This window comes from Coffea arabica, chromosome 7e (assembly GCF_036785885.1).
Source record: "Coffea arabica cultivar ET-39 chromosome 7e, Coffea Arabica ET-39 HiFi, whole genome shotgun sequence".
NCBI lineage: Eukaryota > Viridiplantae > Streptophyta > Magnoliopsida > Gentianales > Rubiaceae > Coffea > Coffea arabica.
Genome location: NC_092323.1, coordinates 22,422,861 through 22,483,808, shown reverse-complemented (window position 1 = coordinate 22,483,808; position 60,948 = coordinate 22,422,861). Strand labels below are relative to the sequence as shown.

The window sequence follows — 60,948 nt, the reverse complement described above, 5'->3', positions numbered from 1 at the left end:
GTCCCCAATTGGATGTAGGCCATTATCTAAGTCTACTTGTGGAGCACAAAAATAGAAAGTCACTCTAGTTGCATTCTCATCCACTTTTTTAAATATCCTACAAAGGCTAACTATGGAGATCTGGTCTTCAAGTCTATTTTTAAAGATAGCCATACGGGTTCCTGTGTAATGGAGGGCAGGATATTCTCTAAATTTTTCATCACAATGCATATGTATGTCTACTTTTTTCTTTGACTTGTCTTCTTCTGTTGAATATTTCAAGGAATATAATAAATATGCTTTAGTCTCCCGACTATTATGTCTCCATCATTGATATACATAAAATCAAATAAATAGAAAACCACAAACACAGCCAATTTTAATAGCATTTTAGACCACTAAACCAGATAAGACTGACAGGTATAGAAATTTATAGTTTTACTCACAAGTCTTTGTTAAATATCTAGTTGTAACAAGTAATTGAGTCGTACTCAAACACACAAACAGATTCTATCGGAAATGGACATTTCAGAAATTATTTGCATGACTCCTACTCAACACCCAAATAGAAATTATTTGCATGACTCCTAGTCAACACCCAAATATCAACAAAAATCTCAGTTTTAAATTCGAAGTTGCAGTCCCAAATCAGCAAAAATCTCGACTTTAAATCCAAAGTACCAATTCCAAAACTTACAAAATCAAGATTTGTCTAAGGTCAACACCCAAATATTGCATATTATTAAAGTAAATAACATCATCAACCCTAAGTATTGAAATCAATTTAGTAAAAATCTGAGATGGACAACCCTAAACCGTAACTAATTATAACATACATGAACTAATTTTAACTAATTATAACATGAACGAAGTATAACATACATACCCACTTGCTTTCGATTTTAAGGAAGAAATCTTTGTCCCCTTCGCTCTTCTTACTTGATTCAGATTGGCTAGGCTTTGGTTGCTCTCTCTCTCCCTCTCTCTTCGTAGGGTTTGAGTCCAGACCAATGATTCTGTTCAATTGCCTTTTGGTTATTATATAAGGGCATTTTGGTCCTTTCATCAGTTCTCGTTAATTTTACCGATTCCCATCAAGGTTATAATTTAGTTCAAAGTATGAGGTGTCGCGTTGTATAGTTTGAAATCATAGAGGGCTTATTTGTATATTAGGTTTAGTATAGGGGATTTTTTTGTTTTTTACCCTTTTTTTTTATTTGTTGCTGACCTGAAGTTGTGTTTTGGCACAACTTCACCAGTGTGTAGCATGCCCGATTTTGATGCATGTAACATAGAGGTCAGCAATCATTTTAATTAGTTTGTTGGTGTGTATTTTCCTACCCCACTTTGGTAGAGTGGGATTTGTCAGGACTGACTATAAGATGATTTTTTTTATTTATAGGAATTTGTATCTTAGTTAGTTTTACTTTTCTTACGAATTTTTCATTACAGGAAATGCATGTGCTTTCTGATGGGTTTTGTCAGAGTTTTGTTATGTTTCCCAGGCTTTCTTCAGGGCCTTGTCATGTCTGCTTTAACTCTATCGTCTATACTTCATACAAATATCTTAAAATGCGGCAATGCATGTGTTCTTCTGCTATGTAGACCTACTATTCGATTTTTCAAAATTTTATCTGATAACTGGTTCGTCAGCCAGAAAGGCTATAAATATATGGTTTTAGAATATGCATTTCACCCCAATTGCTCGCGATACAAAAGAAAGAACGAGTTTTAGAGACAGAAGACCTCTGACGAACAGGCATAGATACCTACTCATACTTAGTGTGCTCGTGCATTGGGTAACTAGTAGTTTTCCGATGAACGGGCATAGCAATCTGCTAATACTTCGTGTGCCCGTGGATTGGGTAACTAGTAGCTTTCCATATAATATGCAATCTATATGTTGTGTGTTACTTTTATAGATAGAAACAATTATATACGTCCACGTATATATATAAGTTTATGGAATTAGATATACACACATGAACACACTTATATAACAATATATATAAATATATACTCAATTGTCATGGCATGGAACAACCGCCGTGGTGCTAGGGGATGCAATTCAGTTCGCATAAGGCAGGATGAGGAGGATGAGGCCTTACTAATTATGAGTGCCTCATTAATGCTAATGCATCTGTCTCTTGCACACATAACCAACAATCAACCTATTCCGCAGCATGATGGTTCATTAAGTAGTCGACAATGGATGGAGTGATTATTGAACAGTCATCATAGACGATCAATAGACAATATGCAAATCACAGTTGATAATTTTATGCAACTGTTCGATATCCTTGTGGAGCGCCAGTACATTCCACAAAACTATCAACAATGTGTGCCCATACAGGAGGCGCTAGCTATAACTTTAATGTTAGTGAGCCACAAGCATACGCACCGCGTGTTGGGGTCTATTTTTAATCCATCCATTGAGACGATTAATCAAAATATAAGGAAAGTGCTCCGAGGCCTATGTCTATTTGCAACTAAAATAATATGATCGGGTGATCAGATTGGAGTTCATCTACGAATTGCAAACTCAACAAATTTTTATCCATGGTTCAAGGTAATATATAAGGAAGATTTAAGAGAAGGATCACTGTTGTTCTAGCATTACAAACTAACAAATATGTTCTCCATGAATATTAGGATGATGTAAGAGTGATGGATGGCACCCACATCTCAGTTTGTCCTCCGATAGGAGAGCAAATGGCATATACAAATCGACACGGGTTTCAATCACAGAATGTTTTGGCGGTGTGTGATCATGACATGCGTTTCATCTATGTGTATGCTGGATGGGAGGGTAGTGCACATGATGCGCGAGTCTTGGAGTCTGCATTAGCGTATCCGTCCGATTTTTCACTGCCGCCACCTGGTAATTAATCGTAACAATTTTTTAAGTCAATAAATGGCATGCTTTAAATACTAAACGAGTGATAGTTAGCGCATTTAGTAACTAAAATAACTTCTTCAATTCTTCAATTAGGCCAATACTACTTAATCGATGCGGCATATAGGAATGTTTCTGGCTTCATGCCCATGTATAAGAACGTGGGCCTCGAATTTCTGGCAATGAGTTTGTTCAATACTTGGCATTCACAGCTTTGCAATGTCATTGAGCGTACATTCAGTGTGCTGAAAAAAATTCAAATTTTTAAAGGGTCCGGTAAATAATTTCTATATGAGTACTCAAATAACTATAGTCATTACTTGTTGTGCGCTGCACAACTTTTTAAGGATGCACCAACCAAGAGATGCACATTTTCAAAGGTTCGAGTCAGAGGATGTGCAGTTAAATTAAGAGCCAGAAGTAGGCGGATCAGTACCACAGTTATTCGCATTGAACATATCTCCTTCAGAGCTTGCGGAATGAAAGGCTAAGCGAGGCTACATAGCAATTGAAATGTACGCAGCACGGGAGCGATGCCGTTAGGTGTTTTTGGAATTAAATGTCATATTCTGGCAAGGTAATTGCTTGAATTCGTAATTGATGGATGTACGATACTTAAAATGTCAAGCTTTAGATTAATGTGTACGGTTTGTGTATTAAGTGTGATTTGGATGAGATTTTCGGTCCCACAATCAAAATTTTTAAGTCAAAGTCAACTGATTAATTTCAATGTTGAGTTGCTGTCTAAGCACTAATTTACACGATTTACTTGCTATCCAAATGCCTATTTCATATTTACGCAATCTAAAAAAGTAACCTAAAAAATAATCTACTATCCAAACGCACCAATAAATTGACACTTCTTCGTAATTGTCAAATACTTGAGGGGTTGTTTGTGTAATTAAGCCAAAATGCACTTTGCTTGACACTCAAAATATTCCCAGTGGGATTTTAAGTAAAGGAGCGTACCCTCAAAAACAAAAAAGGTGAAGGAGCGTAGTGAGAACAACTCTTGGACCCAGAAAGAGAGAACGATGGGGACAGAAAGCATAGAAGACGACGAGCAACTCCGTCGGATGAAACTCGAAGTAGCCCTAGAAGTCAAATCCCTTAGGCGGATCATCAGCGCTTATCTCAAGTATGCATTGATTTTCATATCTATGATTTTTGTTTTCAGAGTTTAACCGGCAAGAATTAAATAAGAATTCGTGTTACTTTGACTTTTTTAATTTTTAAAAGATTTTTTAGTTGTTCATTATATGCGGATGATTATGCAGCTATCCAGAGGCAGCGGAGGAGGCTGTAAAAAGAAATGAGAGATCTTTTGAGAGGCTTCCGCCGGCTCACAAGGTCCAATTTTCGTCACAGTATTTTATTTTAATCGTTTTGGTTTCTGAGATTTGTTAATTATTTAAATTTTTTCAATTTAAAGGGAAATAAAGGAAAATAATGTGGTAGGAAATTCTGTCATTTTAGTGTTCTGGTTAATTTATTTTGGAAAATTATACTACTTTAAGTATATATTTAATGTTTATTTAGCTGAATTAAACCTGATTTATGTATAATGAGAAAGATAAGGTAGTGATGATTTTTATTTTTTCTTTATATTGGTAGTGAAGTTGAGACACTACTCAATGTTTCTAAAAGTGGAAGTTAAGAGGAATTCACAGGTCGCATTAAATAATTGTAAAGTGCGAGAATGTGGTTGAGAGAGGTGAGAAATGGGAATTTGCATACTGTCACGAAACTCCAGCACGAGATGTGGAACAGCAGAAGACCCTTTTATTAGAATACTGGAAGAAATGTTCTTAATTTTTGGCAAAAGTAGCAAGCTGCAAAGATGCCATGCCCATCAACCAAAATTCCCATGGTTGTTCATGTGGGGATCACTGCTGTCAAGAGGATAGCTGTATGAGCTTCCTAAGCTGGCATATAAAATCCAACTGTCCAATGGTTACTGAATTGCAAAAGGTTTAATAAGTATTCATCTTTGGAAAAACTAATTTGTTGAATGGTAATAAACTTGTGTATTACGTGACGTCGTAAAGGGCAAAATCATCGTACAGCAATTGGTTGTGTTAGGGTGCTTTTGGCTTGAGGGAATTGGGTGGATTTTGAAATTCTTAACCACAATGCCATCAACCAAAATTTCCATGGTTGTTCATGTGGTGATCACTGCTCTCAAGAGGATTGCTGTATGAGCTTGCTAAGCTGGCTTATAAAATCCAACTCTCCAATGGTTACTGAATTGCAAAAGGTTTAGTAAGTATTCATCTTAGGAAAAACTAATTTGTTGAATGGTAATAAACTTGTGTATTACATGACATTGTAAAGGGCAAAATCATCGTACAGCAATTGGTTGTGACGATAAATATTGCTATTAGGGTGCATTTGGCTTGAGGGAATTGGGTGGATTTGAAATTCTTAACGACAATCCCTTAGCTTGTTTGGCTACCTTTAGTTGGAATTTGGATTTGAATCAACCAAGGAGTAGGTTGAACTTTGAGTTCTGAAGACCGAACTACCCAATCACCAAGTTACATGTCTCTTATGCCTTTAAGCTACTCCTCTCCTTGTGTACGTAGCAAAGAAAACTTACAACTACATACAATGGTTTCATCATAGCCTCCACCACTGGTCAGGTGTCCGGAAAAAGAAATAATAGATTCACTAACCATGTGTTTAGGTTGGTTTGAGTGCCCCATATGTGGAGTTGAATTTGAGTGTGTGGCAGAGAGTGATGATGGGGAACATAGCTTCTGCCGTTGCTAGAAAAGATTGAGATCAGAAGCAGTTCATGGAAGCTAGGGCTTCAGAACCCAAAGAGGGAAAGACAAAAGTTTGAATGCTATCTCCTGTGCTTTCTAGTTATTCTGTTTTTGTTCGAACTATTTCTGACAATTGTAAGTTAGCCAAACAATTACTCTAAATGAATTTATTTGAAATTTGTCCATTTAGAATGATTGCTTAATTCAAATTGTCTGGTTCAACAAGTCTTCTTCTGTATGATGCAGAACATTGAAGCCTCTGTAAAATAACCAGAAGTAGTTACATGTTCGAATTGTAATTTAAGGTTGCCTTTCTCTGCTTCCAGCTTGTGGTATTGCTAGTTCCTTCATCTTGTTAATTAGGCAGAACTCTGAAGCCTCTAGAAAATACCTACTCGGCCTAAGCTTCTTAAACTTAAGACCAATACTCTATTAAGACCCATACCCAAACATAGTTATTTATTTGAATTTCGTAATTTAAAGTAGTTTTTCTCTTCTTCCAATTTTGTTTTATTACTTCTGTGCATGCTTAAGACATCCAGCTGATTATGCAGAAGTGAAGCTTTTTGAATTGAGTGGCCAGGATTGATTAACTTAGGGAACTACTGTACAGTGGAGAAAATCAACTATATTAACAATTGAATGCATAATAGTGTGTAACATTTACATTATCAAAATTTGAGTTGCCTTTTTGTGATTGCAAATAGTAAAGTTTCGAAATATTGTAGCAGGTACTTTTAAGTGGCCATGAAAGTGCTTTGCCTTATCATAAAAGGGGGGGGGGATGTGAAATACGATACTGGATATTTCAGATTATAGTTATTAACCACAAAAGTTGATGGTCATTTTGAATTTCATGACTCAAAAGAATTCATGCAAATTGCAAGCCTGATAAAAAGTGAAGTTGAATGCAACTATACTTGAAATAGATCACCAGAGACAGTATAAATGAAATTGCACAAAGTAAAGTTGCATATCGAACCCAGTGGACATGGGTATGTTTATCTGGCTTGAATGCTCGACTAGAAACAGTGGTTCAAGGATTCGAGTAGCTGATAAGACTTATAAGCATGAATTACAATCTAATAAATATGTTTCTCAATCATTCCAGAACAGATGTAGAAATATTGTCTAACATTTCAAGGATCTTAGTCAATTATAACATGCTTTCTGCTTCAGCTACAAGCTCCATGCCCGTACCATATGACTCAAATATTAAGAAAAGTGTAGACAGTATTGCCTAATAATTTGCTTTATTTGGTAATTTGGGTGGTGAAACCCAGTGCCATATCATCTATAAATCTTTTCTTGTAAGCAAGAGTTTAGTTCCATGGACTTTGGCATTTATGAGTATGGTCAGAACCTTCTAGGAGTATTTAAGGATAAATATTGCAACTTGTAGCTGTTTGTGTTATTTGGTGATTTACATTTTAGCATAGTTGTCATTTGTTATCTTTCAAAAAGACATGTTCCTGCAATATGCTTTAAGCAGTCATAAAAGCTCTTTTGTATATTTGGTGTAGTTAGTGATGTCCAAGTTACTTCTTCAGCCATTATGCTTTAATATGCTTAAAGTTTAGCCTGATTCTTATGATAAATATTTTGCATTTTGCAGGCATTGCTGTGTCACCTTCCATCTAAATTTCAGAAACTTAGATGGTATGATTTTTTGTAACCTTCAGTTCATTTTTTACTAAGGGTGAATTAGATTATTTGCATTCTTTTGGTTCTGTTTGAGTAATAGATCCTCGTCTCTCGAGTGTTCTGAAATTTAAGTTACTTTGCATACACGTAATTTACTCATTCTTATGCGAACCAATTAAGCTCAGGTCTTTGTTGACAGTTTCTTCAATACTTTTAATGGATCTATGCAGAATCAGATTCAAATGGTTATATTTCACTCCTATGCTGTATTATTACATTGTAAACCATCTCTCTTGCTCAGATGACCATTTTTTGCTTGTTTATGAAATGCCAATGTGAAAACTGAAGTAAAGATAGTGCTCTGTGATGACAAACTTCAATCTGTCTAAGAATATTTTCTGACAGCACTTTTTTTTCTTGATTCCTCTTAAAGAGTGATATTATAAGCTCATTAAACTGTAAGTTGTCTTACATAGTCAGGTGCATCTCTATGATCATCATTAGAATGAAATTCCTTGCATGAATCTACAATTTCCTGTCACCTGACTCTATTGTGTTTCTGATAATTGTCATTTGTATCTTGAGAATAAATGCTTCATGTCTAATAAAATGCTTCAATTGATAAGTTACTCTTCTTATCTGATTCTGATAATTCTGCTATTCTTGGTGCAGGTGCATTCCAAAGAATTCATTTTTCATTTTTGAGATGCTTAAGGTAATTAAAATTTTTATTTGTCTGCTTTGCTTCTTTCTTTTTAATACCTTTACTGTTGGTGACTAATTTTGCCTAGCATTGTATTGGTGCTGAGGTCTGTTGAAATGTGTTGTTTAGACCTACTATTGTCACAAAAACTCAACAATTTTGTTTCTTTGCAGATGTTTGAGCCACCACTTGATATGAGTCAGGACATTGATATTTGTGAGCATGAACTTCAGAGCGATGTTTCAGATAGTCACCTGTTACCTGGTCAGAGAAACCTTGGCCCTAGCGAGCTTCCCTCAGAAGATGGAAGAGTTCCTCTCTTGAAAACAGATGGACCAAACCTTGGAGATGTCATTTGCAGGTTTCCTAAAGTAATAACGATGAATGAACTCTGACACTTTCTTTTCATTGTAATAGGAGTATTTGGTTCTCTATCTTTCATTTTCATTATGAGATTTGACCTCTGTAGATAACAACAGGAGATGAGAAATGAACAATCTACTGAGACCAATGCTGGGAGCTGCGGTATAGGCTTGGAGTACAAGGGAGATGAAGGTTGCCCTAACAATGAGGCAACTTGTTCTGCTCTTGGTTGTACTGGAAATGTAAGCTCTTCACTTTCATTACTCAAGGGGCTGGCCCATGCTTCCCCTTTTTCTCGAAAAGCAAGGAGAGAATCTGTGATGGACGGGAGGAAGGGGGCTGGGTTGGGTGGGAAGGGAGGTAGCAGTGTCTGATGTCTTCTTTTATTTGTCAACTCAAACAACTACATATACAAGAAATTTTATGGTCATATTGTTTTAATGGCTATGCTGTTCTCATCCTACATTTCTTCTTTACTCAAGACTTTTGATTTTTATATTTTCTTTGGCAACAATTTACTAGCTAATATAAGTTCCTTTGAAAATGACACTTAGCCACAAAAGCTAAACATGAATTTCATGGTAACCTGAAAAAAATAACCTTTTCTTTTCTTTCGCTGGAATGTTGTACCGCCTCTTGTATCTGTTCTAATAGCTAGAGTAAAAATGAAAAAGAATGCTCATGAATGTTACTTTGTGCTCTATCTATCTTTTTTTATTTGCTTAGAGCATTTGATTGTGTTCCATTCCCTGTCGTATGATTTTTTCTTTTTATCTTACTTGATTTTCCATTGCAGGTTATGTCATCTCCTCCTGATTGGTTGGACCCATCATTGCAACTGCATGTTCCCTTAGTGGATGTAGATAAGGTATTCTGCAAAGAAGATTTTCGCTTATTATACTTTCGTGGACTATGATTGATGATTACTTTTTTAGCGATTTAGTTCTGTTGCTATTTTTAACGTTGCAGTATAACTGGAGTTGCCAAATTCAGGAAACTCTTATCTTTCTGCTGAATCAGAATGGTTTCGGGCTGATATTGATTTATTTATAATCCCTCCAACTCTGTATTGGAACAGTTTTTTTCTGCCAGATGCGTGATAAAATTACTATGCACAATAATTTTATGTTTACTATTTACACAAGTATCTCTCTAATTGTTGTATTCCACATAATGTCATTTCATGCATAATTTCCTGTTTCTTCCTGGTGTTATATGTCTATAAGCATTCATAAGATATTAGGATGTAAATTTATAGACCATCAATTATATTAGAAGGATTTAGAATTGTTATCAGATGAAGAGTGTTGTTCTTTCAATCTTTAATTTCTCATCCAGTAATTTTGCAGTCACACTAGAACCTCATTGGTCCCTTTTTCGTTATGTTTCTTTGTCCTGTAGTTAGGGTTGGTAATGCTTACCTTTCAGTTTCATTCGGTGTCCATAAGTCAAATTTAAATGCCTCAGAACATGTATCTAACTATTAAAGACCTTATGAAATTGTAAAGTTTCGAACATTCTTATATTATTTTTAAGTGGATTCAAATTCAATTCTTGATGTATCTCATTTTTTTTTTTAATAATATAAAGTTTGTCTCGTTCGTCTTACCTTCTGATATATTTCCAGGTACGATGTATCATTAGAAACATTGTACGAGATTGGGCATCCGAGGTAATCATCAAGTGTTCATTGAAGTTTCTTCCATTATGTATGGTAATCTTAACATGAGGATGCTGTTAATGGATGAAAATATAGGACAGAGAAAGTAAGAAAGAATTAAATGAAGAAGTACATTTAATAATTCCATTAGTTAAATTGTACAGGGGCAGAAGGAACGGGACCAATGCTATAAGCCCATTCTTGAAGAACTTCAAAATCTATTTCCTCATCGTAGTAAAGAGAGGTTGGTCACTTTCCTTCTCATGTCCTGCTATAGTTTTGTGTAGATTAATGCATCTCATACGTACTTCACCTTGTCAGACATTGATGTTGATGAGTTCCTTTATGCACATTCTGCTGGTCTGTCACTGCATTAAGTATTTTAGTTTTCTTCTGAAGAATACTGATAGCATGTTCATGTTTGATAGTCCACCTACTTGTTTAGTCCCTGGTGCTGGACTTGGGAGGCTGGCTCTAGAAATTTCATGTCTTGGTGCGTTTTCTGTTGCTGAAAACTTCTTGCATGCGCATGGAATTTTTTGCTCCAGGCATCTGATGTTTTCCTTTGTATGGCAGGGTTCATATGCCAAGGCAATGAATTTTCATACTATATGATGATCTGTTCAAGCTTTATTCTTAACCAGTGAGGACACTACTTGAATATTTTATATTATCAAAGATTCAGGGCCAATATGGTCATTAAACTGATGTTAAGTCACTTTTGCCTGTCAGTGCTCAGACAGCCGAGGAGTGGACAATCTACCCATGGATACACAGCAATTGCAACTCTCTTTCCGATAATGATCAGCTTCGTCCAGTTGCAATTCCCGATATACATCCCGCTACGTATGATTAATGTGTCACAATCGTGAACAATTATACTTTCTTCTGTATATTCTTCATTCTTATGACCATATGATACCACATTCACATATTTTGCTGTTTACTGATAAACTTTTCTCCAGCTCCAATGGTTCAAACATTTTTTTGTGCAGTGTGGCTTATGTATTTTTAGTACTTTCCAATTATACATCATGCTATGTTTCCATTCTTCTCTGTTAGGATCAGTTGTTTTCCTTCAAAATCTAGCAATAACATGCATAAATTCATTTCTTTGAAAGAAAAAATCACCATGTATCTGCTAGCTATCTGATTATAACTCCATCTTGAACTACGTCGATTGATGTGAATTGACAGGATTCAGAATACACGTATTTATATGTACAGCTATAAGGTTTCTGTATACACCAAGCTACTTATTAGCATTTGAGCAATGGTCTCACTCAAGACATTCAGATACACACGCAGACAAATATGACAAATCTGGAGTTTCTTTTTGCATATTATATGGATGATTGAAGCTGCTAGTCTGTGATTGGGCATTAGTGGTTGCTTAAACCCATTTAGGTGAAATGGGGAGAAGGCATACTTTTTTGGTGAAAAATCAATTTTATTTTAGTTATCAATTAGAAAAAGAGAAGAGGTATTTGAATTTTCAGTGTTTAGAGTTTGCTTGATGGTCCTTGTGTCACAAAAGTTGAATGTACCAGGAGGAGAATGTGGTCAAGGATCATTAGTCTTCAGTTTTTTTTTTTATTATTATTTTTCCTTCTGTTGAAGGAAAGGTCAGGGAATTTGGTTCATGTTTTGCAAAGCCTGTGCAAATATTCCTTTCCAGCTATTCTGAACATGACTCAAGTATGAAGCCTTTACCCTGATATGTTCCCTCGTGAATTTGCCACTAAAAGCTGTCCAGCTTTCTGGGATCTCATTTGTTGAAATGGAAGGAGGACAACCTAGTGAAAGCTGGCCTGGGTGATTTTTTTTATTGGGGGGGGGGGGTGTTTGGGAGCTGCTTCTGCTTCTTAGGTTTACTTGTTACACTTGGAAAGTGTTTACATAGTCTTGCAACTGTTGAGTTTGGAGCTATTAGGTGGCGCTACTGTAGTTGCTTTGTCTCTTTTTCAAGCAAATTTTGGTCATTCCTCTTGAAACTTATGCTGATGGAAATATGCTTGGGATCAAGCATTTCATGCAATTTATTCTATTCACAATGAAAACACAGGCACTTCCATTACCCCTTGTGTGTCTCTGTCTGTTTATGGTGGTTGTTCATGATCCTTCTTACATGCTTTTTGATTTGTGATCAAACAGTAGTTTATCTTGTGATGCTGTGCTTGGCTCTGTAGAATTTGGTACTTCATTATAAGTTAGCATTTCTCGTTCTGTGTTTTACATTTCTTGACTGTTGGTGATGATGCTGATATCATGCATGTTTTCTGGCGTCCTTGTAAGCCGTTATTCTCTTTGCATCTTCCTGCCACCTTATCAGTAGTCTTTGAATGTACCCTAGTTAGTGCTCCTCCTTCAGCTTGATGAAATCTTGAGCAGCAATTGGTGCTATGGATGTGTCCTTGTTTATGGTCACTTATGTCGGTAATATTTATGTGCATGTGATCATTACTAACTGTCTCCTCTGCTGTTTCCTGTAATTAATTGGGATTATTGACTACTTTTGCTGCTTCTTTTCCTTCAACTGACTGGATAAAAGAGATTTGATAGTGTATTACCAGCACTCTTTGCTAAAAGATTCTGTTGGCCGAAGCTGTAACCAGTTTACACACTTAAATTAATTCCTCTGTTTTACCTCATTCTGGTAAAGTGCTTTTCTGAAGGTTGTGGAGTTGAAATTTCTGAATGTGTAGATTGATTTTTTGTCAAATTTTCCTCATCCATTTGGATATTGGTATTTCTGCAATGTTTGTTGTCAAATAGATATGTTTATTTTCTTAAAATATTGAGTATATCCCTCCAAAAACAGTGCAGGGACCACTGAAGGTTTCTCAATGTGCGGTGGTGATTTTGTTGAAGTCTACAGTGATCCAAACCAAGTAGGTAAGTAAAGGAACAGAACTTTTTCGTTCCTCTCGCTGGTAACTAAAATATAAGAATAATGGTAGTGGCGATAATATTTATTATACATTTTGCTTCAAGATCAAATCATCTTTTGGAATCATCAGAACATGTGATCATTCAATACTTAAATCGTGTTTTGAAGCTTAAATTATTGTATTAAACCAATACTATTTGAATAATGCTCAAAACTAAGGTTAAAGATGGAAGAGAAAGGGAGGACAGTCTCAAATATTTTTCTATTTTTTATTACCCCATCCCCGTGCGTGCGCGCTGGGTGTATGAGCCGTTATATTGCATAATCAGTTTGTGTCAATTCAGTGGGTGAGAAATCTTAAAGTTAACCTCTTCACAAAATTTATTTGCTATCATTTTTGCCTACAAGGACATCTTGTAGGCTTTTATAGGCAAGGCTGGTTAAACTTTAATAGGTGTGACTGAGCAGTGTTTCTGGGGCAAGTCCTGCAAATTTCCCTCCTTTGGCTTTTCTGAAACTCTTGTTTGAAAGTGGGCAAATTTCTCAAAATAATCATGAAAAAAATCACAGATCTAGGGATCTTTTAGATCCCTTTCTTAATCTAGGGTTGCTACACATCCAATGTGTGGTGACTAGCAAAATTTCCCTTTTTTTTTTAAACCCAAGATTTTTTTTGCATCCCAGTCTCCAGGGACTGGAATGCAAAATGTCATTTTTTCAAAGTAGTAGTGTATATGTGTAGCTACAATTTGAATATATTTTTTTAATTGTGAGTATTAGCCAAATTACTTGTTTTACAAAATGTCAAATTCTTTTTAAAAAAAGGTATTAGTGTAGCTGCACAAATGATGTGCTGCTACACTTTGATTGTTTTTTCAAAAAGTATGTTTGCATCGTATGTGCTGCACATATGATGTAGTTTGGTTTACATTTGAATTTTTTAAAAGTTTTTTAAAAAGCCAAATACATTTGTTAATGTATTTGAAAAATATTTTTGGTTTTGTACAAATTTTGAACATTTAGAACACCATGGTTGATTGTGTAAATTTATTCTTTGGATTGAAATTAAATTGTCCAATATGTATGAATTAAAAGTTTTGGCTAGTTTAATTTGGGATGTGTAGCTCGATTAAAAGTGTTATTTAATTGTATTTGGATTTATAGATTAAGAAAGATATAAAAATAAATGTAGATTGTGTATGAATTGCAAAATAAACTAATTTATGTTTTGAATTCTTGATTAAGAAATAAGCAAAAATAAATGTAGATTGTGTATGAAATGCAAGATAAACTTTTTTTAATTTTTGAAATCCTAGTACAATTAAAGAACACTTTTAATCGAATTACACATCCCAAATTAAAACCACCCAAAACTTTTAATTCGTACATATTGGATAATTTTAATATTAATCCAAAGAATAAAGTTATACAATCAATCGTGATGTTCTAAATGTTGGAAATTTGTACAAACTGAAAATTTTTTTCCAGTTTCATTAACAAATTATTTGTCTTTTAATTAAAAAAAATCAAAGTGGAAACCAAACTACCTTAGATGTGGTGCATATGATGTAAACCAAACTTTATTAAAAAAAAAATTTTCAAAGTATAGCCACACATTATATGTGCGGACACACTAATACATTTTTCAAATTTTTTTTTTTGACATTTTGTAAGACAAGTAATCTAGCTAACACTCACAATTAAACACACACACACACATATATATATATATATATATATATATATATATATGCATATTCAAAGTGTAGCCAGACATGGTATGTGTGGCTACACCATCACTTCCTTTTTTTTTGGTTTTTAAAAAAAAATTGACATTTTGCATTCCAGTTCCTAGGGATTGGAATGCAAAAAAATAAAAAAAAAATCTTGTGTTGCTGCACATGCAATGTGTGGTGCCGTTGGTTTAAAAAAAAAAAAATCTCCAGTCACTGCACATGGGATTTGCTGTGACCCTGGATTAAGAAAGGGATCTAAAGGACTCCTAGTTTTGTGATTTTTTTTCATGATTATGTTGAGAAATTTGCCTTGTAAGTGTGTAACTTCCTGCTTAGAATTTTAGGGTTCTTGATTGGACATTTATGGAGACACATAATCTTGTTTATAAGTTCATCATCTTCGGTTTTATTTTGAAGGCTATGGAGAAGCTGAGATCAATTATTAAAGAATAGTTTGTCTAGTGGTAAATCTTATTTTTTGTGAAAATTGCTTTCTATAGCTCCATATCCCTGAATGAGTGTTTGCTTCACTGGAATGCATTTTGACATGGAACATTAATGCTAGGCTGATGAAGTTGCATAGTGTAGACAGAATTGCAAGTAGCATGGTAAATAGTCTATGCTGAAAGCCTTATTCTTGGTGAAGTGTAACATTTTTACTTTCCTTACTGCTAGCTTAGGGTCTGAAACGGACGAGTTTTGGTGATAGTGGAATTTATGACCTCAAAACTTGGAAAAGAGCTGTTAAAGTATTGGTCTCCCAGGATGTGAGCATCTCAGTTGCTGTGAGATGAAATTTTTAGAAATGACAACAGCCTGTGTCTGGAGGCATGTTCCTGAAGCTAACAATTAGCCAAGCTATGTTGTTTGGCATGCAATTACTTCTAACTGCATGGAAGTTCAAAGTATGACAGAGACTGTGTAAGTTACTGCTATATCACAGAAAATGTCAGGGGATCTTGTAGTACCGTGCTGCTACAGTTTTTCTGGACTTAAATCAATAGCAGACTACCCTGTCTGCTTAAAAGATTCCCTTTAGCAACAATAAAGAGATACTTATGGTTCGTCTAATCTGGGAGAGCCAAGTACGTTAAAAAAATTGATATTATAAATGAACCTCCTCTGGCAGGGAGAAAGAAAATTCTCCTCATCATTGGAGGTCCTCAGCTGTTTTCAAGTGAATAAATTTCTTGAATTATCAATCAAATGTCCATTGATATCAAGAGCTTAATGGCTAATTGGTTTTGTTTAGCTTGCAATTACATTTTGATAGAGTTATTAAAGATTGTGCCTGAATGAGACAGACATAGGAATGATAACGGGGCGGGGCAGCCTCCTGCCCCCAGGAGGGCTAAAAAAAATTTGTCCTATAATTGCATTGTAGCCAAATTTTAGCCAAAAATCGAGTACGTAAATACCAACACATCTTCCAGCCATTATTTACTGTAATTTCACAATTGAAACCCACAAAAACAATCAAATAAAAACTATTTGAATACAATCCAACATGATGACAAATACAACTAAAGTAGTCAAGTGACATGATGACAAATACAACTAAAGTAGTCAAGTTTTCACTTTTGAGACAAATACAGTCACCAAGTCATTATTGGGTTTTTTTTTTTTGAGAAAAAAAGTATTATTGTGTTGAGTGTAATTAGGAATTTAGTATAAATGTATCAGTAAATTTAGCATAACTAATTAATAATTTCTATTAGCAAACATGTATAGTTATTAGTATAATTGATAATATTAATTATATTATATATACTAATGTACATTATATAGTACTTATAGTTAATAATATCATTATTATAAGTTTTTTAACTAATTAAATTAAATATATATTACATATATATATATATACATATATAATTTTTTTAATGGGTGGCGGGTCAGCATTTTTTAACCGGGGGAAAAATTTTCCACAGCCCCGCCCCATTGGCCCCCCATGGGCACCCACCTTAATTTCCATCCTTAGACAGACAAGCACTGCGGAATACCTTGACTGTGTGCAGTTAAAGGTTCACTGCTAAACAGAGTCTATTTTTGTCTCATGACCAATCTTGTATATATTAACATTCAGCTCTTGGTGACTCACAGAACACAGAAATGTACAGATGGTAGACTAGCTGATTCAAGCCGAGCGTTAAAGCTATTGAAGATTCATTGGTCTTTAACCCTGCTTAAGTAGTGTTGAAATGTGGCTTAAGTACTTTTTTGGTTGACATAATTTTGTCATTGAGATGAAATGATCTTTTATCAGTCATAGCGGGAGTGAGCTTGAGTTGCTTGACAAGATGATGTGCAGTAATGTAATTATTATATCTTACGCTTTATCCCGAGTGCTGTCTGTGAACTCACATTATTTAACTAATTAATAATATCAGTATTAATTTGTGTCTCTGAACTCACATTGTTTGTTGAGCTTCACTGAGTGCTGTCTGTGTGTCATTTGCAGGAGCTTGGGATGCTGTGGTGACTTGCTTCTTCCTTGACACTGCTCATAACATTGTAGAATACATTGATATCATTTCAAGAATTCTCAAGGACGGGGGAGTAAGTAGTTTGAAAAAATCTGTTATCAATTTCTTTATAATCTGTTGGAAGGCATATCTAATCTCGTTGATTTCCAGGTCTGGATAAATTTGGGTCCCTTACTTTATCACTTTGCAGACATGTACGGTCAAGAAGATGTAAGGCTCTTCTTTGGAAGTGGATATATATTATCTTTTGACTGTCACAGCTCTTTTTGAGTTTTTTTTTTCTTTTTTTAAACATCAATCCTGCCTCCATGTAGGAAATGTCTGTTGAACTAAGTTTGGAAGATGTGAAAAAGGTTGCTCTTCATTATGGATTTGAATTTGAGGTAACTTTGTTTTCAAGTTCAATGACTCATTTCAGTTTAGACTTATGTGGCTTACATTTGGAATTCAGCTCTTAAATTTGTCTGTTGCAGCAATCCTCAACCATTGAGACAACATATACAACAAATCCTCGTTCTATGATGCAAGTAAGCTATTTGCCTTTCTGCATCATAGTTTTTCTTGGTTTTAAGTTCTTGTCATTATTTTAGATATTGAGCTGAAACAAAATTTGTCATATGTTGTACAATTGTAGCTGTGCAGAGTCTTTTACTGAACATTGGAGAGTTGTTTTATTTTATATTTTCTATTTTCTTCGTGTGACCAGAGAAATCCTACAAACTAGACCAACTATATCAAATTCAGATTAAAATTAGGAACTTGAAGCTCAGTTATTGGTTTCCTGCGCTGGAGCTACAGAAAACATACATATATTTCATTATTTCTTGGTTTAATGTTTAATGCGGGTATCTGGTGTTGAAAGAATGATTCCATGGAGGACGTTTGGTGGTGATCAGTTACCCCTCCGCAGAATGCTTGGCAGTAAATTGAGCTTTAGGAGTACTTAAAGAAACTATAAGTAGTGGAACTTAGCTTTAAAAATAAAAATGCAGGCAATTTCAAGAGGAATAAATACAAACACATCTTAGGCACCAAAAATTCGAGAGGTCTTTGGCTGACCAAAAAAATTTAAGAAATTTCATTGTTCGATATTCTTCATTTGAATTTGATAAGTTGTAATCAGAAGGTACAAAATCACTTGGGGACTTTTAAGTTTTTTTTGTGACCTCCAATCAAAATTAAAATCTTGTTTTATTAAGTTTTATTTTTTATTTAAAAATTGTTGTTGGCATAAAATGCATTGAAGTCATGTAGCTCATACATGAAACCAGAGTCTTGGAAAACACACGATTAAATGGACAAAAATAGTTTGTGCAGCCGATGCTTAACTACTCTTGCTATTAAATAATCTAAAACAAACAATAACTTATCTACTAAAGTAGCTCCAGATCCACATCTCTGCATAACGTATTTTGTTAAAATTCAAGTTTTGCCTTCTTCTGCTGTATTTGAAATCAGGGTCAACTTCCCGAATTATGAGAAAGATATATTGGATATGAGAACTTCGAGCATCATTGTGGCCATTGAGGGTGTGGTTTTTGCCTCTCTTGGTGTGTGATTTTAGGAGGATTATAATTGTTAAGGATTAGCTGCAATTCTTAAGTAATTTTACTTCCCTAGGTTGTTTGTCTTCTGGTTTAGTATTCATTTGGCATCTAACTCAACAGCAGCTCCAGTTGTAGGTTTTAGTGTCTCTCATGAATACACCGTAATAAATGAACATTACTGTAGAATTCTATTTTGGGGTATTTTAAAATTTAGAATTTCTTTGGTATGTTTAAACTTTTTTTATTATTCCTCCCCCCCTTGCTCTCCTCCGCCTCTTCCCCCTCTGTCCTTTGCTCTTCTTCCCTCCTTCCTCCTTTCCACCTCCTATCTCTTTCCCTATGCCATCTCTCCCCGTCCCCCCCCATTGCCCCCTCCCACACCGTTCTCCCTTTCCCCTGCCAGATCTGGTTTTGGTTGCAGGAAGGAGGGGGAGCAGGGTGGGGGAATTGAGGAAGGGGAAGAGGAGGAAGAAGCGGAGGAGGGGAAGATGAGGAGTAAGAGAGGAAGGAGGGGGAAGAGGAGGGTGGCGGGGTTGGTGGTGGAATAGGAGGGTGGTGGTTCTTTTTCTTTTCCCTAGTTATTTTTTGGTGTGCTGTCTGGATGTATTTGGCGCATTTTTTATGGGTGTTACTATAGCATTATATTTGAAAAACTAGTATTTGGTAAAGCTACCTATCTAAACAGACCATTTTTTGCAGAGCAGTTATGGGACAACTCCCGTTATAATCTGTAATTACGCAATTTGGTAATACTAATTGGTGTGATTTAGGTACACAGACTTATCTATATTTGGGTACATTTCTACTTAAGACTCACTCAGAAGGTTCTCCATTTCAGTAACTTAGATCTGGGCCTTGGCCTTGGTTTGGGTGTGGTCTAATTAACAAATGAATTGGTTTAGGTCAGCATAGCTAGCGTTTGACATGCCTACTGTAAGCATATTAGCACTCATCTTGGACATAAAAGTTCATAGTATCAATCACTGAGGCTGATTGGAGATTTGACTTTCAGGTTAGTTTTGGATTCATGTAATTTGTAAGTTTCAGTTAGCAAGAAATGTTTTGGCTAATTGAATGGCATGAAAATAAATTTCAGTTTGTCTTAACAGGATTTTTTCCTTACAAATAAAAATGGGTATAGATGAAAGATCGGCACAAGATAAACAGATAGGCAATTTCTGATCTGTACTCCACCTGTGTACTGGTTAAATTTGGGTAAAACAAGATAGCTTTAGATATGTGCTGCATCACCAAAATGGCATTGGGTCAACTACCATCTTGAGTTGTAATTTGGAGGACTTGTACTGAGTTACAAGTTGTGATTGCAGTATTATTACTGTACTGAGTTACAAGCTGTAATTGCAATATTATCACCTTAACCGGTACTCTCATCGTAAATGCAACATTCATGAGGTTTTGCTATGAAATCTCGTTAAACATGAAATACGGGGCTTACAATCTGGTTTATCCAGCATTTACAAAAAATATGCGGATGTTTCCCCTTGGAAGAGGAGATTTTCCAATAATAACCCCATGACATTTGTTTAATTTGTTCTAACATGAATTTGAGGTGTGCTTGATTCGGATTCCTAAATTTAGTTTCCATCTGGCTGCAGAACCAATATCATGCTGCATTTTGGAGTATGCGGAAGAGGATGAAGAATGTCTAGCATAAGTCTGTCTACTTAAATTAAAGGCTAGACAAAGAGTTTGGAGACTGTCTTTGGCTATTTCCTGGTCCGTTTTGTTTGCCTAATCCTGTTAATCTTATTATTGTTCTGTTATAGCAGAAAGTGGATTACAGTAGTATGTGGATTGAAATGCTAAACTTGTGCGAGTGAGTGTAATATCATGGAAATGTATATTGGTTCGCCCGTGTAAACTAAACAAGGATCCGTGTTTCATAACTGTTGATGTACTTCTAGTAATGTTAAAGCAGATTTGTGATTTTCTACTTTTTAGGGATACAGGAAATTTGTTTAAAATTATGCCAGGAGTATTGAAATTTAATGCAGTTTAACGATGGAAGAAACAGACTGCAGTTTAGGATGCTTGAAATGGGATGTTTTGTCATTGGATTACCCTGGAGTCACTTATTCATTGTCTAAAAATTTATTTGTAATGAAACTCAGTTGATTTTAATTCATTAGATCACCAACGATGTAAACTCCGCCAGCCTACTACTAATATTTTTTATTTTTTAAATCACTACAATGATAAAGTAGGAGCAGAGTTTGATTTGTTGTAAACATTTTATTATCACTTTTTATAATTTCGTATTTACTCTTCTAATTAATTTCTGACCAATTACAGTAACCACGTTAATTACTGTTCCAATCAAATATATCATGCAACTCCTCCTAATTAGCTCTTACCCTAATCAAAGGACTTCAACTTCTCCACCAAAAAGTATTGAAAGAAAAAACTACCTCTTCATTTTATGTACTCAACTTAAACATCTGATACTGAAGAACTATGGCCATATCTCATAACAAACCCTTTTTTCTCCCCTCATGGAATTGTGACTTTGAAAAAATTGTTAATAGGGATACACTAGCACATATCATGGCTCTTTTTTATATATATATATAAATGAAGCAATAGATCTCATTTACTGTAAGTATGTGATGGTTATAGAATGATCAAAATTACTAGATTGATTCGCATAAACAATTCAGATGGATAATTATTTTATCTTGTCGACAAATTATTCTCTATGTGACAGTGTGTAATTGATTTTTATACTTGTGTAATTGTTCTCTATGTGATAGAGTCGATAAATTATTCTCTATGTGACAGTGTAATTGTTCGCACAAACAATTCAAATGATTATAATAGTATCTTGAGACATTTCCAATCCATATTGAAATATAGTAACAATTGCTTAATCTTAAAGTAAGTCCACAAGGTAATGTATGTAAATTCCTATGGCTAATGAGCAACTCTTACTCCATTGCCTAGGGAGAGCCACGGTTTAGGTTTAAACTGGAACCAAACTGGAATCAAAAGAAAATTTGGAAACTAGATTTGAAACCATAATTGTTACCAAAGGAAAACTTGAACTAGAACTAGAACTGACTACTTAGAATCGGTTCAAGCTATTTATAAAAAAATATTGCTATCTAGATCTATTTGACCACTTCAAAATTCAATATCAATATCAGCATCTAACACCAGCATCGCCAATTCTCCAACAGCCCATTGTCTCTTCCTATTAGTAAGTTTAGACCCCATAACTAATTTAAGTCTAAAACCAATCTAATCTAATCAATCATAATATTTTTTTCATAAAATTTGCATCATTTTTTAAAATTTTTCTTGAACAAGATAGTACAATAATGTTCTTATTTTTTTCTACATTCATTATCATATTTTCTTAAAATCAATTTTATAACAAGTGTTTAAGCATAATTAAATGAACCGGAACTATAATTGGAAGAAATCGAAACTGTAATCGAAATAAAATTGGAACTAAAATTGGACCGAAATTGGGGTTTTAAGATGCTTATAAGGGCGAGTTCAGATTCCATCTTTTAGTAGGATTGGAATCGTTAGTTTTTAAACTAGAACCGGCAGTTCTGGAATCATGACCATGTCTACCATTGCCTGCGCATATGAAGAGTTTACCATTTTTCGGTCATCTACTTTTCTTTCATCCTTGCATGTTCACATAAATATGAGATGCATTTTTGGCATCTAATACCCGAGGGTTAGCTTCAGAATTAGAAAAACTAAATTCAACCACAAATACTTCTGAAACAGAAACTTTAATAAGTTTCTTCTCCTTTAAACTTTTAGCAATCCTATGAAATTATAGAATAACATCGAAACAAACTTTCAAATTTTTCTATGGTGTAGAGTTGTACGAATGACTTAGGGTGCATTGCTTGATCGATACCTTTATTCTTCATGTAGTCATCGTTTCTACCAAATTTATAACAGTAAATAATTTATATTCCTAGCATCCCTACCCCATAAGCTAATACCACTTATATTTGCATTTGAATTTTATTCAATGATATCTACCATTTCAATGTACACTATCAATTTTATATGAGCTTGCTCCCATTTTTAAAATATATGTTGAATGCCATTTTTATTGCGGATAATTCAAAAACCTCCCTTGAGGTTTTTAACAAATATAGAGAGCTCCCCTCAGGTTCTAAAAATTACATATACCTCCCCTACTTTTAATGTTCAGTAACAATGTAGGCTCAACAAGATAGATTTTCTAACAAACATCCTAAATTGCCCTTTTGTACAAAACTAAGAAAGAAAAATATAGTATACTCAATCATTTTTTTTCATACTTTGCATAAATCAACAAGTCTAATCCCCAATAATCATTCAAACATAAGTTTTAAAACCAAATAGCCATCTAAAAAATTCCAAATTGCATGTACAGTATCAAAACTTGTCACGCAAAAAAAAAAAAAGAAAAAAAAATACACACACAAACCCCATTGACAACCAGTTGTACCCCAAAATCAAATGTCAATGCTCAAATACCTTTTCAATACAAGTTAGTTTGACCTAGAACTACCATTATAACCCTCCTATGGCTTTAAAAATATTAATATCTCAAAAGTAGAGAATAAATTCTATCTCCATAATAAAATCGTAATAAAAAATTTCTAATCCAATGAAAGAAATTCTTATGTAATTATTGACATTTTATAAAAGATTTTCTTGACAACAAACAAAATATGACAAATTCTACATCTTTAGTTCTTCTAATTTCATCAATTTCATTATTTATTTTTATATCACTGCGAGTCTCTTTGTTTCCTCTTAATTTGACACATAATTTGCTCTTTCTGTTGATTTTGTAATTTCAATTTGCTAATATCCACAAAATTGAAAATAACAAAAGAGGTTATATTAATTAGAAAAGAGAGGAGCGAAAATAGATAAGAGACAGAAAAATAGATTTTTTTTGGGTTTTGTAAATTTATTGCCTTAAATTTAAAATTGTCTATCAAGTGGAGGGCATTATTGGTATTTTACTATGCCAAGGGAGGTAAGTGTAATTTTTTAAACTCGAGGAGAGCCGAGTGAAATTGTCAAAAACCTCAAGGGAGGTTTCTGAAATTATCCCTTTTTATTACTCGAATAAAAAAGCTCTGACACAATTGTCACTCATACGTCCAATGTAGACATTCCATCCACTCTCACATATATTTTTGAGGGAATTACTTTTGTATATATGGCAATCATCAAGTTATTCAACCATTTGGAACAAGCATCTTTATCTCTCTTCCATATTCATTATTCTTCAAGGCATTTTCAATTACCAAAAACTCACTATTTCATTACCTAGCCTAATAATTTACCCCGATTTCTTCGCAGTTTAGTAATTCATTGCCCGTTTATTTCCCCTTATATGACTTGTATCAATTTTACAAAGAAACAAAGCTTCCTCCACTTCACTCTTCTCCTGATTTTATCGATTTTGCCATCTCTTCACCATTTTTTCCAAATTAACTGGTGGTTTTAACTTTTGATCTCCAAAACTACAAAGACACCATCTTATCACCAGTGTCGCACTTTTGGCTTTCTTTGATACAGCATACTCTGTCTTACCATCGGTGTGAAAAACACACTCCAAAATTTGCTTATGCATTTGGCCCTGTTTTTTTGTTTCCTCTGTTGCTATAAAAACATTCTCTTGAACTTGTGTCCGTGAATAAATAAAGTCTAGCAAATACTTCCCAAAATTTTAGTTCACGGTTGACTCTGATTTTATTAAACCTAGCAAGAGCTGGAAGAATAATTAGCCACATATTTATTTATACATTAGAAGCTTGCACATCCAGTTTTATTAGTAGAAATTATGACAACTGAAAAAGAAAAAACTAATATTTGTTCTTCAGATTTCTAGAAAGACCCGACCTGTGGATTTTCCATATTATGCAAGGAGATGATTCAGTGATCTCAAGATTGTAGGAAACAAGATACAAGATTTGGAACTCCACTGAATGAGAATTCCCGCCCTCCTCTCCTCCCTTTTTCGGGCAATATGAAATTACATGGGGACAGGAAAACTGCGTAATCAAGTATTTTCATCCTATAATAAGATGCATATTTACCTGTTCTCCATTTCCTATTTCCAAACAAGTAACTGTTTCAGTTAAATTCTTCCAACATCAAGAATTATGTACATAATTTTATGCTAGAACACAAGAAGTGCAGCAATTTGCCTGATACCATTCAAACCATACAAGAACTCTCAAAAACTCCTCGCTAAATATAAGAAAAATCTGTGACTTCAATCATGAAATGACATCCCTCTTTTGCCTCGCAATATTACTGCTTCAGCTGTTTGGTCCACAAAATTATCCATGAAATGGCTCCTCTTCATCCGGCAAGATGGCAGCCAGAAGAGAGTACTTCACACGAAGAGATATCTTGCCATTATCAACCACAAGCCTCGCTCCAGAAACAACCCAGTATCCAGGTGGATCCTGTGGTCCTCTTGTCATTTCCTTTGTGTCAACATATCTCAAAAGTTTACGGGTTTGTGCTGGCATTGGGGGGCCTTCAGGATACAGTGCTGAGTTGATGTTTACATCAGATGGATTTGGTGGAGGTTTCTGACTAGTTGAAAAGCGAGTGCTAATCAATGTTGAGATAATTCCAGACTTTTGGCCCAGCACTGTGGAACCATCCCACTCAGGTTTCTTGACAACCATGGCGCCAATGACCTTTGAAAAATGAAGGCGCAGAAAAAGAACATTTTTCATACCAGATTCTTTGACTTCAAATTCAGCACCAGTAACAATGGCAAGGTCCTCATCAGATTCAACAGGAGCACTGCATACGTGTGAGAAGCTCTTCCACTGGACTTTCTCATAATACCTGTGGTCATACGAGTTACCTGCATTGTGATTTGAATTATTCTGAAGCTGAAAGCTCTGGGGTAAAGAGGAAAGGTGCTGCAAATGAATTGCTAGGCAATCGCTTCTTTTCCCTTCTAAATACAGTCGAAGTCCGGTCACAGGCTTATTGCCCACATCAACCTATTAAAAGTAATTGCACCAACTAAATAAATAATCACATCATTAAACAATTATTCAACATATCTGAGTTGCAAAAAGACTAGACACAATAAATGGACCCGTTAAAGAGAGCATATTTGTCATCCAAAGACTTTCCTATTGACAACCTTTCTTTTTTCACTAAGATTTATGGTGAGAAGGGCAGCATTACACTCAAAGTTGTGCTAAAGCAGCATGGCTATCTCAGAGAACTGGAGAAATCAGATGAAATCCATCTAAAATTACGTTAGGAAGGCAAGTCAAGAAAGCAATCAAGGTGAAAGTAAAATCATTATTTGATGCGTTAATCTCACTTATCTTTTGACAATACTTGTAATAAACATGCGAAACCAAGTGATTATCCATAAGAACAAAAAAAGGGACAAGCGAATTCAGCCAGCCACAATTTGTATGCCTTAATATGTAGGGTCAGAAGTATCACTGCCTTGATATGTAGGGTCAGAAGTATCACACTCACATGGTTCATTTATTGAACTCTTAAACCTCCACCAATACAACATATTAGCAACAGGCACATGATAAAAAGGCCCACAAAGAAAGTCCAGGTAATCTGGTGAAGAGAAAAGATTTAAAGATGCATAGTTTATCAACTTATGTGGAAATTGCACTAAGTACATCCTGTTGTATTAAATAAACATTTCCAAATACACTGGTTCCAGAAGGATATTGTTTCTCAGTTTATGTGGGAAATAAATGTGCTCAATACCTCCAATTGCATGTTATAAGTACTTCCATTTACATTTTGCTGCAAGAAGAATACTGTTTCTCAACTATTTTGGGAAACACTTGTGCTAAATACCTGTCATTGTGTGGCAAGCATAAAGGAACTAAAACAAACCCACCCAGTAGAAAATAATACTAGAGAGAACTTCTGTGAAACATAGATTATTTCAAGACACAATCAGGAATCCTACACCTTTCTACCCTTAAGCAAAACTAAGAAAAAGAAAATAAAGTATCAAAACCAAAAGTTTCAGATACATCAAGTTGAAGTCACTAATGAAGTAGCTGCAGCCAGCAGACTGACCTTCATAACAGATTTCAAGTTTGAGGTCACTACTTTAGATAAAGCAAGACATGTTATTCGCTTCAACATCACCATCAGTGAAATACTTAATATCTCTAGGTATGTCAGACCACTTCAAAACTCCTTTCCACTAACTCTTGCTATATAGCACTTCTCAGCTCCTTCCCACCAACCCTTACTATGTAGCACTACTTCCCAACCCTCATTCAACCAACTCTATGTGCTCTTTCTCATTCTTTCCTTTCCCTTTATTTACTAGTTCATTCCCTTAGGTCCATATAAATGCAAAGCTTATGATATATATACATATATATATATATATTCTGATAAGTCTAAACTAGAGTCCTAATTTGAACAAACAAGCGATTCAGAAAAATCATTATTTTCTGCAGGATTTACTACCAGATCAGAGTTTCAAAAGGCAGATTACAGGAATTCTAAACATCACAACTATGAAACCTGCTGAAATACTTGTTTCAAGGTTAAGGAACTGAAACAGATAACTGTTTAAAGTCCTTTGTCAATGCAAAGATGCCAACAAAAAGTTTAAGCGCACTCGATTTTATGAGACTGTTACCGGGTTTGTATTAACATATAGCTTTGGACCCATTAAGCTGAACTGCAAAGATGCACCGCTCTGCTGCTTTCTGTCAGGACCTAGGGGAAGTTCACCAAATACTGGTGCCCATTGCCGAGGAAGTTGAAACTCCAAAAACTGATATAGTTCTTCAATTGGTGGTTTATCTGCATCCCCAAGACTTGAGATTAATATTTCCAGGTTGAAGAAAAATACCATTTATATATTATGATTGCTGTAACATAGTTAAACACATTAATGAAGGCACAATGAGATGAGATCTTTAAAGCATCTCATACTGCTCACTAGTGTGGACCACATATTAATGTCGAATACATGCCAAGCTCATCAACTCAGAAAGTGAAATTGCCAATTATCAAATTTATATGTTTAATTTTGCTTACAAAAAAAATTTATATGTTTAATTTCAACTTATGCTTTTTCTTTCATCTTTCTAAAGTTAAGCCCACAATGCTAGGAGAATATCGTAATTTGACAGTTCCAATTCTAGTAAATATGCCTAACATGGCTTTTGCATAATTAAATTATACTTCATTCAAGTTGTTGCTTGCTCATATCAAGCTCATCCTTTGTCCAACCATGTGGACCATCTATCCACCCTCGGAGTTGTTACATAACAGTGATCTGCAGAAGCAGTTCAGCAAAATTTTCTCTGCATCTATTTAGTGTTTCACTTATTGGCTCATTTATGAGTGAGGTAACATCATACATGGTAATAGCAGTAAAATAAAATGGTTTCTCTAACTCTCAATCCAAGTTTCACATCTGGTACTAAATAAAGATGATGCGACTAAGAAAATGTTCACCAATAAGGAACCTGGAAAGAGTCTAAGGCAACACGCTGAAAGATGGAGATAAGAATGTTGACCATACGCACATAGAGGAATCAGAAAACTTGGCTTTGATATTTAAAAGGTGAAAAAGAGGACAATGGCAGCTACATAACCTTGGATAGATGATTGTAAATAATCATGACACTGGAACTCTATGTAGACCAAGCTGCAATACAAGCTAGTACTATCACAAATGTTCAAGCTAATGAAACTGTTTCCTAACGGAAGAGCTCTTATATCCCAACTATAGATACAATAAGCTGTGATATTTTGTATAGCATGTGTAGGCATTCAATCAAACAGAGGAAAAGTATTGCTGACAAAAAATTTGCTGCTAAATCCCCTGCCTAAATATCATGACATGATCCTCTAAGAGAACTAAGAAGTTCATAGAACTCTTCAAAAATTTCTGCTTCGAGTGAGGACACATACAGAAGTCCAGAATTTTTATTAGAGTAATTTTTCTCTGAGAGGTTGTGTTACATAATGTATGTACTTCACTTAACCAATGACGACTTCTAGTTTCTGAGTAATGGATTAATAGTTATAAGATGGAACCACATGGCATATGGTAAAATCATTTAGTAGCAAGTGGACCAGACAGTTAAACATTTAAAGAACCTTCCTGATTTTGGTCAAAGTTTAAAAGTAAATACAGTTTACTTTCTTTACAACTTTTGAGTCAAATGTGCATGTTGTTCTTTCTGATTCTTTTCCTTAGAAGTTTCTTCTTAGTTTTCTAAATCTAGTATCCACAGAATGGCTGCTAGGAATTGAATTAAATCTTAAAGTTATGCTTTTCATTTACATTTATCACAGATTATGGAACATATCCCACTTCATTTTCCATGATATATGCAAACCTCTTGTCCTTCTGGCAACTATAATTATAGGCCTAATGTCAAACAAATTAGCAAAAGCAAAACATTCTTGCACAAAATAATATATGAAAGGCAGTAAAAATAACAACAAAAAAGTGAGGTTCGACATTCAAAAAACAGGCTTGATTCCAAAATATTATCGAAAAATTCTCTGAGAAACTTATAATTAGTTGAGTAAATAGATTGACCAGTAAGACGCAAGTCCCTAGGAACTGTGACTATATACATCTTGTGTATTTATGGTCAAATTATGGATATAATAGGGAGGGTAACACTGAAAGTTCTCACACTAGCACAAGAATGAGGAGGGTTTATGGAGTGAGGTCCCAGGATGTGATAGTTCAAATAGTGAAGGGCACCAAATATTCAATCAATCAGAGAGAGAGAGCACCTAATGATGTTATTACATTTCTCTCCATAAATGAGGAATAAGTCTTTAAGATGACAGTTAAATTGACTTTAAATCAGAGAATCAAGTACTTCTGATTATGAAACTTAGAAAAGACCACTTGATGGAGGAGAAGACAGGAAAAACTTGCCTACTAGCACAGCAGAGGAATGAGAAGATATTGGGGCTGTGACCGCTACCAGTGAACAGTAGGGGGGAAAGTGGAGAAGAAGAGGATTTAGGGTATGATGAGGAAGAAGAAAATTAATGACTAAACAAAAGACTCAATTCTTTCTTGATCATTGATCAATCTACATGTAATATAAGCTGTAACAAGAGTACCTATAAGCTATAAGCTACCCTAAAAACAGAATCATATTCATAATCCCAATTCCTATTCACAAGCAAAATTAGTTGAAGAAGTTTCCTGGGACTTTTCTACAACACCAACTCCAGTTAGATTCTAATACAATCAAAATAACCTCGTAACACTCAACAACTCAATTACTGAAAATTTTGTGTGAACACTAAAAAGGCTAAAATACCCTTAAGACCTAAAATTCTAGAAAGCAGTAAAACTCAAGAGGATATAGTTCCTACTGTGTTGACACTTAAACAAGGACTCTTAATTTACGTATTCCAACTGCCAAATAAACAGTTAATGGTCCAGGGATGCCTCAATGAAGCTGGAGAAAAATCGTGAAAAGTCTTCAACTTTAGATTCCGCGAGCTCTTTTTTGACTGCATCACAAATTCCTGTCTAGCTTGCCCTAAACACCTGGCTTGGAATAGGAGAAATGTTGTCAATGGCAGCAAGTACAGATAGCATTCACTTCTTCCTCAGTAAGGCCACACCTTTTACTCAATTTGCTAATCTATGTATTCTCAACCTTTCCCAGAGTAAAGCGATACCAAGAGTAGGTCACTTGTCAAAGAAGTTGAAAGATTTCTAGGCTCTCCCACAGTGGACCCTAAGATGATATGACAGTGTGAGGGAGTCAAGTGAGAAGCATAATGCGTGAATATGTGATTCAAGTCATGCTGGAATGGTTCCAAATGCTCTCAAAAAGTTTCCAAATCGACAACTACATAGTAGAAACAAGTACAACAACGATATCCATATCCAAGTGGTGAGCAGCATTACCCCCAAACAAATTTCAATAGCTCATAGCATCAACATACTGGAACCAGTTTGAAATGGAGAGTTTGATACTGAAGTTGGTTTACAATATCAGAATCGTAGATAACCACCTCAGCAAATACAACTAAAACTAGGAAATTAAACGTCTAAGATGTTAAATACGTGGATAAAAAGACATTCCAACTATAGAGATTCTTGCACCATCTCCAGATTGATTGCAGCCGTGATGGCCAACAACTTGGCATTTGTACATTTAAATTCACCAAAAGAGCGGACAAAAATGAATGAATTTATTTATCTGAGTAATCCCACTAACTAATCTGGTCCACTAGCTTGGAAAACTGATTGGAAGTCTGTCAAGTAATGGGTGAAAGAAAAGCCAAAATTACATGACATAAAACCGATGATTGAATGACTACTGTCAACCTATGTAACATGCCAATCTTCAAAGCTTGTCTCATTGTATAAGACAAGTGCAGGCTACATGTACCAATCCCCAAACCCATCTAATATGCCAATCCTCAAAAACTGTCTTTAACAATGAACAAATCCTAGCATGATAGATGTACAAGCGCAGATTGCCTAACAGTAGGCTATTATACAACTCAAATTAGTTATCCCACAGACTCGAGAGCACCATTGTGAGATTTTCTAAAGGGGAAAGATTCGATGGAGACCCAATAATTAAGCTCTAGAAAGCAACTTCCATTAGCTTCACAACACATTATTGCCGGATTTCTTTTCAGGATAGCACAACTCAGGAGATATACTTTGTCTAGTGAAAAAGAATGGCTTTATCATTCCAATTTATTGGATATACCAAGAAGCGAAGACAAGTAAACAAATGTTGATTTGATGAGATTTTACATACCCACAGAGCTCATTGATTTTCCAAAGATATCATGGTATGTAGAAATGGTACAAAACATGTTATGAAATGTAAAACAAACACATCTGTCTGTCTCCGGAAAGGATGATCCTTACTTTGGAACCTCTCAATTCTATTGTAACAAAAAACACTAAGTCAGAGCTACAGTGCACTTTCATGAATGCATAGGCATATCATTCACAATAAACTAATAAATAACCGAGTCAGCCACTTGGTAATGGATGTCAATTCTACTCAGAACAACTAAAATGGGCCAAAGCAATTAAGTTACCACCAAAATAATTAAAAAATAGTATTCCACAGAGTTTGCGTAATATGGTTGAAGACAGAGCTTACAGCGTAGGTAAAGGTTGATAGCATGGCTCAAAAATCCACTTCCATCAATTCCACTCAGCAATGATGAGATTGGTATGAAGGACATCAAAATCACATCAGGTTCAAGCTGGACACTTTGACACCACTTACTATGGGACAAGTTCCTGCTACTGCTCCCACCCCTCCTTCTACAGAAGAATGTAATATCCTGCTTTAGAAATGAATAAACCCATCAAGTTCATCGATCTCTTTGCTTCCAAATATCATCACCTTCAACTTGAGTGTTTAATGTTTTGTTTGCTACTAAAAAGAAAGAATACAGAATTTCCAGTTGGTTTATACAATATATAACAGGTCTTTAGCCTTAATTTCGGAATTTTATCCAAATTGTTCAAAGTGATATAATCATGAAATTGATGTCAATACAAGTAATATGGTATATGCTTGAAGAGCAAATTCAAAGCCATGGTCTAGAAAAACACAAAATATCTGTAATCAAAGACTGGAATATTTATTCATCCTAATTTATTTGCATTTTTTAGAGCACAGCTGTTTTGATTTAATTTTAATCACGCTGAAAACAATAACTTGTTATTAGTTGAAAACACTTATCTCTTGCTTGTTTTGGGAGACAATAAAGAGAAAATCAGGCCATTCAGCATTTTAGTTTCTATCTAAACCAGGTAAGACAATTTATTTAAATTTTACTGCAGGGTGATTAATTCTGAAACTCACGTTTGATGTCAATTTGCTATCTTGATTTCCATTGACCTTTATTACATCCAAAACTTTTATGCCCCATATATTCAAAAGTTCACACTACTCAGCTCAGCATGTTAGATTGCTGTCTGCTATGTACTAAACACATAACACAAGGAAGAAACAAATAAATTTTCAATTTTAGCAGAATCCACCTCCTAAGGGCATTTAAACAAAAAGGTTGTGCTAGGCATGCTTTCTTCTTTCGGTTGTTATGCAAATGAAGATTATCTACTGCTGACAGACTGAGAAGCTGGGAATGATGAAGCTGAGGATTGTGTAATACATTGTTCAGGCATTAACTCCACAAATGGTACAATCTTTACATGTTTTGCTGCAGTGTGGCATAGAATACTTGGACTGTTCTTTATTTATAGATTCGTCGAGGCTTGGCCTTTTGGATTGTCCTGGTTAAGCCATCACTTTGACCGCAAATCATTTGTATGATAAGGAAAGAAACTGTCTCTTGCTGCTATTTTGCATGGTATTTGGAGGTCAAGGAATGGTACTGTGTTCAGAAATTGTATTCCATCTGTAGTATTTGCTACTAATCATATTGTGAAGGAAATTAGGTGTACTGTGGCTGTATGGCAGGAACTTGGAGCTTACTGAATGAAACTTTAGCGTAGACATTTTCTCAGCTGTTGCAACTTTGTTATTGGGACAATTGGTTCCTGTTTGATGTATTCCTTGCATAAAGAAGGCTCCTCCATGAGACTTTGTAAATGAGTAGTATTTTGAAGAATAAAAATAAATTTTCCTGCACCATAAAAGAAGGATTTCCTCTTGCCCTGTTCTTTTAACAGGCTTGAAGGTGGTCTTATCAACTTCCACTTTAGATTCACCTATTCTAAGTCAGGCATAAGAAGGAAAATGAAAAAGTTCAATTCCATGGTGCTTAATGCAATTGACATCTCAATAGGTAAGTCATCAAAAAGACTATGCCAAGTTAGGACACAATACAATACTTTAAGGGCCAAATTTTGAACCTCCTTGTCATCAGCTACAAAAAATCAAGAGATATGTCTGAATATTATTCAAGTGGTACTTTTTAAATTACTTTGGGAAAATAAAAGCAGTTCTAAAGTCAATATTAAAAATAGTACTTGAAGATTGAATCTCCTTCTTATTGATAGCAAAGGGCCTTCTAATTAGCTTGCTTAACGCGGCAAGATCTCAGATCAGATCTACGGGATTTCCTGCTTACCCGCTATCCTTAAAATCAGACTAGCAGTAGAAAAGAATGGGAAGCTAGGATGGTATCGGCTGCAGCATAAGAAGCTACGTCACTGCAGTTCAGTTAGAGACAAAGGCCTCTGCACAGCCTATGTCTTTGATTTTTATGCCTATGTTGCCCTTCTTCCACCCGAAACTAGCTTAGATTCTGCTGACTCAGATGAGTTTTACTGTTTGGAAGCACTTGCAAGAAATTGTCGCATTTCAACAAAATATATAGGACAAATTCTCATATTTCACAATTTCTACATTCAGCGGTGACACCAGAATATTGATTGAGCTACTTCCTCATTCTCTCTCATTGCAATACTTTCATATCCGACAATTTTGAAGCAGCATATTGAAATTATTTTTTCTGGAACTTTTACCATGTATTTTTTCCCATCCATTGGTGCTTAAGGAGATATAAGATATGCTTTTAGTTTGCTTAATCTTCAGCTTGAAAAGGACTTACACTATTATTCTCCCCTTGACATTACCGAATAAATGCCTAAACAAATGTTAACAAAAACCATAGATTGTTTTCTATCTTTAATAGTTCAGGTATCACATTACTAGCCCAGAAAATCAAGGGAACAAAGCAGAAATAGTATTCCATGATTCTAATTTGAAGATATAGTACTAAAAATATTTGTTACGAGGAATCAAAATGCCGCTCTTACATGAGAATTTTTATTCAGCAAGATATATAGAGCATAAGTACCTCATTCTGGGAATAAATGCTCCCTGTAGTGGTATCCATGAAGGTCTGACCACTGTCATTGCCATCCAGCTGAAATAGAAATTAGAAAAGAGACGTGCTTAAGAATTCAAAGCCCACAATAGTGAACACCTACTGACACATGACTGGATGTTGATGCCATGACAGGGATGATGAAAGAAAGAACAAATAGTAAATCATCAGGACTGACATGAAAGAATCAAGTATGCACTTATTAGGAATGGAGAAACATAAATGCAATTTTGTCACAGTAATTTTGACCATAATCAGATGAGTTCTGCATTATGCTGCTACCTATACCATTCAAGAACTGAAAATGGATTTAGATGCTTGAGCTTTAATCGTATGAAACATTGCTGGCTCTTAGATCAGGATTAAAGCTTAACTCTCTCTATGCTCCCCCACATTTTGATGACAGCATCTTTCCATTCCCAAACACTAACAACATTACTATCTTAAAAAGGAATCACAGCACCATTCTCAATACTCAGCAATGAAATGCAAGAGAGACTCTAGAGTCTTGAGTCCTTATCTACAAGCGAGGTCATTTCCCTATTCCCAAGGCAAGTCTTCGTGTGCGGACGCAATATAGTGTAACTCCATTGCTAAGTTTGTCTATTCTTAGGTTTGTGACTTTCCTTTAGTGTGTCTGTATTAAGAACTGCCAAGAGCTACATGCTGGATAATATCTCATGCTGAACACAGACGTTGTCTGGACAAACAATTGCACATCCAGTAACAAGATGTTTATTGACAAACCCAATATCAGCTGGTCAATAAGCATCAGATCTCACCTACATACATGGATAGATACAGTTTAGAAAACCTAGAAAGGCACACTGAAAGATGTGCCTTACAGGACAATAAGCTTTAGAACTCACCATTTCCCTGATATAAACTTTATCATTGTGGGTGCTTGAAGGTCTACTTGCATCAGTAAACCTCTTGTCTGCAACATCCTTCAATTTTTTCTGAATGTCAGCAGGCTGAAGTGGTGATGAGTATTGCTGATTTACATACACGACATCCTTTCCCCCCATCTTCACACCAACAATCACATGGGTTCCGTATTTCTCGATAAACCTAAGTTTCTCCAAGTTAGCACAGACTGGACATAACCTTAAACTGATTCCAATTTTATGAGGTAAAGTTTGACTCTGTGAAAATCACAGATGCTGCTCAGCTCATCCATAAAGATATATTTATAAAAACAAAATGAAAAAGCAAATCTGAGGAACATATTTCCAAACATTGGAAAACAAAGAAAATCAAAAGAAATTCATCCATAGCACTAAACAACAACTAGAAAGAACTACACAAGTTATCAACTACTTGTAGATGTTGGACTAGAATCGTATATTATCTTTATCATGCCTAGGTGATGACACCTATAAACAACAGTAGTTAAGTAGTATGACAGCTCATGAGAACTATAAGTAGACATCTTGTAGCATTCCACAGGAAAACCTCCTGTTGCGGAAGTGAGATATATTCCTACTGGTGATATTATGGTAAGGAATTAAGCATCTGCTTTTCAAATCCTCTGTCAGATAAATTTTGGCTTCACACATTTTTTGTTACACTCTTTGGACTGAATGCAAGAACTTTGAAGCTCAAATCCTCTGGATCAAGTAGCACTTGATTGAACTAACATAACTCTATACTTAAACTCCTTTCATTAACAATGGTTGAACATTCTCCAAGATGTGCCAACTAAGTTTTGCATTCTGTAACCAACAACTGCAGGTCCACAATCTTCAGTGGAATGACAGTCTTTACTAAGTTAAATCTCTCTGCTGCAACGGACCTTAAATTTACTGAAACAACCATTTCAAAACATTAGTCTATAGTTTCAAACCCAGCACAGTCGTATAACTCAGCCAGGTTTAAAACACCAGAATAATGGGATGATTAAAAGATTTGTAATGCAAAAGGTAGAAGCAGATAACTTCTAGATTAAACATCTTTACATAAAGATTATTGCCTGCAAAGCTATGCACATGGAAACAAACTGGAAATGCACAGGTTACTGCCTGCAAAGATATGCACACATAACCAAATAAGAAATATATGCTGCTGGATCCTGGGGACAAACGGTTTAAGAAATAAAATACATTTCCTCAAATTTTAAGATAACATTTTCTTGTAATTGTATATAAACGTTGTGCTGTCACTCTCTCTGTGGGTGCCACCAGAAAAACTAAATAAACCCGTAAACACAAAAAAACATATAAGGAGGCTGCAAATGTCTGGTTACAGTTGAAATTTGGAAACATGTAGTTTTGTGGTGAAACACATGCAACAGTAGGTACAAAGACATAAAAGATGAGACTGTATACAAATAAATGACAAAGTTTCAACTAATTTGGTTGGTCACAGTGCAATATTGTCATTGCTGGGACACCAAAAACAGAATCCCAGAAAAGACTCTGTGAAAAAACATCTTTATGAAGAACCACAACAAACTACCACAGAAGATGGCTGGTTCTAATAATCATGACAAATCAACAAATAGATTTAAATATGGTTTGTCCTACTAAATAAGCCAAAATCAACAAACAGAGCTACAAGTTAAAGAAACTTGACCGCATAAGTAAGCAGCCAAAGTTATAAAGCCTTGAGGAAATCACATGTTGAGGACCAAATTGAAAATACCGAATGGAAAGCAAAGAAAATAAATAATTAAAGAATCTGACTTCCAAGCAACCAGTCTACTCACCTTGCCAATGCAGCCGGATCCCATGACGAGGGGACAGCTTGTTTAACATGATCGCTTAGCATTACTTGGGATTTCTCTAATGCAATGCTGTAGAGGGTGATGAAGACACCATCAAAAGCAAGGGCTTTTGTGTAGGCAGCGTCTTTCTGCCAGCAACCCGTAAATTCAAAGGCAGCATTGAAGTGTCCTGTTGGGATTTTACCACTAAGAGCTACATCTTGGTTGAATTGTTCTGACATCTGGAAGGTGAAAAGGATAAAAATTGCAGAAAAATAAGAAATTATGAAAAGAAATGCTAAAATGTTTTGGCGCATGAACTTCACCAAGAGAACAATACAGCTAATGCAAAGAAAGCGGGACTCTGCCTATAGCTCTGGCAGCCCTCACTCCTTGAACAAGAGTTTTTTGCAGCTGAACCATAGACAGCCATACCTCCAAAAGAATCAATCAGTTGACACTTTTCTATTCTAACTGAGGAACTATTGCTCAATATAGACTCCTGACTCTAACTACATGCTTAAGTTTTCCACCCTTTTCATTCCCTGTGTTCTACAAAGTTCGCATTCAATGGATGTAACTGAACCAAAAAAACCTTCTTACTTGAAAATGCTTCTTACTTGAAAATGCATAATATTTTTCCAACACAGGCTCTTATATCAATACATATGCATGTGTAACAATCAAAACTGAAAATTTTCAGACAACGGAAGCTTCAAACAAGAACAAAACAACAAAAGAACATAACTGATACAAACTTACGGTAACAATTCAGAGAATTCCACCGATTGAAGGACAAATTCAACTCACATAAATACAACAGCATACCTGCTGAAAAGACAGAACATCAGAGCCAAACCGTAATCGCTCTCCTTTATCACACTTGATCGACTTAGGAACATTCTGGACCAAAATTCCACCGGGAACCGCAATATCTCTGACCTGATCATCATCAACGGCGATCAATCGTGACTGCAGCTTCTTGCAATACTTCAACCTAAGGTCCACCGCCATGTCATAACCCAACCCTATACACTCTATGGCCGCCTCCGCTGCCGCTCTCAGCCTCAAAGCCGTCTCCTTACTACTACTATTACTACCCGAATTCGCCGCCATAGCTGAAAATTCCGAACTCCGAATCCCAAATTCCAACTCTTTTCTCGGTTTCCAAACCTTTCGATCAATCAAAACCTGCAGCGGTGGCCTGCGGCAGCAGCATTATTTGTAGGCCAATAAAGCTAAAGATCAGAAGAGAAGAGGAGAAGAAGGAATGAAATTATGCAAAATGAAGACTGAGTATTCTGATTATTGTTTTTAGTTGTGGAATTAGTTCAATATAATGATGATTAGTCGCTGATTAGAAATAAAAAATGGATAAAAGAATGAGATTAAGAACAAGTCGTCGGATGCTTTGTTTTGTTTAATAGTAAATAATGGGGCGGTTGGCCTGGTTTGAAAAACTCAAAAAGGGTAGTGATGGATTCTTCAGCATTGATGGGCTGATTCCAGACTACCAGTATAGAGTACAGAAGACGGCTTTACTGACGGCGTCAAGTAATTGACTGAGGGGGTTTGACCAGCGACCGAGTCAAAGTTGAACCCGTTAATTTGGGTTTACATCCGTCAATTTTCAGTTTTTCACTTTAGCCTCTAAATTTTAAAATAAGACACTTTAGTTTTTGAATTATAAAGTTTGTCCTACTTTAGGGATTATAGTATAAAAGATTTTACACTTTACGGATAAAAGTGGGATAAAATTTATTTGAATGGGATAAATTTAATATGTTATAGATTAAGGGAACAACTTCGACGGGTTTTGTGCTGATCAGTGATCATTTTTTTATCAAATACATATGCTTTTTCTTCTTTCTTCTTCTGCAGGCTGCTAGACTGCTAGTCCAGGGAACTCTCGTACATTCAGCGGCGAAGCATACGGCAGAGAAGGTTTGAGAAGAGAAGGTTTTCTCTGAAACGTTTTTGAATGTTCTGTTTATACTGTCTTCCTTTTGCTTACCTGACCGTTCCCTTCCTCTCTGTCTATAGTATCACCTCTGACCGTTCCCTTCCTCTCTCCTCTGTGCGTTCTTCAGCTTTAGAATCCTCTCTGCATTCTTCATCGTTTGAGGAGAAGAGAAGGTTCTTCATTTTAAAGTTTAGGGATTAAAGTGAAAATTCGAATATAATTAGATGGTGCAAAATGAAATTATCCCTTTTTACTATACTAAGTGCTTTAGATTTCAATAGTAATAACAACAACAACAATAACAACAATAGATAATAATAATAATGACAATGGTAAATGATTATCTACTATATAAAGCCCAATCATTTTTATACTTTATTTTGTACTCTTACTTAAAAAAGGTTAAATGATCTTGAATATTTTAACTGCACTATGCAATTATTCTCACAATTACTTAAAATCTCATTCGAGCTTTTACAATTGGTCTATAGATGTACGCATTTGGGATGATTTGCACACTGGTACAAATAGAAGTATAAAGCACTATAGGAAAGATGAACGAGTTGTGTGATACGATAGAAAGAAGTGTAAGTGAGAGATTTTGATTCTAAGTTTGAAACATTTTGCTTACATTTAAAAAAAAAAAAGAAAAAAGAGTATAGAGTACCTTATATACCCGGATGTTGCCAATTAGTTAACTGCTTAATTGATAAATGTGTTATTTGAATAAAAAGCATAGCAGCTTGTGACATCAATACATTACAAAATATGGAATCCTCGATCCACAAGGATTTTCATCCATTAATCTACTTATGGTCTGTTTGGTTGGAAGTAAAATGTTTTCCTTGGGAAAATATTTTCCGTGGAAGTAATTTTCCATGAAAATCATTTCCCTTTCATCATTTTCAGGTGTTTGGTTAGCTTATTGAAAATATTTTCTTACTTCATTTTTCTGGTGTTTGTTTAACTTTTGAAATATTTTCACTTTTATCTCTATCTTTACTTTTTACACATTATAACTACATACTTCTTCCCATGCAAAATAAGAAAATTTATCTCATTGTTTAACTTTAAAAAATCTTGGAGAAATGTATATATGAATAAAAAACATCTCCTTAAGCAATAAACAAATTGCTGGTCATTTAGTGTCAAAAATCAATCATACGCAATGCTTATTGTGACATATATCTTGCACTCTCACTGCTGAAAATTTCTCTAGAAAAGAATGTTCCTATTATACATAATTAATTACTAGCATAGGATGAGCAGGATGAGGTTTTTTTTTTATTTTGAATATACTAGGGGGAGGGTTGGGTTGGGTTGGATGGTACGGGAGAGGGAGTGTAAGGAAGAGGTCTTAGGTTCGAATCCTCCTGTTTACACTAAAAAAAAAAAAAGAACATACTACAAGATGTTTTCAGTAAGTTTGGAACATACTACAGGCGGGATGCATGCATTTCGGAAAACAACTTCAGTAAGTTTGGAAGGGAAGTTGTTTTCCATAAGATGAGTGAAAATATTTTACATAGGAAAATGTTTTCAGTAACTTTTGTGTAACCAAACACGGAAAATTAGGAAAATATTTTCCTGGAAAACATTTTCACCCGAAACAAACGGACCCTTAGTTCCGTAGCAATTACATCGACAATAATTATGGGTTGATATTCTTGCTTTTTTTAGAGTTTCTAAATAAAAAGAAAAAAAAAAGTGAAATGAAAAGGATACAAAAGGCACATGCCAACACAATTAGCCAGCTTTGTTGTTTTAAGTTTGTAGAAAGATAAAAACAAGAATACAAACATTTGGAGGGAAAAAAAAAAAAGAAATAAGGAGATGCATTAGAGAAGGTTTGGGCGGTGCAAGTAAGTGGGCCTGGGAAGAAAATATAAGACAGTAATTAAGTGAGAATTTGTTGACGTTGCAAAATTGGATGCATAAAGTTCAATACCTTCTTGCCTCTCATTAAGACTTTTTATATTGTATGCATACCATTACTTTAGGTTTTTAAATAATTAGAGATATAAAGCACTAACCAACTTTTATATTAAATATGGGATTGGCATCCCTCTCCTGTCAATGGGTTTGCCAATTTTTTAAAAAAAAACTTTTATATTGGATCTTGTATGTGCAATAATCTTTTTCGTCTTGTGGAGAATCTTTTTCCGTAGTCACTAGTCACTAAATTAATGCTTATTGACATTTTTCACTAGACAAATTTAGTTATTATTTCCTTAATTAAACCATAGAATAATTTATAAATTACTTTTAGTCTTGTGACTTGCTTTTCGTTAAAAAATGACAAATTTTAAAGCCATTTTTTGTTAAGTACTTTTTTTTTTTTGAATATACGCGTATGAATAAAAGTACGTTTTTTCCAATCTCTATTTTTTATGCCAAAATTTTTGTCATAATTTTAAACGAAAATACTGAACTATATTCCTAAGTTTAAAGTAGTATATCATTGCCGTCCTGTACTTTACTAACTATGATAATAATATCAAAGATAATAATAAGAATAACAATGACAAATGATTATCTACTATATAAAGTTTGGTTATTTTTTATGCTTTGGTTTGTGCTCTTATTGAAAGGGTAAAATAAAAAAAAATGATCCCACTATATTAATTGCGTCATGCAATTTCTCTCATAATTGCATAGAATCCCATAGCAACTGCTACAATTGGTTTAGATGCATGTGGGATGATTTGCACACTTGTATGGATACGAACATAAAGAACCATATATATATCTAGACAATGCCAGTAAGTTGACTGGTGAATTGATAAATGCATAATTTGAATAGAAAGCATAGCATTGACAAAATTGTAAAAATATTCGCACGTTAAAAAACATGGAATAGACAATCCACACGAATCTTTGAATATGACTGAAGACAATTGCCAATATGTAAATTAGGTGATATGGCATAATTAGGTTTGCAACTATCATTAACTGTCACTTCTGCATCCAAGCAAAGCTTTGCAACATCTAGTATTGCCATGCCAACGGACAAGGCCGGAACGGTTCGTTAGAAAATCATTCGGATCGATTTTGTGCAAAATATACAAGATGTAATTTTGTATGCACGAGATGTAATTCAGTTTCAACAAGATCTAGGTCACCTTTAAATAATGTGACCACTTACCAAACTACGGTAACGTTGGCTTTGTCCTGGCGGCTTCTTTAATGACTTCTTTCGCTGTCTATGCAAAGATGGGGAACTAGGAGGTGTCGGGGATTGAAATTAGGGACCAAGATACATTGGGGGCAATTTCCTTTACTGAACCACCAAAGGCTAAAATTTATATATAGAAATTTATAATCTTGCCCAATAATTAGAGAATATTGCCCTCACTGAGTTTCAATAGAATATTTAACTAATATTTATGAGTGTGTTTGGATAAGAAATTATGTGTTGTATGTGAAAAAAAAAAGTTAAAAAATGTGTTTGTGATACACTATCTCTTGTTTATCTTTTCATTCCATCATGTTAACACAATTAAAAATAAATTACGAACCATGTCAACTCGTACACTTGACCAAAACCAATCAACTTTACTTTTATTCTTCTTCTCTTTCTTTCTCATTATGTTTTGAATACACAAATTTATTTGAAAAGTTATCATAATTTTTTTTCTCTACACATTGAAACTCATAAAAACTGCCAACCCTTTCTTAATTTTACATTTACAAATGGATTTTGATAAGAGAAATGGCAAAATACTTTAACATGTTAAATTTGGGATTTGAAATTTAGGAATAGTATAATTTAACATGTTAAATTTGCCAGCCCTCTGCTTTTGATTGAGACGGTGTGGAACCTTACAGTGATTCTTGAGAATCTACATTGAAAGTTGCACAGTTACTTTCAATTTATCATCAATCTCCAAGAAGTGACTGTGACCTTTCTTTACCGTATTATATTGATTCTTCAACAACTCAGGACCGGTTTTACCAATTGCATTGGCAGCAATAATTCTCCAATTTGCACACTACATTAGAGTCCAACACAATCAGAAAATGTATCTTCAAGAAAGATAAAGTCCCCATTTAATGACTTTCTTACATAAAGATTATCAGCTATAACCAGCAACTTTCAACATTTAAGGTCCTTAAATCCATACTCAACTCCTTTTTTAACTGTGAAAAGTTCATAGAAAAAGTTTTTTTTAAAAAATTATGAAAACCAAACTAAATACCTCCCAACTTATTTTTTTTATATGTATAGGATTACAATACCCGTATCTTATGCTTGAACCAAGTGCACTTTTCTCCTTTAACTTGTTAATAACCTTTCCAATAACTAACCTTCAATGGCCTATTTTTCCACCATCCGTGTAAAAGCAAACTCTCTTTTCTAAGTTAAAACATTAAAACAAATTTATATGCTAGCTTAGTAGGTAATAGGTGTGTATCATTTATAGTTTATGTGATTAGTTTAGATGTACTTGGATGATGTTTCTAACTCACAAGACGAAACTTTTCTTGAAAAAAAAAAAACTACTCCTATCTTAAAAATTCAAAAATTTTTGAGTTTAATATTACTAAAATTAGAAGTAAAAGTTGAATAGAATTTAGTAAATGTGATTTTCCAGATACTTGCATTTTTTTTTGTAGCTATAAGTCCTTGACAAGAAACTGCTAAAGTTATGATTATTATGGTGATTTACCTAAATGCATTTCGATGAAAGCAGTTCATACGTCGTCATGTTCTTATAAAATCAATTTTGCACAAAACTCTTTATGAATTATCTATTGTTTACTTATTTTAAAGTTTTTAATTGGAAATGTTTTATTTTGAATATATGGGAACATCTTAGTAAATTTGATAAATAAAGGTATATTTTTTGAATGGTCAATGGATAAATGTTTAAGATTATTTTAGATGTATCTGTAGTTATTTTAGTGTGTTTTTAATTGTTTGAGAGGCAATCGATTATGGTTTTAGTTAATTTTGCATCAAACGTGTTAAATGAAGAATTTTTACATTTCTATAAATTAAGTGGTTTTAAACTTCATGTGTTGTAGGTATTAACGAAAAAAGGAACATTTGAGATAAAAATTTGAAGACATTGGCATGATGCCATGATGTTTTACAAGTACTTTAATCTATTGGATATGAGCTATAATGTAAAACCCACGACTTTTGGCTCAATTTTTATTCTTGCCAATTAACTAAATGGTGATTTACCATGAGTAAAAGTAAAAATAATTGTAAGATATGTTAAATGGTTAATTATGGGTTAGTATGGAGATAAAATAGGATAAGAGTTTACAACAGATTAAAACTCTTATCTAACCATCATGTGGTGGGTAGTATTAGGAATCTAAAATACCTGCCTAAGGGTTTAGAGAAACAACGATACCTTTATTTTCTCATTATCATTATTTCCTTAGAGTTAGAGCCGTCAGTGAGAAGAAAAGGGAGAAGACAAGAAAGTACAAAGAGTAATCTGACAACATCAACATCTAAACCAATACAAGTAAGATTCTGACCTGTAATTTTATGATTTATTCGTTTTACGAATTTTGTAAGCCTAGGTGTTCAATGGGTGATTCTAATAGAATTGAGTCAAGATGCTTGATGGCTATTAAGGGCTCCAATTTATATATTAGCATATTCTAACTTGTAGGAATTTACGATGGAATATGTCAGTGCAAATGGTATCGAGCACCAAAATTATTGCGTGAATTCTGTGAATTGCACAACCACAACTGGTGTATCATTTGTGGGTTGCATATTCATGGAATGGATGGATTGGAAGCCTTTGTTTCCTGGTAGAGATCATATACATAAGCTACGTATTCTTGTGAAGGCTTTCTTATTTGGAGGTTCTAGTTGTTCATTAGACATTATATGGTGATTTTTTTTAAATACAATATTAGAAGCACATGTGTTAAGTTTATTGTTCTTGATAAACAGTTCATATACCAATGCAATGGATTTCTATAAGGCCTAATATACACCGATTGATGTCTCGGGTTGAAAAAAAAAATAGGCCAAAACAATTAGTAGTTTGGTCTTGGTCTTACGGCTGAAAACAAGAGAAAGAAAAGAATTAAACATTAATCCATCAAGCCAACGGGATAATAATTCCAAAGCTTTCACAACACAAACAAGATAGACCCAGAAAAAAAAAAAGAAGAGAATTAACCCTTATTGGAGCAAGAGAAAAGGTACAATTGGCAATTAGTCCCAAGGATGAAAACGTGCTTGAGCTTCATATTTGGTTTCCATAAGTTTCAATACAACTCCAAAACATTTAAGATAATTAAAGTATTCTAAAGATTACCTTATGGTCCAAAAGGTTTGACATTTAACTGGTTTTATAAATTGATTTTGAATTAAGTGGTCCTATTGGTTAAATTGACTCCTAAATATTTTAAGATTACCCAACGAAATATGCTGATATTTTGTAATGCCCAAATTAGTTAGGCCAAGTCATTTTCATTAAGTAGATTATTTTAAAAGTCCAAATTTTCTTAAAAGTCCAAATTTATAGTGATGTCCAATTTTAATTAGATATCTCACAAAATTTATTTTAAAAGTCCAACGCTATTATAAATACCCAATTTTGGTTAAACGAATAAAAAAAAAGAAAAGAAAAATGAAATGAATCTGTCTAAGTTAGGAAATTTTTAGGAAGGGGAACCAGGCTATTTTTGGGAAACTATTCAAGAACATTTTAGAGAATGTCCAAACATGTTTTCTAGGATTATTTAAGGTAGGACTAGGCATTTCAAGAATAAGATAATTAAATTGATTAAGGTATATATGTTATTGGTTATAGGTTTGAAGCAAGTTTAAGGGCGCATTAAGAATCTTCTCAAGAGAGTAGTTTGAGGTAGGTGGTACTTACCCTTCTGAGATTTCAAATGTGCAAAAATGAAATTTTTATTGTCAATCCTATTTTGCTGTGTTAACTCGAAATGTATTTGATTGAATGTTTTACTTGGATATTTATGAAAGTTATATTTTTACTATACAAAAATGGACCATGTGACTTATTTGAAATGTTTTGATATATTATTATGTACCAAACAAGCTGAATCTTTTTGAAATCAAAGATTTATGTATGTGACGTGTGGAATGAATTTTTGACAAGTAAAGTTCAAAACAGTCATGAAATAGACGGTAGGAGCTATAGTCCTGTCTAATCGTCATGGTAGCCTGGTATAAAGTCCGGCCGATTGACAAGGTCATGGTAGCCTGGTACAGAGTCCGGCCGATTGACAAAGCCATGGTAGCCTGATATAAAATCCGGTCGATTGGCAAGGTCATGGTAGTCTGGTATAAAGTCCGGCCAATTGACCCATGTATGAAAAGAGGCCAATCGGTAGTCATGAAACCTATTGGTCACCCACCTAGAAGGGGTTTAATCTCTAGGCTGAGTACTCAGTAATCGGTCATCACATGTACTTGTTATGATCTAAGATGAAATGATTTATGAGTTGATATGAAATGATTTATGAACTGATCGGAAATGAGACTTATGAACTGATTTATGAATTGATTTATGAGTGGATGTGAAGAGGCTTGTGAATTGAGACGAAATGATTTACAACGTTGTGATTTTCCATGTTCATTTATCAATAAGGTGCTTTTAAAATTGTGTGCCAGTTGTTACTACTAATTGTTTTATAAATGATGTTACTTTCAAATTTCGGATGTGATCGATGTGCAAATGATTTAATTTGTATCTATATATATGTATCTATAAAGCTATGAGTACATTGTCTGATAGAAGGGTAGTTATTACCTACTAGGCGATTTGTTGCTCAACCCATTTTTACCATCCTTGCAGATTCAGAAGAGTATGAGTTGGTTTACGTAGAAGACCCTGAGGACGACTTTTATTAGTTTAGATGAATAGAAGTGGGCAGTCTAGCTACTTCTAGTTGTTAGTCTTATTTACTTTTGTTTCCACTATTTCCATTAGAGAATAAATGTACGAGCGTCCTGAATATTTGTAGACTTTCTTTTATATGTAATTCATACCGCACTTTATTTAGTTAAATTATTTAGTACTGTTAAAGTTAAACTAGTTAATGCAGCCTTGTATTCTTGAGTGGGACTTGGGAGTACGGTGGATGTCATGTGACGGGCACGTGCGGGCTCGGGGCGTGACATATAAACAACAAAGAATTGAGTGCAATAAGAAAATAAGAAGATTAGCGAAAACTCAATGCAGATGCAAGTGTGTGTGGAGATAAAATGCTTGTCCTCGAGCAAAACTCAATTTACTTTCCAAAACAAAAGTGTAATGCTATCGACAATTAACGATTGAACTTTCAAAATATCATAACATGCCAAGAACATATTTTAAATAATATAAGATTATCTACCAAGCATTTTCACTTGAAAATAAAATAGCCAAATTGATAGACCTCACAGAAGTAATCACGCAACTTTATGTGTTTGCAGAGTTTAATTTCGCTCAAATTCTTTTCAATGGAAATGATTTACCATAGGCTTGCATATCTTCTCATTCCCTACCATTGAAATCACATGTATTACATAAATCATAATGTCTTTCCAAGGGCTATATTGAGCTTCGAATCAAGGTAGGAAATATTTGGTAAGATAGCTTAAAAGCCATCGAAATAAATGGTGCAAAAGTACATCAAATCAATTCTAAATATTTCAAATATGTAATAACAGCCACTCTGAAGAAAGAGGCTTACTCTGAAAAAGAGTAGTATTGGGCTCAGAAAGCAAGGATTGATTGGTTGAAAGAAGGGGATAAGAACACAAAATTCTTTCATGCCTGTGTGAAGGGAAGAAGAAGGAAAAACAGAATGCTTAATATTCAAAGTGAAGATGGAACGTGGACAAAAAGTGAGGAGGAGCTGGGGAAAGAAGTAGCAGACTATTATAGAGTTCTGTTTTCTAGCTGTGGCAGTGAAGGTCTAGGAGAGATTCTAAGTGGCCTACCTCCAACTATCACTACTGAGATGAATGATAAGCTAAATAAGGAGGTTGATGAACTGGAAATTAAAACAGCTATTTTTTCTACGAACCCAAATAAGGCTCCAAGTCAAGATGGTATGACTCCATTGTTTTTTCAAAAATTTTGGCATGTTGTTAAATCAGATTTAATTGCTGCCATTAGGCAATTTTTCCAATCAAGCCATATGCCTATATCTTGGAATCATACTGTCATTTCTCTCATTCCCAAAACAAAGAATCCTATTAATTTGAAGAGCTATAGGCCAATTAGCCTCTGTAATGTAGTTTATAAAGTGATTTCAAAAATATTGGCCAATTGACTCAAGAAAGTTTTAAGCTACTGCATTAGCAAAAATCAAGCAGCTTTTATCCCAGGCAGGCAAATCCTTGACAATGTCATTCTGTCTCATGAATATTTGCATTACATGAAAAATAAAAAACAAGGACAGAATGGTTTTATGGCTGTGAAACTTGACATGTCCAAGGCCTACGATAGAGTGGAGTGGAAATTCCTTGATTCTATGATGGCTAAGATGGGCTTCTGTACGGTCTGGAGGCAATGGATTTGGAGCTGCCTTACCTCAGTCACATACTCTTTTAATATTAATGGAGTGCCAAAAGAGTTTGTAATTCCAGAAAGAGGAATCAGACAAGGTGATCCACTATCACCTTATCTGTTCCTTTATGTTCAGAAGACTTTTCCAATTTATTGAAGCAAGCTGAAGGAAATAAAAGGATCTCTGGGATAAAGATAAGCAGAAATGGCCCAAGTATGACTCACCTATTTTTTGCTGATGATTCTTTATTTTTTTGTAAAGCTGACAAAGAGGAAGCCAGTGAACTCATTCAAATTTTGAAGAAGTATGAGAAGGGGTCTGGTCAATCTATAAATCTGGAAAAATTCTCAGTTTTCGTCAGTAGTAATGTGAATCATCAAAGGAAAAGGGAAGTGAGGCAAAGTCTAGGCACAATTCAGGTTGCTACACAAGGGAGATATCTGGGGCTCCCTATGGTGATAACAAGATCTAAACAGCAAGTTTTTGGCTACATTAAGGACAGTATTAGTAGGAGAATGAATAGCTGGAAGAACAAGTTGCTCAACCAAGGTGGGAAGGAAGTATTATTGAAGGCAGTGTCCATGGCAATGCCAGTCTATACAATGTCATGCTTTAAGCTGCCAAACAAACTTTGTAAAAAAGTGTCTTCCATGTTTGCTAACTACTGGTGGGGTGAAGCTGAAGGGAGAAATAAGATGCATTGGTGTTCATGGGGGAGACTGACTAAGGAAAAACAAGAGGGAGGACTGGGATTCAAGGACCTACAGAACTTTAACAAAGCCTTGCTAGCTAAACAGTTATGGAGACTGATTTCCAAACCAAACCTATTAGTTAGTAAGGTCATGAGAGCAAAGTACTACCATAAGGACTCAATCTTTAAGTGCAAGGTCCCTAAATGTTCTTCGTGGATTTGGCAAAGCCTGATGAATATTAGAGATTTTGTGCAAAATGGAACTAGGAAGAAGATAGGCAATGGCAAGGCAACCAACATTTTGGAAGGACAATTGGATTCCCGGAAATAAGGATGGCAAAGTCACCTCTGTGATGCCTCTGAATTGCAACATCAAAAGAGTTGAGGAGCTGATCAGTGGATATAGATGGAGAAAACCACTAGTATTTAGGACCTTTAACCGCAAGGATGCAGAGGAAATTCTGGAGATTCCTATTAGCATCTCAGGAAAGGATGATAGCAATTACTGGGTACATAGTGCTAATGGCATATACACGGTCAACTCAAGATACAAGGTACTATGTAGAGGAACAACTCAACAAAAAGGAAGAAGAGAGAATGAGGCAGAAACTAGTATAGCAAGTTCCTATGAAAAGCAATGGAAGTGGATGTGGAGGCTGAACATTAAGAGCAAGATAAAACATTTCATTTGGAAGTGCCTACATGGCCTGCTACCAGTTAATGGCCTGGTGTTTAAAAGAACACACAAGGGTGATCCAATCTGTGATGGTTGTGGAGAACAGGAAGAGTCAATTGAACACATGTTTTTCCAATGCAGCAAAGCGCAAGAGGTGTAGAAAATGGCTCCATTACAATGGGATTGGATTAAAGGAACAGACAGGGAATTATCAAGCTTGATGGACTGCTATTCTGGAAGCTACAAGCAGGATAGATGGAAGGGAGCATATAGAGCTCACAATGAACATTCTCTGGCAGCTCTGGAAAAGGAGAAATGAATGGAAGTTCAATGCCAAACAAAGGCACCCTTGGCAAACAGTCCAAAATGCTCAACAGGAATGGCAAGAACAAGCAACTGACCAGAGCAAGCAAAAAATGACCCTTGAGGATGCTGAAAGAGATGAAGTGGAAGTAGATCCAGAGGAGGCAGGAAGGAATGAAAGTCAGATCAGAATATCAACTAAAGTGCAAGAACAATCCAACAGAGTTGGCATGGGGTTTATCGCATCTAATTTCAACAATCAGTTGGTGGCTGCATGGGCACTTATTGATAAGAAAATAGGGAATCAGATGCAGTCTACTGCAGAAGCTGTGAAAATGGCCATCATAAAGGCTAGACAACAGCAATGGAAGGAAATTATAGTCCACATCCCCAACTCCCAGCTACTGAAGATGATAACGGAAAGGATGGATAAGGACATCAAAATGGCTACTGTGATAGATGATATTAACGACCTCAGGTCCTTATTTTAGAAATGCTCCTTTTGTTTAGATGGGAGCTTAGACTCTAGATGTGAAGTGATTAGTGACTATGCTTTAGGCATATTTCAAGATGAGGAATGGATCAATCCTCAGCGTGTTTAACACTTTTGTATAGAATCCCTTGAGCCTTTGCTCATATAAGTATACATCTTTTGCCAATTAATACAAAAATCTAACGTTGCAGAAAAAAAAATAATAACAGCCACTCTATAAATGCAATCTTCAGACTTAGCTTCTAAATATTAAAACCATATAAAACTCCTTCATTGTAAAATAGATCATTCAAGAGAAATTTTCATTCATAACAGGGTGCAATCTTTCATCTTCTGTATCCTTAGCACCTTACTAGAGTTTTTCAAAGGAATCAAAGACATGAATGTCACACTAAACTCCTCCTTCACTTCCCTTTTCATTTCTCTACTTTTTTCCCTCCTTCTTCATTTTTTTTTCTTGTTACAAAGAATGAATAAATCTTTACAACTAAAAGTGGTTCACAAAGGGCAAGTAATTCGAAGGTAAGCTATTAGGTTTATATGTGCCTTGTAACCAAGAAGGTCTTAATCATGTTCATATATGCATGTATAAATGTGGTTTTGAAAGGAATCAAGGCAAGTTATAGAAAAACAAAACCATGGTAGAAAATTGCTCATGAACGAAAATAGAGATTGATATGGACACTTAAGTCGAAAGGCTCAAAGTCAGCTTTCTTTGGTCAAAACAGGGGTAAAACTTCCTTAAATCTCCATGTCTTTCACAAGCAAAGAAGATAACTGGTTGCATGTTAGTTTTAGTAAATAATCTTGTGGTTCTTTTTGAAGATTAAAATTAAACTACCGTTGATTTGAGTTAATCTGGCCGCTTTGACATAATATTGCATTTGCAAACTTTTGCTTCCAGTTTTGAGTAAATTCACTAGACAAACATAAAATATGTTCTGTATACTCTTTATTTGGTGATGCATGTAAGTTTTATGGTGACAAGCTTGAGTTTTGTTGCTGGAATTCTTGTTTGGAGGACTGCATGGCCGCTAGAAAAATTCCAGCTTAGCCGATGGTGGTTCTTTTGAGTTACTAATGGATGTTTTGGTGAATTGAAGCTGGAAAATCATGTTGTATGCCCTATACGAGCTATATCTAGTATTACATGCTGAATTTTCTGGATGGAAACCTTGTTGAAAATTTCGAAGTAACTTTGCTGGAAAACTCTGTGATGGCCGAGAGAGTGGAGCTGGAATTGCAGCTTGTTACCAGAATTTTCTTTGGAGAATTATGCTAGGAATGCATGAAATATGTTCATCTCTGATCTTACAGGATACCTATTTGTGGAACTAGTAAAAATGTTGATGGATTCGGCTTGAAATGTTGAAAGAAAGCTGCTAGAGTTTCTTAGTTTTTGTCGAGACAAAGAGATGAGGAATTTCCAGCTTCCTCTATGAATTTTGGTTCCAAACTTGTATATTGAGGTTCAATACATTACATAAAACTTTAGTCTTGACATGCATGTTAGATTTAAGTGTGAGATGAAGAGTTCATTCGCCTTACTCCTTGAATATTGGATAAAAAAATGATTTAATCTTAGTCTAAACATCTTACAAGACTTTAAACTTGGTATATATGTATATTTATTTGGTTTCTGTCGAAATTTGATGCTTAAATTATGTTAAAATTGCTGGTATGAATGTCATACTTAAATGTATGGATGGTTTGAATAAAAGTCTTATGGTTTTGAAAGAGAAAAAGGAGTTTTTCCACAAGTGAAAAATGAGTTTCCAGATTTTCGGATTTCATTGACCAGTCTCAGTAAAATGCTTATATCCTGGTGTAGGAAAGTCCGATTGAGGTGCCATTAGTGGCATTTGAAACTAGAATCATGGGCCTTTGTTCTGTAGAAATTTCATATTTTTCCTCCATGTGTACTGCTGTCCGTGACTCCTCAAAGTAGGCTGTCCTGCTTGAATGTCCCGTTTTTTCAGGAAAATGAATTTTTGACTTGGATCGAATATTTGGCCTATTTGTGATTTGAAACTCTGAAAAGTGTCTTCTGGGATGTGATAGTACTAAAAATCTATTTTACAACAGTATAACTTTCATAATTGTTTGATTTTTGGAACTCGAGTTACGAATTTCTAAACGTTACTGCTACTACTCATCTGCGTAGATTCCTGAAGCATAGAAATGGGCTTCTTGACTTTAAAACCTCAGACGGTCTACTTCCAACCTCTCATCTTGATTTTTCTACGTCCTTGACATCAAATATATCCCTATTGAACTTCTCTCGCTAATGTATCTTCCATTTCTTCAAAATTTTACTCTTTTAACACGTTACCTTAATTAAAGCGGTCAAGACTTGTACTTAGCTTTTAGCCACCATCTCTGAATTTCCAAGTGAAGCTTACATGCTAAAATTGTCTTGGGTGTGAATGACATTGAGCCTAGTGAAATGCTATTGTGGTAATCTGAGTTTAGATGTGTATCTAGCTAACTAAAATCTGGATTTCTAGAGTTATCTAAGAGTTAAGTTAGCCGTGACTTTCCTCTTTGTTTTGAGTTGAATTTCTGGTTGAATTGTAGTAGGAAGTGACTGTTTGATGCTAAGAGCTAATGATTGATGAAGCTCTTGGCCATTTGAGTAATTGTTGCAAGGGTTATTATTTTTGGTGGAATTTTGTAAGTGGGTTGGTCGAAATGTACTTGGAAGGTCCATGAATTGTGGTTTGGTTTTATTTTGATATTTTGGACTTTCTTTGTTTAATTTTGATTAGAATTGAATCTGTTAAGACCTAGGGCTAATGATTGATGAAGCCCTGGTGAAATTGATGTTTGAATTGTGATTTTGCCATATTGGCGACTTGAAATATAATGTGCAAATGAATTGGAATCGTGAAGTCCGTTTTTGTCCTTTGAATTCGAGTACCTTGATAACCAAGCCTTGTGGAAATATTTTGTCTTAATATCAGGTTATGGTAATTGAGTATAGTACGATAAAGCTAAAATTTAGATATCGGGACTTTCAAAACCTTGCCGACTAGTTAATGCTTTTCTTTGCTTAAACTAGTTTTATTACCTTTAGGGGATAATTGCATTACCTTCCAAACTTTAAGTTTTTCATAAAATTATCTTTGACTAGTTGTTTTAGAGGAAATTTGTTAAAAACATTAGATTTGAATAATTTCAAATAAAAGACATAGAAAACTTGTTCGGCAAGAAAACTTGTTTGAACTAATTTGGCTCTAGTTTGCCCCTCTCGAAGGGAAGTATCTTTAAAGAAACCACACGAAACATTTTATTCTTTTACTAGTCTTGATTTTAAGAGATTTATTGATTTGTTTCGAGGAATTAAACTGGCTTTATACAAGAAAATCTTTTATATATAAATCAAGAGTTTGTTTAGTAAAACTTATAGTTTTAAAACTTGGATTTCAAGGGTTTAGCGAGGGCGTGGACTTCAATTCCCAGCGTGACTTTTGAGCTTCACTTTTGGTGAGTGTCCATGCTTGTTTTATGTCTAAAGTGTTAAAGTGCTTTCTTGACTTGTTATGTGATAACTGGAAGGTGGTTTACCTGAACCATTGAAGTGGCAGTGTGTACTTCATCGCACTAGCCTTTCGAGTGGTGACTTGCTTGAAATGTTTTCTCAAATATTTTACAATTGTTGACTGGAGCGTGGACTCGTCAACTAATCTACCAGGCAGGGGAGTGTACCACACCTTAAGGGTAGGAGGGCCTCTTATCCTGACCTGGTAACCACATGTTGGACGCAACGTTGTTGGGTGAATCTCTCGACTAGTCTATAATAGGGTATACTCAAGTAATACCAAACTCTCTCGTGTGGCGTGCGGGCCCGGTGTGGGAGTAAGTTGGTTGGAGCGTATTAAGGAAAAAAATAATGAATCTACATGGATCTTAGGTAGTGAGAGTTGACGGAGGACCAATTGCGATTAATTTTGATCAAGTTCGTGGAAATGGCTCATGAGAACCCCTGTATCCTACCATGTGCTGTTATATGCTTTTCTACTCGCTGAATTTAAACTTGAAGATTATTTGCTAGTTGTGTTATATGATTGCATGTTTTGGGACACCACTGAGCTTTAGCTCACCACACAATATTTGTTTTTCCTTAACAGGTTCCGGCATTTAAGAGATCTGAAGTCTGCTTTTATCTTTTGTAAATGTTGTTTTGAATCGGACTATGTACCTTTCGTCTTGGGTTGTCACTTGAAGCTGGAAATGTGCAAGCCCTGAGTTTTGTTTGGCTTGTATGAATGAATTTGTATTTTATGGTTTCACTTTGTGGGTTGTAATGTTATCTCTGAAGTTAATGTGTTCTTAGTATTGTAATCGTTTAATGGTTGGCTTGTTCGGGTGACGTAGTTTGTTTTGGTTTAAGTTATACGTCGGAAGGGTTTAGTCAGTTTTTCTTGTGTGAGTCCTGGCGAGAGCTAGGCAGACGACCTGCCAACCCTCTGGTTCGCTTTAGAGAGAAGTGGGGCCGTCACAAAAAATGCACTAGAAATTAGAAATTTTGATTTTCCTTTCTTTACTTGGTTATCATTCTATATTGCAAAAATAGGAATAGATGATATATATAATACTCCACAAATAAATGTTCAAACTAATTTATATAAAAAATGGAAATTAAAAGACGATCAAGTAATAACGTCAATACATCCTCCATTACAAGAAGTAAAAATTAACATAGGGCAAGGAAACACCAGTCCTTTTACCAACAACTTAGCCAAATTATTTACTGATATTAATTTTGCAGGATCATGGATCCAAAAGCAGGAAGTTCTAAACCCAAGACTCCTCAAGACTATGAGATGAGTCTTACTCTTGTAACTCAAAATAGATTTCAATTATTGCAAGATTTTCCAGCATTGACTTATAGTCAAGTTGCTCGTACTCCAACTTCTTCTCAAATAAGACCCATTCAACAAATTCCAAGAACCCCAGAAAAAACCAATGAAAATCCATATTTTACCAAACCTATTACTCAACATATTACTTTAACCAGATTCCAAGAGGTACCTCTTTACAATGCACTTAACTCTTTTACTCAAAGATTTTTTCCTCCAAAATGTTTCTGGCAACCAGATGATCCATCAAAAAATTTGGATTATTATGAATTAATTCTCACTGATACTCAATCTGTTGAGATTTTCCCTATTCTAGATAAAAAGAATCCAGAAATCATCAGCCATTCAAAATGCATTATAAAGAAAGTTTGTTCTCCTAATGAATGGACTTCTCTTTATTCAAAGAAATCTTTCTCAGTTAGATTCATTCCAGATGAATTTACTTATCAAGATCACAAAATGGCATGGTATCGTGCCATCCTAAGAATCTCTCTGTAAACCTCTCCTTTGTCAGTTTTTAAATTTCTTTGTACGCACTTCTATTTAATAGAAAATATAGTACAATTATGAATGGATAATATATACGTTATCAGTATATATAAGGTTAATTCTAATTATTAGTAGGAAAAAATAAGGAGAAAAAAAGTATGAAGAATGATGAGTCCAATCTAGCAAGGAATTCCTTGAATACCAATATTTTGGAGAACCTCAAGGTCCATCCTACACATATACTTCAGACTTTTCTTCTTCTCTTTAGTTTTGATCGCACTTCACAACTCACACACCACATTTAGGCACTGTTTAGTTTGAGGGAAAGGAAGTGAAAAAAAAAAAGATACCAATGGAAAAGAAAGAGAGAGTAGAGAAGAGTGATTTCTATCTCTCTTGTTTGGATTAAGTATGAAAATAAAAAAGTAAATATTGAATTTTTGTTGGGATTGAAGAAGGAAAAGGAAAAGAAAAGAAAAGATCAAGTGTTAATTTACCAGAAAAAATATGCAACAATGATCTTTTAAAAAATTTTAAATTATTTCAATTAATTTAGTTTCATTTCCCTTCGTTTCCGCCCACTTTTGGGCAGAAATTAAAAACTCAATAAAACAGTTAGACTCTTTCATTCCCATTCCCTCCTTATCTTTTCTTTTTCCTCCTCAAAAATCAATCCAAATAATAAAAATAAAATTCCTCCAATTCCTCTTCTTTCTTTTCCCTTTCATTCCCTTAATGCAAACGGTGCCTTAAACTAACTCATTTATTCTTCTATTTTATCTCTACTCACATAGTTATTTTTTTTATAATAGTTTTTCAATTATTCTTCAATTTGTATATACTGACCCATGGTTCTTCAATTATTCTTCAATTTGTATAATAGTTTAATTTTTATTTTTCTTGTTTTGTTTGCCTTTGATTTCCCATGTAACATGTACAGTTTACCTCAGTTGCTATTTTAAAGTTATAGGAATCAAAGAAACTACTAGATGCTTTATTATAAGAAATTTGGTTAAAAGAAAATTTAATATTTCGTAATTGTTATTTAAAAGTAGTACTAATCGTATGGTAAAGTAGATACCAATGGCATACTTTATAAGGAAACTAATTATTAGTTTGATTTAGAACAATTTATCAAAAGTGAAATTAAACAAAATAATGAAAACGGCTACTAGTAATTATGCTTAGGTGGACCAAAGTAATATAATTCTAGTTTGACAACAAAAATCATAGAGAGGATTTTAATATTTCAAAAACTATTGAGGAGCCTGATGCCCCTATCCATCTCCCTGTGTTCGTCCCTAATATTGGTGAATGATCTATAAGAATCCCTATAACTATTCTAGGGGAAATGTTTTTATAAGCTGCGAACAACTTAACTATTTTTGTAGCTCTAGAATATTTCAATTTATACTCCTACCTATTATTATCTAGATATACTAAGAAAGGTGTATGGTCTAATAAGGCCACTTTGAAATATTTACTCATGGATAGGGTAAAAGGCATGTCCTAACCCGTAATAGTGACCAAAGTAGAATCCATCCAAATTTTTCCTACTAGAAAAAAAAATACAAAATAATTCAACCATGCATTTAAATCTAGATTTTCTTTCCATAGATATTCATATAAGTTATTATTACTTCCATCGCCACGTATTTACTCATGGATAGGGTAAAGGGCATGTCCTAACCCGTGATACTGACCAAAGTAGAATGCATTTTCCTACTAGAAAAAAATTACAAAATGACTCAACCATGCATTTAAATCCAGATTTTCTTTCCATAGATATCCATATCAGTTATTATTACTTTCCATCTCCGTGTATTAGCTAAAGATATTGATGGATGAATGGTTATGGTAACATTGCCTCCTCTACCTACCATCAACTTATATATATATATATATATATATATATATATATATATATATATATACATACATATACAGAGGCAACACAAATTGCCAATTGCCAAAATCAAATATATTAACTTGGCAATGCCTAGTGCTAAAAATCAGTTGTCATCATCTCCAACAACAAATGAAACCAAAGGCGAACAAAAGTCACTTGTCTTTGATGCGCCTTTTCTCCAAAATCAATCCGACATTCCCCATGAGTTCATATGGCCTGATGAGGAAAAGCCTTGTCTTGTGCCTCCCCCAATGCTTCATGTGCCTTGTATAGATTTGAATGGCTTCCTCTCTGGGGACCCTGTCACTGTCTCCACCGCAACTAAGCTAGTAAAGCAAGCATGTCTTGAACATGGTTTCTTTCTTGTGGTTAATCATGGGATGGACTTGCAACTCCTAAAAGCAGCCCACAAGTGCTTGGATTTCTTCTTTGATAGGCCACTGCAAGAAAAGCAGAGAGTCCAGAGAAAGCTTGGGGATCATTGTGGTTATGCTAGTAGCTTCACTAATAGGTTCTCCTCCAAACTTCCATGGAAAGAAACGCTCTCTTTTCGATATTGTGCTGATGGTCAACAGGCCCTAAACATTGTTGAAAGCTACTTCTTGAATGGAATGGGTGAAGATTTTAGAGAATCCGGGTATGAAATTGCATACACGCCACTAGCTATTTTTCTTCTTAGTACAATAGATGCTTTTTTTTTTTTTTTGCTTTACTTCTTTTGATGATGGATTGCTTTCTCTTGTCTTTGTCTTTAGGAAGGTGTTCCAGAAGTACAGTGAAGCCATGAGTAGTCTATGTCTTAAAGTTATGGAACTTTTGGGAACCAGTCTTGGAGTAAAAGCGAAACATTTTAGAGAATTCTTTGCAGGAAATGATTCAATAATGAGATTAAACTACTATCCTGCATGCCAAAAACCTGATCTAACTCTTGGAACAGGCCCTCATACTGACCCCACATCCTTAACAATTCTTCATCAGGATCATGTTGGAGGCCTTGAAGTGTATGTCAATGGAAAATGGCACTCCGTTCCTCCTGACCCTGAATCTTTCGTCGTCAATATTGGCGACACATTCATGGTGAGTTACGGTATAGTAATCCGTTGTTGTCACTGCAATTAGCTCTTTCTTTGTCTAATCTACTTCTTTGTTCCAATTCTTATTTTGAATGTTTGATTTCTTCAAAAGATCATTTTGAAAAAGAAAAAAATGAAATAGAATAAGTTTGTTATTTTATATTGTTCTTTTCGGAATTCTTGTTTGTTTAGGAAAAAAATGTTAATTTTGCTCAAAATGTTCGGTTTGTTAATTGCACCGGGACTGAATACTTATTGGGACTAATGTCTTTCAGGCTCTTTCAAATGGAATCTTCAAAAGTTGCTTGCATAGGGCTATTGTGAACTCTCGAACTCCAAGAAAATCTATTGCATTTTTCCTATGTCCCAAAATGGATAAGGTTGTAAGCCCCCCAGAAGAATTGGTATCTTCTGATAATCCAAGGATGTTTCCAGATTTTACATGGTCAGAGCTGCTTGAATTCACTCAGAAACATTACAGAGCTGATATGAAAACCTTGGACGCTTTTGCGAAATGGCTGATATGCCAAAGGGATGCTCAAAAAATGGCTACTTAATTAGTCAAGCCAACTACTTTGCAAGCAAAATCAAGTGTGTTAGACTTAAGAATTCTAGGTCAAGGTGACAAGAAACTTAAAAGAAAAAGATGGATATCAACCCCTTAAAGAGTTAAAAATAAAACAACCCACCACAAACCCTGTGATGATGGAGGGTTGTATTGCAGTTATATATTGTTGGTGTTGTACTATAGACTGTAGACTATAATAAACTCCTATATGAGACAAGTGGGGATGATATCTTCTCTATTATTTTTCTCTCCATTTATCTATTTTTATTTTTCTCTTCATTTATCAATTTTTATAGTTGTAAAAGTAAATTTTTTCACAATTATCTTTTTGTGTCAATAATTTTATTTCCACAAATAGATCAAGGTACTCAAAAATTAAGCTCATTTATGAATATTTTATAATTCAATTTATACAAAATATTTTGATAGTGCAAAATGGATCAAAATTACGGTGAAAGTTAAAAAATTTGATCCAACAGTAAAATTTAATGAATTTAATTTCAACTTTTGTACATACTTTAACCAACTCGAGAAATATAATATGGATGGTTTTATTTTTCAAAATTATATTTATTTAGACGTAATGGAGAGAAAATCTTCTCCAATTAATGGAGAGGGGTCTAACTGGAGACAACTAGTGCAATATGCAATTTTCATGAATAAAGAGCTTTAATGGCTTTCATGTTAACAATTTAGCTTTTCCTTGTTCAGAGGAATAGTTTTCTACTTTGTTAAAGGGCCGTCTATTTCAGATAATTACTTGCTGGCTCAGGAACTAATGTCAGACATGGGAAAGAAGTGCAGGGGTGGGAATCTGACTCTTAAGTTAGACATGACTAAGGCATATGATAGGGTTTCTTGGCGATTTCTTATGGCAGTGTTGCGCCGGTTTGGTTTCAGGGAAAAGTTCATAGACTTGGTGTGGAGGTTGATTTCCAACATTTGGTTCTCCGTACTTATCAATGGCATACCTTATGGTTTCTTTAAATCCTCTAGGGGATTATGTGTGATAACTTGAGAAAATCTTGAATAGACTTAGCCATTATTACCCTTATTTCGTCATTTGAAATATTATAGATAACAAATAATTGGTCAAATTAAATGACTAAATTTAATTATTCTATAAATTAAGGATTTTGCAATATCCTAGAATGGTGAAGGAAAAATATATATATATTTA

At 34.7% G+C, this 60,948-nt stretch overlaps 3 protein-coding genes across 5 annotated transcripts; 2 read left to right on the top strand and 1 right to left on the bottom strand.

Moving 5' to 3' along the window:
• The first annotated feature begins 3,828 nt into the window (after positions 1-3,828).
• On the top strand, positions 3,829-20,465 carry LOC113702062 (uncharacterized). 2 transcript variants are annotated; one of them, XM_072059096.1, is made up of 18 exons: positions 3,829-4,013; positions 4,153-4,225; positions 7,259-7,302; positions 7,960-8,002; positions 8,164-8,361; positions 8,470-8,595; positions 9,150-9,221; positions 9,981-10,025; positions 10,178-10,257; positions 10,442-10,506; positions 10,590-10,656; positions 10,746-10,859; positions 12,835-12,908; positions 17,101-17,198; positions 17,276-17,335; positions 17,440-17,508; positions 17,599-17,652; positions 19,575-19,655. In XM_072059096.1, the coding sequence occupies exons 1-18, from the start codon at positions 3,910-3,912 to the stop codon at positions 19,593-19,595; spliced, it is 1,407 nt and encodes a 468-aa protein (XP_071915197.1). In that variant the 5' UTR covers positions 3,829-3,909; the 3' UTR covers positions 19,596-19,655. The 2 variants fall into 2 exon arrangements, with proteins under 2 accessions (XP_071915197.1, XP_071915196.1); XM_072059095.1 differs by lacking the exon at positions 19,575-19,655 and adding an exon at positions 20,289-20,465 and having other exon boundaries at positions 3,830-4,013.
• Positions 20,466-24,717: 4,252 nt separating this feature from the next.
• On the bottom strand, positions 24,718-38,756 carry LOC113701981 (MACPF domain-containing protein At4g24290). Of its 2 annotated transcripts, none has more exons than XM_027222906.2 (7): positions 38,063-38,756; positions 37,238-37,476; positions 35,400-35,601; positions 34,501-34,569; positions 31,824-32,013; positions 27,335-27,501; positions 24,718-25,691 (listed from the first exon to the last, which is right to left on the bottom strand). In XM_027222906.2, exons 1-7 carry the CDS (start codon positions 38,348-38,350, stop codon positions 25,008-25,010), a joined length of 1,839 nt encoding a protein of 612 aa, XP_027078707.2. In that variant the 5' UTR covers positions 38,351-38,756; the 3' UTR covers positions 24,718-25,007. The 2 variants fall into 2 exon arrangements, with proteins under 2 accessions (XP_027078707.2, XP_027078708.2); XM_027222907.2 differs by having other exon boundaries at positions 31,824-32,010.
• Positions 38,757-58,155: 19,399 nt separating this feature from the next.
• On the top strand, positions 58,156-60,006 carry LOC113700367 (gibberellin 20 oxidase 1-D-like). The gene is made up of 3 exons (XM_027220798.2): positions 58,156-58,764; positions 58,883-59,204; positions 59,476-60,006. The coding sequence occupies exons 1-3, from the start codon at positions 58,214-58,216 to the stop codon at positions 59,755-59,757; spliced, it is 1,155 nt and encodes a 384-aa protein (XP_027076599.1). The 5' UTR covers positions 58,156-58,213; the 3' UTR covers positions 59,758-60,006.
• Positions 60,007-60,948: the final 942 nt, after the last annotated feature.

Excerpts from the sequence above, each read along its gene's own strand:
- LOC113702062 (XM_072059095.1), top strand. The coding sequence starts at position 3,910 with ATGGGGACAGAAAGCATAGAAGACGACGAGCAACTCCGTCGGATGAAA. Across the intron at positions 8,362-8,469 it reads TCATTTGCAGGTTTCCTAAA|GAGATGAGAAATGAACAATC; the intron begins GTAATAACGATG and ends AGATAACAACAG. Across the intron at positions 10,657-10,745 it reads TCAAGCTTTATTCTTAACCA|TGCTCAGACAGCCGAGGAGT; the intron begins GTGAGGACACTA and ends TTTGCCTGTCAG.
- LOC113701981 (XM_027222906.2), bottom strand. The coding sequence starts at position 38,350 with ATGGCGGCGAATTCGGGTAGTAATAGTAGTAGTAAGGAGACGGCTTTG. Across the intron at positions 37,477-38,062 it reads ATGTTCTGTCTTTTCAGCAG|ATGTCAGAACAATTCAACCA; the intron begins GTATGCTGTTGT and ends TTCACCTTCCAG. Across the intron at positions 27,502-31,823 it reads TATCAACCTTTACCTACGCT|ATAAACCACCAATTGAAGAA; the intron begins GTAAGCTCTGTC and ends TTGGGGATGCAG.
- LOC113700367 (XM_027220798.2), top strand. The coding sequence starts at position 58,214 with ATGCCTAGTGCTAAAAATCAGTTGTCATCATCTCCAACAACAAATGAA. Across the intron at positions 58,765-58,882 it reads GAAGATTTTAGAGAATCCGG|GAAGGTGTTCCAGAAGTACA; the intron begins GTATGAAATTGC and ends CTTTGTCTTTAG. Across the intron at positions 59,205-59,475 it reads ATATTGGCGACACATTCATG|GCTCTTTCAAATGGAATCTT; the intron begins GTGAGTTACGGT and ends AATGTCTTTCAG.